This window comes from Sarcophilus harrisii, chromosome 2 (assembly GCF_902635505.1).
Source record: "Sarcophilus harrisii chromosome 2, mSarHar1.11, whole genome shotgun sequence".
Lineage (NCBI taxonomy): Eukaryota > Metazoa > Chordata > Mammalia > Dasyuromorphia > Dasyuridae > Sarcophilus > Sarcophilus harrisii.
The window spans coordinates 562,227,329-562,299,417 of NC_045427.1; positions in this window are offsets into that span (position 1 = coordinate 562,227,329).

The following is a 72,089-nucleotide window of genomic DNA, read 5'->3' on the forward strand; positions in this document are numbered from 1 at the left end:
TGTGCGTTGCCTGGACAGCTGGCCTCCATCAGCTAATGACTGTTGTTTGGGGGACAGAGCAGGCAGCTGCAGAAGCAGCTTTCAATGTGCCAGTCTAGTTTTTCCACTTCTCTATCTTTGGGTGCCCAGGATCAGTTTTGCGTTATTCCATTTGTAATATTGGCTGAGAAGACCATCAGGCATTGGTCCCTGGGTTGGGGGGAGAAGAGAAATGATATGAAAGTGGGGAGGGAAGAAAGAGACAAAGACCAATGGGACAAATTTATTTTTTCAGCTGTAATTAATAGAAAACATCTTCCAACTCAAACTATGATTCTGTTGCTGATACCAGCATTCAGTAGAATTCTATTCTGTTAAATAATTCACCACAGAGCTAAGAAATGTATATTTTAAAATGAATTTTCAAATTCTTGATGCTGTATGAAATGTTATTTAGTATATATTTTTATCTCTGTAAATCTTGGTGGTGGTTTAAATACCAGAGAATTTCATAGCAAATATAATATGATCAAAGTGAATCAATACCTTAACCTTAAAGCTATTTCCTCAATTATTACAACTGCCAGCTACTAATTGGAATGATTTATACTCTGCTTTCCCTTTTGACTGACCACACTATCCCTGTGAATGCATTGAAGGAACACAAATAAATCGAGCATAAACAATTAGCCTTTTGGGCTTTGGGTGAGCTAAAGAGAGATGTGAAATGGTATTACATGGTGTGGCAATTTTGACTTTTACTGCTGAGGCATGAGATATGCTCAATCAGGCACAGGGCTGGAAGGCAGGATTATCAAAAAAAAAACTGAAGCAACTGTAAAATGTCCAGTGTTTTCAAAGAGCACTAGATGGGCTTAGTCAAGGTCCTCTTCAAAAAACATGAAGATTTGACTGTCACAGCATCCCAGAAAAGCAAAGATCTTGGAAAACACTCAAACTCTTCATGTTATGAAATGAGAACTGATCACCAACTATTGATTTGGAGTTGGAAGGGATTTAAGATATTCCCTAGATAAACCTTGTCACTTTACAATTAAGGGAACTGAGGCACAGGGAAGTAAAGCAATTTTTCCAAGTTTCCCACAAATAAGGAAACTGAGGCCCACAAATGTCACCTCTAATGTCACAGGAAGATAAGGAAATAGTCAGGTTTTGGAATTGAGCCCTCTGACTCCAAAAGTAAGACAGGGGTAGAGATCAAAACCTGATCATAGGATCATAGATTTAGATCAAGAAGGAATCTTTGAAGTTACATGACTCCAAATTCGGAAGTCAATAATATATCCAAAGTTATAATCTGTTTTGATTCTCAGTTGTATGTTCTTTCTACTAGAACATGTTTCCCTGGATATATAAACCTTAGATATTATTCAAAAAGAATAGCAAGATCTCATTTCTTTTGTTCAGATCTGAATTCAAAGGATATTTGAATGTGACTGGACCAATGACACAATAAAAAGTACTCTCCCTCTTTTATTTTTATTTAAAATTTTTTCTTCATTATTAATTTTATGAAATGTCTTGTAGGTCAAGTCTCTCTAGAAAACCATTTTCTTGTAGTAATCATAATCCATATTTACATTACAAAATACTTTGTTACATTGGAAGTAAGTCAGTTGGCATGTATAGGTTTTTAGGGAAGATTAGGACCACTCTATTCCCACAAGACTGCAAGTAATTAGATATGTTATAAATGTGCAATCATGTTAAACATGTTTCTACTTTAGTCAATTCTAAAAGAAGAATCAGAACAAAAGATAAAGATCAAATGAAAGAAAAAAAATTAAAATAATTGGCTTCATTTTCCATCAGTAGTTTGGAATTGTCATAGATCTTTGTTTTATTGAGAAGAGCTAAGTCTAGCATAGGTAATCATCACAAAATGTTGCTATTTACAATGTTCTGCTTCTGCTCACTTCACTGAGAATGAGTTCATGTAAGTCTTTCCAAGTTTTTCTGAAATTTACCTGCTGATCATTTCTTATAGCATGAGAGCTATAAGCATTACATTACATTCATGTACCACAGCTTGTTCAATCATTTCCAAATTGATGGGCATTATCAAAGTTTCTAATTCTTTGTCATAACAACAAGAGCTGCTATAAATATTTTTGTACATGTGGGTCCTTTTCCCCTTTCTATAATCTCTTTGAGATACAGATTTAGCAATAGTATTGTTGGATCAAAAGGTATACACAGTTTTACAGCCCTTTGGGCATATTTCTAAATCACATTTCAACCTTATGTTGATATAGGGTTTTATGTTTAAGTCAATTTCACAATAGCAAGCTTGCATGAATTGTGGAAAATAAATGATGCTCCTACACTTTCCCAGTCACAAATGGAATGAAACAGGGCTATATACTTATTCCCACACATTATGTTTTCAGTGATGTTGTCAAGTATCTTCAGCAAAGACAAAAATGGCATGAATTTCAGCTACTGCACTAGTAGCAAATTATCTAATTTGAAAAAAAAAAAAAAAAACTACAAACCAAGACTAAATTGGAGGGAGATTTGGTATATGACTTTTTGTTCATATTTGAATGTGCATTCAATAAAATTTCTGAGACTGAATTTTAACAGATTATGGATCAATTCTCTGGTGGATTTTGTTAATTTTGGCCTGACAGCCTCAAGAAAACAAAGATTCTGTACCAGCCAACACTGCACCATCTATATATAGAACCATTGGTTATAGCAAGTGGAGAAATTTTGGATGCTATGGATGAATTCATCCACTTACCTTGGCAGTATGCTTTCCAGGGATGTACACAGAGATGATGAGGTTGATGATCACACTGCTAGAGCTATCTTCAGTGTTTAAAGAGGCTCCAAAAGAAAGTATGGGAGAGAAGAAATATTGGACTGCCTATCAAACTGAAGGGCTACAGAGCTGTTGCACTAATCTAATTGTAGCATGCTTTTGAAATCTAGACAGTATACTAGTACCATACTAGGATATTTAAGTCCTTTTATTTAAGTTGACTTACAAAGATTCTGAAAAAATGACCAGCAGGATGATTTCAGAGAGGACTGGAGAGACTTATATGAACTGATGCTAAGTGAAATGAGCAGAACAAAGAGATCATTATACACTTCAACAACAATACTATATGATGATCAATTCTGATGGACATGGCTCTCTTCAACAATGAGATGATCCAAATCAGTTCCAATTATTCAGTAATGAAGAGAACCATCTATAACCAGTGAAAGAACTATGGGAAATGAGTGTGGACCACAACATAGCATTTCCACTTTTTCTGTTATTATCTGCTTGCATTTTTGTTTTCCTCCTCAGGTTATTTTTACCTTCTTTTTAAAATCTGATTTTTCTTGTGCAGCAAAATAACTGTATAAATATGTATATATATATATAGTATTTAACATGTACTTTAATATATTTAACATGTATTGGACTACCTGACACCTAGGGGAAGGGGTGGGGGAAAGGAGGGGAAAAGCTGGAACAGAAGGTTTTGCAAGGGTCAATGTTGAAAAATTACCCATGCATATGTTTTCTAAATAAAAAGCTATAGTAATAAAAAAGGAAAGAAAGAAAGATTCTAAAGATAACCTGGCAAGATAAGGTATTAAACACTGAGTTTCTTTCTTAAGTTGAAATTCTAAGTATTCAAACTGTTGCAAAGTGTACAACTGATAGTTTGTCCACATTGTTTAAATGTCAAATATATGGTTCCCTAAAAGAATTATATGAAGAACTCACACAAGGAATGCTGTCAACAGAGAGGTCAGGAGAAGCAATTTCTGAAGAATAATGGTGTAATATTCTCTTTAAAAGGTAATGTTCTCTTGTTGGGGTTTTCTTTGAGTCTCTGGAGGCAGCCTTCATTTCAGTTCAATAATCACCATGCGAGTAGACAGGGGTTAAAGTCCAAATCCTTTATTGTCTCCTTCAAAGTTTGTCTCCTTCACTTGGGGCTCAGCTAGTTTTTCTGGAGGCCTTCTGGATCTTGGTTTCAGTGGAAAAGCAAAGGAGGAGAGCCTGCCACCACTTCTCTGTCTTCCCTAGTTCTGATTCTGGCTAAGTTTGTACGAGCTTACATGGTCTCTTATCAAAGGTATGAATCTTGTAGAACATTAGTAAATACTCAGTACATGTACTAAACTAGAGAACTGTTAAGCACCATGCTAAATAACCATTGTCTCTATCAATTCCACTGACTTAGCATCTTGTTTCAATTTCTGGCCCATAACACAATGGAATCAATTGTGAGACATGGGAGACTGGCACAGGACCATCTAGTATATCATACCTGCATCAAAGAAGATGGTATGCTCTAAAAGCAAAGCAGAATTGCAGTGAGTCTAATGAAATATGAAACCCACAATTTTAGAGACATCCCCATACCAAATGTTCATGTAGACTATGTTTCTGGCCTGTGGTAGACCTTCTGTGGCCTGATCAAGCAGTTAGACACACTATATCTTGACCCCAAAATAGTATTTATAGACTCAAAGTTATAGGAAACTTTAGAGGCTGACCAATTCAAATTTCTTTTTCATATAGTGATTTACAATGTACTTTTTTCACAATGATTTCATTAGACTGTAAGTTCCTTGAGGACAGGGAGTCTTTCTCTTTCTCTCTCTCATACAAGCATAGGTAATATGTATCACGCTTAGTATTCTGGAATCTTGGTTGGTCATTACACTAATAAGTGTTCAGTACAATAATATCTCACCTTATTTATATACTGTACATTGCACACTAATTCTCCAATTTATGAACCCTCAGATTCTCATTTGTCACCTCAAAAAAATCTGTAAATACCATATAAGTTTCTAATAAGTTTTGGTTTTTATTGGCTTTAATTGGGGGGGGGGTGACTTGGTGGAGATAGCAAGAATGAGGATTTGGGATTTAACATTTTATTTCATAAAATAAAAATCGTTTTTTAAATAGGTAGCTACCAAATCAAATGGATGAATCTGATATTCCCTGATGCCATTTTCTCCACCCTAAGCATGATGGCCTTTCCAATTTTTGTCTCTCCACCTTGGAATGCTTTCTCATACCCACCTTCCCTCAAATGAAGGAATACTTCATGATTCATGCTACCAATGAGTGTAGTTTGTGGTACTTGGAAGTAAAGTAAAGTAATCCCTCATTATCACTTTCCTCAGGATCATAAGACTGAAAAGCCATTTTCTTGGGGTAAAAGTCTTTCAGAAATTTTTATCATCTTTCCAAAGTTTCAAGGAAATGGTGGAATAGAATTCCAATTCAGTTTAGGTGAACTTACAGAGCCCTCAGGTGCTTTCAATGACCTTTCACTATAAAAGAGAAAAGGGTTTGTTAAGAAAGATAACTTACTTTTTGTAAAATACTTTTTTTTTTTTAAACAGAAAAGCAAGTCTAACAATGGAACACATATTACACTATGCTGAAAAGAATACCAGTTCTGACAAACTCTCATACATCTGGCTCATCCTCTGTACTCATACTGCTACCACTTTAACTCAGATTCTTACTATGCCTCATCAGGACTGCCTCATACACGTGTAAATCTGACCTTGTTACTTCCCAGCTCAATAGGCTCCCTACTGTTTCTAGAAGAAAATATAAATTCTGGTGTGTCTTTTAAAGCTCTTCTGAACTTAACTCTGTCAAGTTCAAGCCTCATTATCATTACTCTCCCAGCCATTTCACCCCTCTCTCTTTCTTAGCATACCAAATACTTTGCATTGTAATCCCCCATGTCTTGAATGCACTCTCTCATCATCATCACATCATAGAATCCCTCTTTTCCTTTAAGAATTATCACTAATACCATCTTCTACAGGAAATCTTTCCTGATTCTTCAACTGTTAATCTCTTCTCCTACTAGTTATCTTATATTTATTTTCAATGTTATGTATATGGTAATTCCACATATACTTTTATATGTATATTTTGTTTTCACTAATAAAATACAATGTCCTTAAGATCATACATTTTTATTTTTATTTAATTTTTTTGTATTTCTATTTTTGTATCATATTTTGTATTTGCTTAGCCCAGTGATTGGAATATAGCGGCTACTTTAGCAAATGCTTGTTAATTGATTGTATGCAGGGCTTCATGGAGTTGGTCAATGCATTTGCTGGGAATTATCAAAATAAAATATATCATTGGAAATATATTGCAGGACATTAGCATATTATTAAAATAGATACCCTCCTTCCCTTGTCTATCCTCTCCTGTGTAAAATAGAATAATCCTCACATAATAATGCAAATTCACATTTCAAAGTAGTGGTTTTTGAACTTTTAATAATTTGATCTTCATGGCAACTCTAGGAGATTTGATATACAAGTTTTGTTATTTATATTTGCATATGAATAAACTGAAGCCTAGGATAGAGTTATACATCTTGCCAAAGGCCACATATCTAAGAGTTGGCAGCAAAACCAGCACTTGAATCCAAGTCTTCTGCCTTAAAATTGAATGATTTGTTCAACTTGAACTCAGAATTCTGCCTTATTGCAGAATATTTGTTGTACTGTATCACAGCTGTTTCTAAAGGTTTATCCTGACCTATTGTGGCAACAGAATATCATAGGTTTAGAACTAGAAGGGATCTTAAAGATCATCTTGTAAAACCCCTCATTTGACAGATGGAAACACTGAAGCAAAGAGAGATTGTAGTGAAATTTAAAAGACATCATTCTTAGTAAGTAGCAAAACTAGGATTTGAACTCAGACAGCCACACTCATCATTTTAATATAGAATACTCCCTCTTTTCAAAGAGATCTTTCAGTATAATATGGCATTATAGTTTGATTATCCCACCTGAAGGAAAATGAATAAGCATTTAGGTCACAACCTAATGTTGATACCAGCATTAAAAGTAGCAAAAGGAAAGCCTATAGGCATCATTGTCCAACTCTTAATGCACTATGGTAAGTCAAAGCTTCTTCTTTTGTTCCTTATTCCTTTGATCACATTGAATAGAGCTGGGACAACTCTAGTAGAACTAAAAGACAAGACTTGTTCAGCCAGAAAAGTGGCCACTTGTACTATATGTAACCATAGTATTTGTGTTCTGTGTCTTTTCCTTCCTTCTGTCAATTAATTGTTCTCAACTTATTTCTGGCTAGTTACAGGCTTGAATGCCTCAATGGGGATGTTTGCAAATAAGCAAATAATATTTTTGTTTGGTTTTGTGGCTAACAGGAAGGCCGATTAGTGTATCCAAGGGCCATATTGCTAAAATGTGAGCAGGAATGAAAGTGGCATTCAGAAAAGATTTCTTTTCATGTTCTATGTCTTTAGGAAGCTTCTGTGCGGTGACCTTATACTTGGAATTCAGCTTTCAGCTGGTATACTCAGCATTAAAGGTGACAGAGAAAATAAAAGTCTTCCTTCCAAAGATTGTGTATGCCTTTGGCAAAGATTATAGATGTGATGTCTTTGAACATTCTTCTTCATGATGGCTTTGTCGCTCGAAATGGGTAGAGAAGAAAGGAAATCTGCAGTGAGCTGAAGCTGTTTGCAGGGTAATGATTGTCAAATGCTATACCTCCCTAATGCAGAAAAACAAGGGCTTCATATTTATATCTAAATCTCTCTCTGTCACATCTTTGTAGACATAAAATAGGACAGAAAGAAAATAAAAGCAATGGAAGTAGAAACATTGGATAAGGCAGAATACAAAAGATAATCAGATCCTCTATGCTTCCATTAAGAACCACTTTAACCAAGCCCAGTGGACATTTAGTAATAGTTCATTAATTTTCTCTGATCCTAGATTGAATTCCACTTCTTGTCATGTGTGTATCCCTATGTCACAGGCCCTTTCCAACCACTCTCTATTGACTGCAGATACCTTCACACATAAACACATCTGATTACCCAATTCACTAATTATATATCAGGAAACTATTCTGAGCAAGGCACTGTGATAGGTGCTGGAAATACAAAGACAAATTTATAAAAGTCTTAGAAAGAGGAGGGAGGAGTGAAGAAAGAGAAAAAGGGATAGATAATGGAAGAAAAATGAGGAGAAATAGGAAGAGGGAGAGGGAGGAGGTTGAAGAAGGAAAAGAGAAAAGGGGGAGATAGAAAAAAGAAAGAGAAAGAAGGCAAAGGAAAGAGAGTGAAGGGACTGTAATGCTGGAGAAACTGAAGCAGGATAGAGATTAGAGAATAATTTAATATTTTATTTGAAAGGGAGAGATTTACTGGGACCAAATGGATCCATGATTTGGTCCCAGGGCTGAATAAGGCTATCATCTCCAAGAATCCAGCAGTGAATGTCAGATACAAGAATCTTTTATAGGGTAACAAGAATGATGACATAATGAGGGAGGCACCTAGGATGAAGATGACATAATGGAGGCAGGCACCCAGGATGACACAATGGAGGGAGGTATGGGAGAGGCTCCTGATATTCTAATGATGCCTAAGTTATAAGATCTTTATCCTATCAAACATTAAGAGGGAATGGTTATAACCTGAACCAGAATAACTGAGAGGGACAATTAGGGAAACTGGGTCAGGACATTAAAAGGGAACTGTAGTACAACAGGGCAGAGAGGGGAAAGGATAGAGAGGGGGAGGGGAACAAGAAAAAATAAATAAAAATAAAACTACTTTAAAAAAGCCAAACAGTCCCTCTTCTAAAAGAGTTGGTTTCATGCCCCAACTTTACCATCTGAACATTCATTATCGTCCTTTTCTTCTCTTCCTCCTCTCTCCTTGAATATCCTATCCTCTTTGCCTATCAAAATCATAATATTAGTTTTTGGAGGGATCTTAGAAATTATCTGCTCCAACTACCTTATTTTACATATAAGGGAAATGTGGTCAGAGAAACAAAATAATTAGTAGAATGCTCTGCAGATAGTAAGCAGCAAGACCATGACCTGAACACAAATAGTTTGCTTTTACATATTCTATTTTCCTCCTATACTACTTTGTGCCTCCCAAGGTATCTTGTTCCCCTTTCAGTCCTTCAAGACCTATCTCATACATTTTTTCTTCTGTACAAAACTTTTCCTGACCACCCCACCCCAGAGTACTCTTTTCTTGTTCTGATCTCCTATAAGACTTAATTGTATGAATTGTTTTTTCTTACTTTTGTATTATTTTTGTATTCTTTATAGTATTTAGCATAGCATCCTGTTTGAAATAGATGCTCAATTCATAAATGCTAATTATTTGATTTCTGAGAAAAGGTTTTCTCCATATATTAATCCATTTGTCATCAGTACCTTGAAGAGTAGCTTTAAGGCAGTAAACACTTACTAAAATTTGTTGAATTGAATTGCTTATTGAATCTTTAACAGTCTCAGTTTAAATATTATCATGTGCAAAAGGCTTATTATAGTGACAACCAGAAGCCTTAGAAACAAAGGATACAATAAAACCTCTATTACATAAGTTTGAAGTTTAAATGCAGTTTTGAGTTTTTAAGTTATTAAGATTAGGGATACCCCACATAACTCTTTGAAATCAATAGATTTGTCTCCAAGTCATACATAGATGTCCATGTTGTGGTCCAAATGCATGTCATTCTAGTTCTAATGAAAGTTAACAATAGGGGTTCTATCCCCAAACATGAGCAGGATAACTCAATGATACTTATAGAAATAAATATAGGTCAAATGCACTCTAAAGTGCATTTGAAAAATAAAGCCAATGTGTTATGTCTTTAAAAGTCATAGTGTTGAGTTTTAGACCAAATGTTGAGGTCTAGATTTGGGGTACCTAAATGAAATTAGGGTTTAGTTAAGCTCTAGTGGCAGGTTTGGAGTACAGGGAGTCAAACAGAGCTCCCCTGCAACCCCCTTGGATTTGGCACAAGGATATGGTGGTAAATGAGGTCTAGTAGGGGCACAAGTCCCCAATAAAAGCATTTATTAGCTCAAGAGCTAGACTGATAAAAGAGGTTTATTATTGAGTTTAGAAGTAGGAGACAGGTGAAGATAGAGATAAGGAGGGCACTGGACAGAGGGTCCAGTGGACAGAGGGTCCTCACACGGCTGGCATGTTTGGAATTTCTGCAAAGAGGGGTTCCCAGCGTGGCCCTTTTATAGTAGGAGACTTAGCTCAAGGGGCTTTTGGGTGTAGCCCCAAAGTTGGCTCAGATCCGGGTGGGGCTGGGACAGGTCCGGACCTTCTATTGGAATTCAAAGGGACCAGGATTTGTGAGTCAAAGGGTAATTTACATTAACTGGGGGGGGGGGGGGAGTTGGGAATCAAAGATTGGAATCTTTCCCGCATCAATAGATGGCTGATTTTGAGATCAGCAAAAGATCCCTCCCCCTCTTAATTGATTCAGACTCAGGAATTAAGTAAATGGTCAGAAAGGGGATAATTTGCTAATCATCCTATTAGATTTGATGAGATATATGTATGTATGTGTGTAAGTATGTATCTGTGTTTGACTTTGAAGTAAAATGCTACAAATTTTAAAAATGCTACATAGAAAACTCCTCATTTCCCTGACACACAGATTTGATATTATGTAGACACAATGCATCTTTTACTTTCTTTTTAAAAGACTTACCTTATCTTCAGTTAATAACACTGCTAAGAGTTTTCCCCTCCTTTTGGATTCTGATGACAGATGATTTTTATTTAGCTCTCTTTCCAAAGTAAGAGACAATACCCCAAACAAAACAATCCCTACCCTCCAAGGGTTTACTTTCAATCCATGTTAAGAAGAATTATGTGTACAAGTAATACGAAATAAATGCATGTTATATACAAAGTCCTTTGAGAGGGGGATATAAGAAACAAAATATCTAACTAAGAACAGCATTGACTCGCTGTTGAATGCAGGAAAGATTTATTTTACATTCTTGCAGGAATGGGTGCTTAGATGAGTAGACACACCTTTGAAATTCCAAAAGTAGCATTTTATTTCCTATCCTGAAACAGTATCTCCCCAGATTCCCTATTAACTGGATATTACAGAAGTTACAGGATATAAAGTTCCATTCCTCATTACATAGCCAGTCCTGGTTCCCAAGGAGTTTATATTTTAGAAAGGGAAAGGTAACATAGAAGGCCTAAGGATAAAACACATAAAATACTTTTCTAATCTCAGACCACCACCCTAAATTACAAAAGTCAGTCTCTGATCCCAAGGAGTTTACTTTCTTTTGGGAGAAGATCATTTCCACCCTTGAATATTCCTTGATGTCCTTATGGAATTCAGTTTTCTAATTTAAGGTTCATTTCTTTAATTTAATTCTCATAACTCTGGAAATCAAAGGCATTATGATGTGTGGGGATCAGAAAAGACCTCATATAGTAATTAGGATTTATGATCCACTTTGAAGGAAGTTAGAATTTAACCTAATTTTTAGAGGTGAGAACAATTGAGGCTTGATGAAAGCATTGGAATGGAGACTGGAAACAGATTACCATATAAAATGAATCACAAATGGACCAATTTGGATGGGATTAGGATGCATAAATAAGGAGTGCAAAGTAAAAATCCTAGAAAAGTGGACTAAGTACAAATTGAGAAAGAATCCAAATGCAAAATAGAGGAATCTACATTTGATCCAAGAGACAATAGAGTGCCACTTGACCTTAGATAGTTAGGAATATAACCTTTTAAGAGAAGGGCAAGCTGTAAGCTTTGGTAAATTTAAGAAACAAAAGAAAAGAGAAGAAAGTTCCATATTTGCTCAGGTCCTTTCAAAGGATTCAAAATAAGCAGAAATAATCTAAATGGGAGGAAAACAAGAGCTTTTATTAAGGGAATCATTAATAGAAAGATTCACTATTCCCTGCTGTTTTGAAATAAAATTCTTGAGAGGAAGAAATACAAATACCTTCTTCTGCTGACCCCTTTATTTCAATTTAATAGTCCTGGCACTCAACAATTTAATAGCTCCCAGCTAGTGATTTTAGTTACTGTTTCCCACAAGTAGCTCTTCCCCTACTAAGTGTGGATAAAGTTCAGATTTAAGAAGCAATACATTTTATTACAAATACTTGAATCAATGGATGACCTGAGAGTTAGTGGCATACTGATTCCTGCTCTTCATTCCTAAAGCTTTAGGGTGCAAATGACAAAGAGCATCAGGTATGTAAATGCTTATAGTATTGTGAGAGACACTGGTTTAAAACAAGAGCATCACTTCTGGAGTCAGAGGGCTCCCATTCCTGGTTAGGTGACACTCCAAATGAAAGCCATGCTACTTCCTATCCCAGTTACTAGTGGTTAGTCCTAAGAAATTATTTTGTATATATTTTGTATTGAGTTTTTTTTTTTTTTCTTATGCACATGGTATTTCTCTCCAATAGAATTTAACCTCCTTGAAGGAAGAATTTTTTTGTCTATAAGATTTTCAAGGATGGTGTAAAAGGTTACTGTTAATCCAAAGTTCCCTTTTAGTGTTGTGACCCAGTTTCTCCAATTGTCCTATTTATTATTCTGCCTTAGTTTGTAACCTTTTCCTCTTAATGTTTGAGATAAAGGTTTTATAGACATTCCATCTTAATGTTTGACAAGAAAAAGGTTTATCCATTTTAGATGTCATTAGAATATCAGTAACCCCCCTCCATTACGTTATCTCCACCTAGGTACCTCCATCATGTCATTGTTCTTGTTATTCTATAAAAAGCTTGCTGTCCCAATACTCGGGTCTAGACTCTTTGAGGAGATAGTCTCGTCTAGCCCTGGGATCAACCATGGATCCATTGGTCCCAGTATTTCTCTCCATTTAATAAACTATTGAATTGGTCTCTAATCTCTGTCTTGCTCAGTTTCTTTGGCATTACATTTTGGAACTCACCAGCGAGATAATTAGAAAATGAGTAGAATTAGAGATAAGAAACTTTCGGGTCTCTGCCTTGGGCAGAGTGGCTACGGAGCTGAATTCTTGGCCTGCAGAGGTAGGGCCCTCCTGGATTTTTTTTTTCCAGAGCCTCCGGGAAAGAGAGCAGTTTCCAGCCACAACAGCCTAATGGTAGACACCCCCATTTTGGCCACAGGAGAGTAAGTTTGTCTGGGTACCTTTTGGGGTACCATCTGGTAGTGTCTTAAGACTTGTTTTGTTTGGTTTGCTAGCATCTAGATTCTGGATTCCCAGAATTATAGATTCTGGGAGTAGGGTCTTTTGGAGGCAGGGGACCCTACCTTGGTGTCTTTTAAAGACATATTGGCTTAGCCTTGTGTATGAATAATCAGACGTGATTGTCATTGTTGGGGTGTCCTTGAGACGCCATTGATTCTTGATGAGTGGCTAACTGGCACAGTTGTCACTATTGGGGTATCCTTGAGAAATCCAGAACTCTGGACAAGGTAAAAGACTTTTTTTCTTTCCTTATCTTGTGGTGGACACTGCAGTCATCAAGTGGATTGCAGTTGTCATTGGAGCTCTTGGGAGCTCTGGCACAATTCTTTAGGAATTACTGCGGATTGACAAAAGACTTCTTTTGTCTGCTTTGTCTCTAAGAGATATGAGTGAGGCTGCAAAGATTTGGAAAACTAAAAGTTTTTACCTATCCGCAATCTAGACACTCCACTGCCTCTAAAAATCTTTCCTGGAGCAGATGCTTTGCTTGAAGAAACTCTCTGTCCAAATGCTTTTTTAGAGACAAAGGCCCTTCCTTTGCATCTCAATACATTTCTACAAGAGGTCCTCCCCCACCCTCACTCGGGCCTTTCCTCCCACTTCTTCCATCCAGTGGGGAGTGTATACATTTGAAAACTGGACTTGCTTTCCCTGCTTTGGTCATCCTGTCATCCCATCACAGCCTTTTAACTGTAGAATCCTCAGAATTAGGCTTTTGCATGCTCAGGAGGCTATCTACAAAGACTGGAGATTTTAAAACTCCATTTAGTTTGGCTTTAATGTTAGTGTACTACTGAATGTTGTAATTGTGCAGTCTAAGTGTCATATTTAACAATCTAGTTGTGCTCTGTGTTCTGTGTGATTTTTGTTTGTGTTAAATTGTTTGTCTGTTTTGTTAATTTAAGAGCTCTGTTAAATTTAATAACAATGATTAAATTTGGTTATTTCAATACTGAACTCCAGCTGGAGAAAACATTTGATTAGGAATTTAAAGATGATTCTAAATTTGGGAAATGAATTGGTTATCTTTAAGTATAAGATCTTAAAGGAACAATAACTTGTTAAAGAAGTTCTGTTAACCTGCCTGAAAAGGGTCTGACTTTTCTGAAAGTTTCAACTCTGGCCAAGTTGGGGCTTAGGAGAAGTCCACTGGGAATAATGGCCAATGGGGCCAGAAGGAGAGAAAGAACCTATGCTGTTTTTTTATTTGAAATGAGATACAAATGGATTATATGTTTTAAATCCAGCTCTGCTGGACTTGTGGGTTTTATGGGATTCCCCCACCCACCCACCCACTGATTTCTGCTACTTTAGGGTGAGGTAAGGATCTTTTGTAAAAATTTAAACTCACCCCCCACTGCTGCTACTTCAGCTATTGGAATACTTAGTTAGCTTGGAGTGAAGTTTAGTTCGACTTCCCTCCCCCACCCTTGTCTCTTTGGAAGTGGCATGGGGGGAAGGGTAGTCACATGGAATCCTATCTTGTCCTCTCCCTCTAAACTGTTCCAGATATTTTTTTTAATCAAGTTGTAGCTACCTGGTTCTTGGATAAAAGCAGCAAACTGATAAGGTTATGGTAAATATCTGGTTAGGATTTGTTACTAGAAGTAAAATTTCTTGGGTTGTAGTTAATATGTCACTGCATTTTTTCCTCTGTAACTCTTTTTATAATCAGAGCAATGGTCAATAAGAAATTGTTAATTCAATTATGTCATACCTTTCTGTTTCCAATCTGATTATCTGTAATCATTATATCCTAAATACTTGAGCAAATAAGTATTTAGTCTGGTCATCTATTGGTTACTAGCTATTGTGTCTGGATATTCAAGTTTTTTTTAAGGTTTATAACTAATGAGAGGCCACATCTTGTAGCAGTCCTTGCGGACCAGTCTTTCTCTCTCAGATTGTTCTAACTTTTCTTTGTTAGATTTGTTTTTATTTCTAGATTTGGTCAAATTGCAGATATATTGACTTGCTTCTGGGACCTAGATTGAACCTTTGTTTGTCAGCATGCCACACTATAGACCCATCCCCCTCCCAGACTGAGCATCGTCCTTGTTCAGCAGGAAGAAGCAATTGAGAACCACCACCCACTTTTCCTGATGTAATTTGGAATGATATGGGAGAGTGGGAAAGTGGTTGACTTAAAATTTTAACTGTATTACTGTGTGTTTAAGATTTGGGATGGAAATTGTTAAATTTGTGTAACTATTGCTGTTATGTTTGAGGGACTTTTAGTCTGTCATGTATATGCATATGTATATGATTTATATATGGGATGGTCATTTGATAATTCCTTTCCAAAAGAAAAAAGGGAGAAGAAGAAATAGGAAATTGGGGAAACTGGTAAATTTTCTTAGGCACTTCTGCCCTACCTCCTATCTTACTAGTTTAGATTTAATTGGAAGTCCTTTACTCTTTGCTTACATTTACTAGACTATGATTTGCTGGTTGTGCTTTAACCTTGAATCCTTTATTCTGTTGGAATTGCCCTGGTAGACTCAGTTTTGGGGATTATTTTTTAGAAACAACAGGAATTGGATACCTATCTTGGAACTGGCAGTCTCTCTGATCTGTTTCTCCATTCCTGTTACCCCAGGTCCTTAATTAGTATTCCAGCATACTTAAAAGGACCTTTTAGTTGATATTGAGGCCTCTAAAAGTTTGGGGTTTGCCTTCCTTGGTCTAACTATTCATAATCTGCTCAGAAATCTGATGCTTTCTGCAGCCCTGTTTGTTCCTCTGGGCGGGACAGGTGGAGCTACTCCAAGCCTCACCCTTCTCCCCTGGAGCAGGTTGCCCCTCTGAATGGGTAGCACAACTGCCTTGAGTCCTGCTGCTCTTGTAAACAAGTCCTGCAAAATGACCACAGCTGTTCATATTCTCCCCAACTGCAGAGGATCTGACAATTGATTGTCAGAAATAATTGAAATAAGGAACTTTGTGTATTGCTGATTAACTCTGGAGTTATCAGGGAGAGACTTGACCTTGCCATAAATCCTTGCATTGGTCTAGCTTTATTTTGATTTTTATTTGGCCTATTTATTTCACATAGGATTGTTCAAAATTATGGTGCTAAGACCTTCTAGATGAAGGTAATTCAAAGATTTGAATAGTTACAAGAGAAAAAGTGGGGAATGTTATGTAGAAGTTCTTTTTTAATGTTGTGACCCAGTTTCTCCAATTGTCCTATTTAGTTATTCTCCCTTAGGTTGTAACCTTTCCCTCTTAATGTTTGAGATAAAGGTTTTATAGACATTCCTTCTTAATGTTTTACAAGATAAGGGTTATCCATTTTAGATCTCATTAGAATATCAGTAACCTCCGTCCATTATGTTATCCCCACCTCGGTACCTCCATCATGTCATTGTTCTTGTTACTGGGGCTAGACTCTTGAGATGATAGTCTCTTCTAGCCCTGGGATCAACCATAGATCCATTGGTCCCAGTATTTCTCTCCATTTAATAAATTATTGAATTGGTCTCTAATCTTTGTCTTGCCCAGTTTCTTTAACATTACAGTTACAACCCAAGAAGATGTGAAGAAAGACCCCAGACTGGGTATTATCCTGTCTGAAGTGCAAACCCTGCTGGACTAGCTTCACAAATAATATAAGTGGGGAGTCCTTCAACAAGAACTGCAGAAACTCACTTCCCAGACTGTTTCTGGAGTCAGGGTCTGAGTCTGGGAAAGCAAAGTGATCTACAGCTAATTTGGAACACCAGACCAGCTATGCTGTCTAGACTCAGCCTTGGGGGGAAAGGAACCAGCCCTGCAGAGAGTGTAGAAGCAGGGCAGGTTTGCTGCTGGATGTAGAAACTTCCAGGAGGATGGAGCTCTTGACTTGAGGTTCCTGGTCAGAGTGGAGAGCTGAAAGGAAACTTGAAGCACTATCCCCCCACAAGAGAATTAGAGGTGCTTACATTAATAATACTTTTATTAAAAAAAGAAAAATGAACCAGCAAATAAGAAAGAACCCCACCATTGAACTTGCAGATTTTCAGGACTTCCTATCAACCAAACCAGAACTTAACAAAAAAATTAACATACAAGAGGCAACATCAAAGATCAGTTTTAAGGAACTCAACATGGACAACCTGCTTAAACATGGACAAAATATTTAAGTTATTTTTACATGGAAAAATGTATATGTGTTTAAGATTCACATCAACAATAGGGTAGCTCAAAAGAAAGACTGGCAGAGTTAAGGTAAAAAATGTAATCTATGTTATGCAAATAAGATGCAAAGGAAGGATAGACACAGAGACATTAGAAGGGGGAGGAGGGTTCATAGTTCTGAAAACCTACTCACATTGGGAATGGGCCCAATAGGCAACATTACATATATACCACGAAGGGTATAGCACCCTCCAAAATCTATAAAGAAATAAGGGGGTGATGGGCAAATGGGGAAGCAAAGGGTGAGGAAGAGGATTAGGGAGGTATTCTGGAGTGGGGGGAGATTAAGTAATAGATAAATTATGAAGAAGAGATAACAGGGATAGATAGAAAACCTGTGTATGTATGTGGAATATGCATGTGCATGTATGTATATATTTACATATATATATATATATATATATATATATATATACATAAATATATCTTAACTATAGCTTGCTGGGGGTGATGAAGGGATGAAAGGGAATGGGGAAGAATAAAATAAATAAGGTATACAGCAGAGAACCAAAGAACAGTTTATAATGAAGTAAAGAAAAAATGGACATTTACAAATATAATTTATTCTATATATATATATATATGTATATATATATATATATATATATATATATATATATATATATATATATACTCTTCCTGATATATTGCAGGGCACATAACAATGCTTTCTTTGGTTTTGCTTTATCTTGTTTTATATTCCGTTCTTGTTTTTCTTTTTTTTTTTCTTACTGTTTAATAATAATAATAAAAACTAAATGTGGGACTTAAAGATAGGATCTATACCTCCAGTTCTTACCATCTCCTTAGCATTTCAGCCTTGCATAAGCCAAGATGCATCACCTATTTTTATGGGGATCAAGACTTATTCCTAATTTCTGTTCATATCAATATCAACTATTGCAGATGAGGATCTGGCAGCAAATTTTCTTCATTTATACTTCAGACTTGGGATAATCAACAATAAAGCAAGAAGGGAAGGACCTAATAAGAGAGTAAAGAGCATAAAACAGTATTGGCTACTTTGACTAATATTGAAGGTCTGATCTTTTTCTCTTCTCCTGTCACTTTCATTTGTAATTGAGCAGGATGTTCTGGTAGAGCTGGTGGTAAATCTTTCATCAATTCCCAGTCCAGAAATCTTCTTCCTACTCCCATTGGAATCCCAAGAAAGGAGAGTAAGTAGAATCAGCATCACAAAGTAAGGCATAAATTTACCTTCCTAAGAGTCTTTCATTTGATAGAGTAAAAAAATAGAAATCTATATCCTCCTTGCTTCCTTTTCCCAGAAGCATTTGAAGCTGTTTAAAGATATCACCAAATTGGTGAACACTGCAATTGAGTTTTTTTGGGTGTGCAGTCCAGAACAAAATTCTTCCTCAGGGTTAAAATTTTTGCAGTCCCATGGAAAATATGCCAAAGTAGATTTGAAATACAAGATAAGAATCAAGTAGTCATAAAAGCTTTAAATTAAAAAAAAAAAAAGGTCATTATCCCTAGCTAATTATTCCATGGCATGATTCAAAATAACCAATCATTAATAGCATACACAAGAAACATAGTAAAATACAAACTTTCATATGAAAGGATATTTGAGTAACTAGATATTTAAATTGCATGCAAGACAACATATATGTGATCCAAAGCATATATGGACATCAACAGCACATAAAAAAACAACCATAAAAAGCAAAAACAAAAACAAACAAACAAACAAAAGAAACTAGCTATTTCTAAGGATCCCACACAAATATATTTCATATATATAAGTAAAAAATGAGAAAAATGATCCATTACTAACAGACAGATGTTGTTATTCTACAATTATAGCATAAAAACATAAGAAAGAAGCCCATAAAACAAAGTGATAAAACAGAAATATAACTCAAACATATTGTAACGAAAAAGTATATCACTGATCACACATGATTATATACAAAGTATAACATGCAAGGAAAATCTCTAATATTGAAATCTGGGCATGCTTGTAATTTATTTCTTCTGATTCACCTGCTATCATATTTGATATGATATCATATCATATCAATATTATGTCAAATGGATGTTATTCCTTTGACATCTGCTCATCTCACTGCCCCTTTGCCTGAGTAGGTAGATAGTATAAGTTGATCATCATTAGCATCATAGCTTTAGGTCTGCTTCCCTACACATGACAATCTAAAGGGGCCAGGCTGGATGAGAGGATTTTAATGCTCTGTCAGATGTTTCTCAGTCTTAGAAGTTTTAGGTAACAAAGAAGTTTTTTATTTATCTCTACAATCCTATTTAAAATGAGATTCCCATAAGATCTAGGCAAAGTTGTTGGGTAATATTATTCATTTTCTCTTTCTGAATTAGCATCTGGCTCATAGACTTATGCAACTGGTCAATTGGCTTTTTTGCTCAGTGTACAGGGCAAGTGTCCATCATTACTCTTCATTTGCTTATTAGTCTAGGTAGCTTGTCTATGTACAATAAATGGCTTCAGTAAATAATCTTTACAAGACCAATTCCATTTCCTGGGACTCATCAGCAAATAAGATCTTGTCCAGTCTCCCAACAATTTTGAATGGGGATAGGGTCCCATTGGTCTGTTGACTTCTGTTCATGAAAACCAAGATTTCTCAACAAAATTCCCCTTTTATTAGTGACTTTATAAGAAATATAGGCAATGCCATACTGTCTTTTATTTTCCAGATCTCATCTCAATAAGTTAGGCTTTTTCAAATTTCTTCCTCAGCTGAGAAACTTACTGGTTATAACTATATGAATTATTTCTGTCTTTGGAATTTCTGATATAAAAGTCATCAGCTAGAAATGATTTCAGTCCAAGCATAAGCAAATTTATTATAAATGTTGTCTATTGCATTATTTTCATTGGAAGTAGCACATGTTGATTCTCCTAATTTTTTTTTTTTTGTTTTTGTTTTTATCTCAAAGTTCTTTCTATGTTCACATATATTTGAAATGTTTAATATATGGGTCTCTTTGTGGATAGTAACGTATATTTCTAGATAGTTTGACATCTTTCAAAATAATATTTCTTTGAGTAGTTTGCTGTTAAAGTCCTTTTATTGGTCAGAATGAATTAATACCTTCAGTAACACTTCTCCCATTATTCTTTAGCAATTACAGATGCTTTCTCTTTCAGGACAGAACTTATGCATACCTAGTAAATGATCGATCACCATCACTGAGGTAAGAGTTAAGTTCTTACTAAATACAAAGACAATGCAGACAACTTTTTACTAGCGTTTATATTCTCCAAAAATGCAGTTCAATTTGGTAGTCCTTTTGCCTTCATGCTTAGACACATTTTGTGCTCCTTACTGACATCTATGGCCCTTTCCTGCCAATGCAATGTATTTATGACTAGCTCCAATGTCCTCTCATATGCCCAAACATATCATAAGAAGCATCAGTTTCATAACCATTGAGCAATAGACCCTGGGACACACACTAACTGTTTCCTGATTCCTTGTATGGAATCAGGTATAGCTCAGCATGATATTCTTTTACACAGTTTCTATTCTTCGATTACCTCATCAATAAAGTACATTCAAGTGACTAAAACCTAAATGTTTTAGCACAACTATTTTTTCCCTTTCTTTCTTATCTTGTGTTATTTCCTTAAGCCCTTCATTAGTCATCTACTTTCGCTGCCAGTACTATACACACAACTGAGGCAGAAAAGGTTTAAAATGAGTCTGACAGGCACTGATGTAAGTTGTCCGGTAGAAGTTCTAAGCTTTTAGTAGTAATTCCTTTTACCTGTTTTCTGGTATTACTTGTAGCTTTCACATTGTCTTTCAATATCACCACTATTTTAAGTGATTTTTCAGAACAGATCATCTATATTCACATAGGTCTTGCCAAATTGGTCTAACCAGTGTTTGCCAAATTCATAGTAGATTTATGTTGTTTTTTAGTTCAGTCATTTCAGTTGTGCCTGATTTTTCATTGTCCCATTTGGAGTTTTCTTGGCAAAAATATTAGCATGGTTTGACTTTTCCTTCTCTAGCTCATTTTAAAGATAAGGAAATTGAAGCAAATAGATTTAAATGACTCACCCAAGGTCACACTATATAGGGCTAGCAACAAGCAGATCTCCTAAAAACCTATGCAGGAGTTAACATGCTCTCTGTGCAGCTGTAGATTGGTCTATAGCAGACTCTGCAACAAGGGTTGAGAGCAGGATGTGTTGACCTCTTAGATCAAACAAGTGCTGCTAGCACATAGATATAATCAATCTGGAAGTTACCTATGTGAATAGGTAAGCATCAGGAAAACATATTGATATAAATTCAATATAACTTTGGTGATGAATGCATGGAATAGGAACAAGACATCACAAACTAGACAATTTATGACTTAGAAATATCTGGTGTTATTGAACGTTATCACTAATAGTATATAAAACTGGGCTCCCATCAATAAACAGAATTCAAAATTCAATAAATGAAGTCTCCACCTGTCCTGCATTATGACTTCTTCTCAAAGAGACCCTTGATCTGTTCTAAAGTGGCACCCAAACAGAGACATGAAAATAGGCCTACATTAAAGCAAGGAAACATTGAGGAGATGAAAGTGCCCCTAATTATTCAATAATCTGAAGCAACAAGAAGTAAGAGCATCATCAGAAAAGAATACAATCAATAGTAGGTATTAGAAGTAGAAGAGTAGTTGTAGTTTCATTTTAAGTCTTGGGCTAATTTTAGTTTCACTTTGCTTAGTTTAGCAAAATGGCACAGTCTCAATGAGGAGAAAAACAAAGGCAGATATATCTAAAAGTGCTAAAAATAAGTAGCAAAAGGTAGAGGATTGCTTATTATTACTGAACAATTAAAGGAATTCATGATATGTGTAGGAAAATGTTTCCCATTTTAGGGAACTCTGGATTTGGAAAAAATGGGAAAAAAGGAAAACAAATGGGTGTCATCTAGAATTTTTCACTCTTATCTTAGGGGTTCCTTCACCCAAACTTGAAAGCACACAGTATGCCAAAACTTCTGGTGGCTTTCATATTTGGCTCTGGATGTGGGACTTTCCTTTAGAAGAATCCAAAGATATCTCAGGATAGTAAAATGGAATACTCCCCTCTCTTTTCTACTTTCTGAAATTAGTAATGAAGCATCAAAATATTAAGAGGAGAAAGTTGGGAGGACACTCCAGGGTTAATTGAGTATATCAGGCTGAATTGTTGGAAATGGATTCATTCAGAGTAGTAATTTTTGTAGAGTGACTCAGTGTATTGATTTTTGATCATGGTAAGGCAATTTGGGAGCTACTTTTGTATTCCTCAAGATTAGGATAGTACAAGGAGAGAGAATATTTTTTTCTTTTTCTCCCTCTACCTCTGGCTGACTACAGCAGCTTTGCATGAGAGGGGAGAGAAAAGGAAAAGAAAAAAATATATATATATATTTAATATAGTGAAATAGTGAGAAAGTTTAAGCATGTACTCATGAAAAGAGTATAGATTGAAAAGGATTAAAAAGTTTGTGAACTTTGGTGAAAATGGAAGAGCAGTGTGCTGTCATTTTAAAAACTCCTATAAGCTAAGGCTTGTGGAATCATGATAGTAAGAGTCTCAAGGTAAAAACCCTTATGAAGCAAGAATTTGCTCTTAACTCTTTCCTGGCTTATTAAGAAGAAGAGGCTTGAATAGAATATCTAGGTAGATTTTATGGACTTTCACAAATTAAAGTACTGGTTAAATTCTAGAAATCTTTAAAATTGGTATGTATGTTAAAAATTGGAACCTTAATTGAATATGATAGATTGGTTCTACCTGAATTGATTTAGTAATGGGTTCCTTCTGAGATTGTAGAACCCAGAGTTGATTTGTTATAAGCTGAAAAACCAACAGGAGGAGGAAAATGTGTATATCTGTTGTTATTATCAGCCTTGCTAACTCAGTAAATGTAATTTAGAAGATTGCATATTTCTACCTTTGCTTATGAGTTAAGAGGACTATTGGTAATTACAGTGCATGTGAAACAATAGTGATAGGCATGGTAGTATTATCAAAATAAAATGCTAAAATATTGAAATAGGAAAGCTCCTGTAAGGAATAATGACTATTTTCAACCTTATGTTTTAGAAAAAAAAAATTACTTTAAATCTATGGGGCAAAGATATTTTTGAACTTATGAAATTATACATATTTAGCTCTTTCAGTCATATATGGCATCCTTTTAAAGGTCATTATGAGCAATCTTTGTCACACTCCACGGTGGCTAGAACAGTTAAAGGAGAAGCTAATTGTTCTGCATCAACTAGTCTATGAGCAGCTCAAATGAGGACATATTGAATTTTCTACTAGCCCCTGGAATTCTCCACTATTTGTAATAAAGAATAATCAGGGAAATGGAGAATGTTACATGTCCTTCATGCAATAAATAATACCATGGTCACTATAGGTACCCTTCAGTCTGGCTTTCCTTCTCCTACCATGGTGCCTGCTGAATAGTCCCTGATAGTTATTGATTTAAAATATTCTTCTTCACTATTCCTTTTCCAAAGGAGGATAAATCTAAATTTACCTTTACTCTTTCTAGTATAAATATGGAGACACCTGCACAAAAATTGCAATGGAAAGTGTTACCTCAAGGTATGAAAAATAGTTCTACAATGTGCCAAAATTTTACTAGCTATGCTATTTCATCAGTGACACTGAAACATCTAGATTCCAAAATAATTCACTATATGGATGATATTTAATATAGTAGTAAAGACATAAACAATTTCAATTTCTTTACACATGATTTAAAGCAAGCCCTATATTCATGAACTTTGGTAATTATTCCTGAAAAAAAAAATCAGAGACAAGCTTCTTTTTTATATCTTGGCTGTTTGATGGATTCTCAAATATTGCAACCCCAGAAACTTGAGTCTTTGATTATTGAATATATGAAAGTAAAATTATTTGTGTAATGTTGAACTTAAAACTACTCAGATATCAAGATAAGCTATAACCTTTTAGAGATGAATCTCTTCTGTTATCAATGCAAAATTATAGTCATTAATTTAAAATGTATGATCTTTGATGTTAGGGGAAATGAGGCATTGCTCTCTCTTTGAGATGTGCCATGGAGCCTGTTTGCCATGTTAGCTGGTAGGATGGGCCCAGGAGATAAAAAAGGACTTGGCCTCTGAGGCGGAAGGTTGTGTCTTTCAGGAGTTAAAGGAAATACTAATAGGTTTCTTGAGATGGCGAGGGGTGTGTCCTCTTGTTAGATCTCCTCCTGGGATGCAATGCTAACTCCAGAAGTCTTCCTTCTGGGGCTCCACCTACACAGTTCTGAGTGGGGCAATTCAGGAAGAGAGAAAGCATAAATAGACAGCTTTAAGCATAACACTCTCTCCTGCTTCCTGCTCCCCACACTGAGAGGATGATTGAATAAATACAGAATGTTTGTACCTTCCCATCAACTGACCTATAAGTGTTTATCCAGGATAATCCCGAAGACTGGTATGTAAGACCCTGGCAGAGTGTGCCTAGACATTCTGGCACACTTGAAAACTAAATCCACCTGAACCTTGCGATTTAAGATGACATGATGAGGGTCTTTGTCTTCTAGTCTGTCTGCCTTCCCAGATCTCTTAGCTCTTATATACTCTATTATATGTACATTATCAAAGGTATCAATTTTGTAGAGTTATACTAAGTACTAAGTACATGTAAACTAGAGAATATCTCAATTCCACTGAGTTAACACCTTGTTTTAAGATTAAATCAATCATACTGAGCCTTAAATATATTTCTCCAGAGTTCCTGTCCTTTACAATGCAGTGTTCTTTTAACCATCTCCACAACTTGAATTCATATCTTTATCAATTCCACTGACTTAGCACCTTGTAAGAATCCTTGTTTCAAGTTCAGAGTTCTGGTCCATAACAGGTCACTATCTCAGGCTTCTTGTATAAGGGGCTGCAAGCCCAGGTTATTTACCTGATGTTGTTCCGAAATCATTGGAGGACCCTCATTTTTGGTGCTGAGGTGAGGGGATGGGATAAAGAGTGTATGTCCTTGTTGGATATTTTAAGGGACTGACAACTTACCTGGTGCTGAATTTAGATACTAGTACTAAGTTTTGGCATGTGGTTAGGCTAGTCAGGTGTTTCTTCATTTTTCTGAGGCTATATTGAAGTAATAGCCAATGGTTTGGCCACTGAAGGCTGTCTGTTTGCCCAAGGGATTGCTGAAGTATATGGGGGTTCATAGAGCTGGTGTTTGCTTGTTTCCTTGGTTGCACTGAAGCATATAGGAAGTGAGATGGTGTGGTGTTGATGTTTACCTGCAACACTGTACTGGCTCTCAGGATCTCCTGCTTTTTTGTTAAGGTAGGACTTACTGCTGGCTTTCTGGGATACTTCCTCTCCTAGACTGTGCTCCTTTATTATCTGAGACAGACCTTTCTTGCTGATCTTCCAAGTTTCTTGAGCTAAAAGATTATTTTGCCCCATCTTTTTGATGATTTTGCTATTCTAAGATTTCTTTGGGGACACTATTTAGTGGCTGTTTGGAGAATATGGGAGAGTTATGTTGATTTACTGATTACCTTACTATCTTGACTCCTAGAAAAGGAATTCCCTATCTCTTGAAAGCTTTTGAAATTGCACAAAAAACATTCTAATGAAGTCTAATCTCTTATCTATGTCTAAAAAAGAATAATTCTAGATGGGAGTATTCAAGGAATTGTCCTCTTAGAATCAGCTGCATAAGCATAGATTGCTCTCCATGTGCTTTTCCTACAAGTCCCCTTTTTTGGTATTAGAAAAAGAGAAATTTTCCTAACCTCTTTTGCTAGACTGCAGCTTATCAGCTGAAGGAAGATGAAAGACAGAAGGGGAAAGTGAATCATCTCCACTACTTGAATTTTTATATCATGGAGAAAGGGAAATTATTTTGATTATAATATACAGTCTCAGATTACTATTCATCATCATCTAGAAAGTAGCCCCAGATATTGGAGATTTCTGAGAGGAGCTTTTTAGTTTTCACAACACGATACTGCAGGGCAAATTTGCCTCAATGGAACATAACTCTTAGGTAAAGGTCTTTGCTATGTAACCTCACCAGAATTTTGGATAAAATTTTTCACAATAATTAGTGGCTACAATGATAAATCCTCCCCCCATAAAGATATATGTAAACTGGAACTCTCAAAGGTAACATAACTTCAAAAAGTTCAAAAATTAAATTTTATTCATAATGGGACTAATCTCCTATACAAGTTAAGGGTACTCTTGAAACAAACAAACAAAAACAATTATAAATCTAATTTAAGAGAGGAAAAAATGCAAAAAAAAATAATATAAGGGGATGTATTTTCTTGAAATTCAATGACCTGTTACCTTTAAGAAGTAAATACCTTGGCCTATGTGATACAGATTATGAATAATATAAGGTCTTATTCAGCACATATAAAAACAAGTAGCCTGAAATAAATAAATATATATAGTTTAGTTCTCTATATTAGGTTTTTATTATATACTCAATTTCTTCATTTCAGAAATAACTTTATATGTGCACATGCACATACACACACACACACACACACACACATACACACATACACAACTCTCTCTCTCTCTTTCTCTCTCTCTCTCTCTCTCTCTATCAAAAGCGCCTTAGTCTTAGCTTACTGGTCTTCCACTTGAAGATTCAATTCCATCTATTGATTAGTTATACTATTTATGTCCATGTTTGTCTTCAAGATAGAACTGAGATATTCCTTTTAAAATGACCTTATTCTGTGTTTTCTTGCCAGTCACTATCTGGATTAAAACTATTCAATATTTGGGCAATTTGAGAGATAAAGTGATAGCTCTGAGCAACAACATTCGTTTTCCTTCTCCAGAATTAATGTCCATCTACCACTCTCAATTATATCTCTCTCTCTGCTTTTTTTTGTGTTTCAGATCTAGTGTCCCTGAAGACTTCATTAGCTTTAAACTTCATTCTGGTCATATATTTCCTCCCTTGCCCCAGAATATCAGGCTTCCATTTGTGTATATGTTTCTGTGTGTCCCATGAGCCAGTGTATAGAATTTGATTTTGTATTTATTTTTTGAAGTTTCCCTTTTGCAAGGAAATGCCTAGCAGAGAAAAGTAGTTTCATATGTAATTTCACATGGAATTATCTAAAGGACAAACAAATCTCTTTCCTTTCTTCATTCCTCCTCCATCTTCCCATCCCTCCCCTACACACATACCCATTCATCTCCCAATCTAAGATTCTGCATGTTCCTCTCCCCCCCAATTGGCTTCATTTCTTATTCCTTCATGGTTTCATTTAAAAATTCAATTCAGTTTTCAATATAATTGAACAGATATTCATTAAGCAGCTATTATATGCCAAGAGTTGGTCATTCAAAGATAACAACTAAACAATCATTGACATTGAAGATTTTATATTATACCAGAGTGACAAAGGACAAAGTAGACATACCCAGAAAATGAACGGGACTATCAAGGGATATTTGAGAACTTCATGAAGACTCTCAAGTCATAAAGACTTTTTCTAGAGAAAAGAATACCCAGTCACATGAAGTTGTGAGTTACCCTTTTGCTAGATGTGATCTTTAAGTGTGAGCCTACTTACCTAAGAAATTTTTGGGTGCAATGGGAGAGAATGTTTGGAGGATATGTGTGTTATATTGAAATTACTACTATTTTTATCCATTTTCAGTAAATATCCCTTTTGCATAAGCTAACTGGTATTAATAGTTGATTGATTTGCAGAAACACTGTCAATGGTAGTTTATGTGTAGTGACACTAGAAACCCCAAACTTGTTACCCCTAGAATTCTTCAAGGAGAAATAGCTATACACTGGGGACCAAATCCTCTTGTGCTAGTTTGGGAAGCAGTCTCAAAAGGAGTATTATAGAACTTAAAGCCTTTCTTAAAACAGTTCAATTCTTGGACGAATTAAGGCAAATAGCTGACCATGAAAAAGATGTAGAGGTTTTAGAGATAGCATATATTTTAAGAACAATGATATTCAAAGATAAGATCATCCAAATGATTGTGAGAAGACTTGAGTCTATATCATATAAGGTTAGATAGATGAGCATATTTGGCCCAGAAAAGAAATAACTCAAGTGAAATAAGATGGACATCAAGTATTTAAAGAGCTTAAAGAGCAGAGTAGGAATTTGATGTATTGTATGTGACTCTTAACACGCATCTAAATGGTATAGTAGATAGAATATTGGTGCTAGAGTCAGAAAGACATCTTCTTGAGTTGAAATCTAGTCTCAAATCCAGATTATATGACCTGAGCAAGACACTTAAACTTATTTGCTTCTGTTTCCTCATTTGTAAAATGAGATGGAGCAAAAAAAAAAAAAAAAAAAAAAAAAAAAAAAGAAAAAGGAAAACCACTCTAGCATCTTTTACAAGTAAACCCCAAATGGGGTCAAAAAATACTGAAAAATTATTAAACAACATATGATCCTACAAGGTAAGAATGGCAGTAGTTGGTAGCAAGGAGAAAATATAGGTTGGATGTCATGGCAAACAAAATAAAACTTCATAGCAATTATAGCTTTCTGAAAATAGAATTATCTGCCTCAAGACATGATGGTATTCCCTGCTTTGGAAGTCATCATGCAGAAAGATAACTATCACTTTTTGAGTATGTTTGTAGGGGGTTCTTTTTGTGCATGGTTCAGACAAGATAGTTATTGGTTTCTTTGCCAACTTTTAAATTATTTAATTTTGTAAATTCTGGATTCTAGTTTTTACTCTGGCACTCATTAGTTAGTTGAGCAACCTTGAACAAAGCACTTTTCCTCTACAGATTTCAATTTTCTCCTCTGTAAAATGAAATTGTTTGGCTAAATGGTCTCCAAAGTCCAAAATATTCCATTTTGCAGATGAAAATTTTTCAGGGATAAGTGGGAGACTTTAGATTAGAATCTTTTATATCTCTGCTCTCTTCTTTTTTTAATTATCCAAAGATAATAAAATATTTGCAAAACAATTGTAAAAATAGTCTAAGACAGACAGAAATGAAGTCAGAGATAGGTTAGAATATAAGCAAGGGAAAATGCAAACAAGGGAGAATACGTAGTTATTGGCAAAATTCAAGTATAAAACTAAAGACAGTTTCTATATGGAGGGGAGTCAAATACTTTTTTTGTTTTCTCCAAGACATACATTCTATAGTAATGACTTTTAAATTGAGCACTATATTCAATATTGAGAAAAGTGAGTGAAGAATGAGAAATAAAATGTTTCTATTCTTTTCCTATAGCCATTGCGTCAGAAATGACACTAATAAAGGTGGTATTAGAAAGAACCAGAAAAAAATTACAATTACATTGAGAGTCAGAAGAAATGAAGATTCAAAAGATTATTATAGATAATATATTTACATCTTAAAATGAGAAATTGTGTAGTTAAAGCAGGGGCACTTGGTTTTAAGGCACAGATGGTGGAACGATCTAAGAGTTTTTTTGCATAGAGATGAGAATTCTTGGGTCAAGCAAAAGAGTTTAAGAATTCATAGCAATGAAGCAGTATGTACCTCCAGTGAATGTAATTTCTAAGAGCTATTTAAGAAGGTCTAGAGAAAGTCTAGAGCCTGTCTTTCAACTAAACTCTTTATACCCAAAGTTTATTCAATGCAACTGTACACTGTTATAGTAGTTCATTCTGCTCAACAGGACTCTAGTTTTCTATTTTCTTAAATAAGGGAAATAATGTAACTCTCTTCTCTAGACTAGAAATGGTGAAATATGGTTTGTGAAGAGGATAACTGTGCTTAAGAAATGAAAACTCAATTACCTCAATTGCATATGAAATAGCTAGTCCACCTCTAGAGTTTATGTTATGATTACACCATCACTACCTCCCTAGAAAGGGAACTGGAAAAAATAGTTTATAATTTTTTTCTTTGTTTTATTATAAGGATTATTATTTTAAGGTTTATTACTGTGGACCCTATCTTTATTTTTGCTATTCAGGAACTGTAATTATCACAGAAATAAAAAGATTTTCTTTGTGTCCCTTTTATCAATATCCCAGGACTTAAAGATTTTCCAAAGCTGATATCAAAGGCCGAGATCTAGAAAGGCTCATAAAGTAAAATTTTGCTTTTGAGAGCAGAGAACCTCAAGAAAAGCATGTAGTTAGCCTAATCTCCAGTGTTTAAAAGATCTCCCTCATGTTAGCATCATTCAAAATAGGTCATAGTCTTAGATCCTCATAATGTAGTATTCATAAAATCTTTAATATTAATGAGATTTTTAGAAGTAACATTGTGCATATGCTTATTCCTGAACTGGCCCTCTAGTTCTTTTTGGGGGGTTTTAATTTTTTTAAATTTAATATTTCCCCTAGTTATATTAAATTTTTTTTTTCATTTGCTTTAAAGATTTTTGAGTTCTAGGTTCTCTCCCTCATCCTCACGTACAATTAAAAAACATCATATGTGAAGTTATGTAAAAAATTTTCATAAAAATCAAGTTGTGAAAGAAACCATAGATCTCCTACCCTAGAGAAAGAGAGCATGCTTTGAGCTGTATTCAGACTCGATCAATTCCTATTCTGGGTAGGGATAGGATTTTTCATTATAAGTCCTTCAGAGTAGCTGTGGATTGTAAAGTCCAGACTTGCTCTCTGGAGGACCTCAGGATCAGCCTGAGTCCTTGGTCTTAGTAGAGGAGTGAGGGAGGAAGGAAGGTCATGTGACTGGTCAAAGATGGAGTCTGGAATCTGGCATCTTCTCTTGTATCTGTGGCTGAGAGCTATGGCTGAGAGAGAATCTTCTGTGTCTGAGACTAACTTTAAATACTCCAGTACAATTATGTCATTCTATCACACTGAGCATATACAACCACACTGAGCATGTGCAACTATAGCCATTACTGCGCAAGTGTTAACTATAGTAGTATTACATCACCACAGCACATTAACTATATTTAGTTAACTAGAGTGATTACCTCATTAGCCAGAGAATCATTATCTCATCAATCACACTGAGTCTTAAGTATACCTTTCCAGAGTTCTGGCCCTCTACAATGGATGATTGTGCTTCTGAGAATAACAAAATCATTTACAACCTGTAATCCCAGAACATTGCTATTACTTTGTATACAATATATTTTACTTTGTTCATGGAGGATTTTCCAGGTTGTTGTTTTGTTTTTGTTTTTTTCCTGAGAGCCTCCAGCTCACATTTCCCAAGAGAACAATATTATATCAGAGAAACTTACTTAGAATTTTTTTTTTTACAATTACTATTGCTAATTGTAGTTCCCTTTATTTATTCTCTCTCACCTTTTACCCTTTTCATCCTCAAAAGTATTTTGCTACTGATCACTCCTTCCCTGAATGTGCTCACTTTTTTATCACCCTTCCTTCCCATATGCCACTCACTCTCTATTTTGCAGCAGAGTAAGATAGATCTCTATAGCCCTATTGAGTATGTATGTTATTTCCTATTTGAGGCTATTTTGATGATAACAAGGTTCACTCAATCACTCTTCTGCCTCTTCCTCTCCACTATAAAAGCTTTTTCTTACCTCTTTTTTATAGCAGATATTTTGCACCATTCCACTTGTCCTTTTCCCTTTCTCCCAGTACATTCTTCTCTCACCCCTTAATTTCATCATTAAAAAAAAAAAAAAGATATTATCCTTTCATATTCAACTCATGCCCATGCTTTCTATCTATATATACTCCTTTTAACTGCTACAATAATGATAATTTCTAATGAATTACAAGTATCATCTTCCCAGGTAGGTAGATAAACAGATAAACCTTATTATGTCCCGTGTGATATCACTTTCCTGATTACCTCCTTATGCTTTTCCAAAGTCCTGTATTTAAAAATCAATTTTTCCAATTAGTTCTGGTCTTTTCAAGATACATGCTTGAAAGTTCTTTGCTTCATTGAATAGACACTTTTTCCTCTGAAGGATTATATTCAGTTTTGCTCGGTAGGTGATTTTTGATTGCAGTCTCTGATTCCAGCCCATTGGTCCTTTAATGTAGAAGTAGCTAGATCTTGTGTTATCCTGACTGGGGCTCCACTCTACTTGCTTTCTTTCTTTCTGGTACCTGCAATAATTTCTCCTTGATTGGGAGTTCCAGAATTTGCCTGTAATATTCCTGGGAGTTTTTCTTTTGGGATCTCTTTCAGGAGGTGATTGGTGGATTCTTTCAATTTCTATTTCACCTTCTGATTCTAGAATATTAGGATGGTTTTCCTTGACAATTTCTTTAAAAACGATATCCAGGATCTTTTTTTTTTTTTTTTTTTTTTTTTTTTTTTTTTTTTTTTTTTTTTTTTTTTTTTTTTTTTTTTTTTTTTTTTTTTTTTTTTTTTTTTTTTTTTTTTTTTTTACCATAACTTGAAGTTTGACCAATAATTTTAAAATTATCTCTCCTGGATCTATTTCCAGGTCACTTGTTTTTCCAATGAGATATTTCACATTTTTCTATTTTTTAAAAATTTTTTTGGCATTGCTTTATTGTATCTTAATTTCTCATAAAATCATTAGCTTCCATTTACTCATTTCTATTTTTAAGAAATTATTTTCCTTAATGAGCTTTTGTACTTCCTTTCCCAAATGGCTAATTTCTTCTCCTTATTAGCCTTTTGAATTTCCTTTTGCACCTCTCTCAATTCTTTCTCTAATTTTTCCTCTTTCTCTCTTACTTGATTTTCAAAGTCCCTTTTGAGCTGTTCCATAGCTGAGCCCAGTTCATATTTTCCTTGGAGGGGTTGGATGGAGGAGCTTTAACTTTGTTATCATCTTCTGAGTGTGTTTTGATCCTCCTTGTCACCATAATAACTTTCAATGGTTAGAACCGTTTTTTGTTGTCTGCTCATTTTTCTAACCTATTACTTGGCCTATAATTCTTTGTTGAAGTAGGGCTCTGTTTTCAGGGTAAAGGGTGCATTGTCCCAAGCTTCAGGAGTTTTGTGCAGCTGTTTTCAGAAATACTTCTAGGAATCTGAACACAAGCATTCTTTTCTGCCCTGGAGTTGTTCAGTGTGTTACTGCCCCACTGTAAATGTAAGATATAAAGTGCTGTCTGGGCCCAGGGCTCTGTTGACTGGGGCTGCACTGGGACAGCACACTAGACTTTCATCTTGTTTCCACAGACCCTCTTCACTCACCTTCCAAGTCCTCCCTGTTATCTCTGGGCTGAGAAATCCAGAAATCTTCAGCACTCTTGCTGGTTCAGAGGTCCCAGTTCACTGATACTGAAGTGAGGCAATAGCAGGGGCCAGTGGCAGGCCTGCACTGGGATTGCTCATTGGGCTCCCACCCTGGTTCCACAGACATTTCCCGCTGACCTTCTACCTCCTGTTTGGTGTCTGAACTGAGAGGTCTGGAAACCACTAATACTGCAGCTAATTTGGAGGTAGGGCTGGGCCAGGAGTGGGGCTGAGTCCAGGACTGCACACTGGACTCCCAATTTTTCTGCTGAAATTCTAAGTTGCTTTTGACTGGATAATGTTCTACTCTGTCTTTGGGAGTGTTCTGATGCTCTAAAATTTATTTAGTTATTATTTAAAAGAATTTGGAGCACATTGGGGAGAGGTTGGGCAAATTCCTACCTTTACTCCACCATCTTGGCTCCACCTCTGACCTTCCAATATTAATCCATTTTAGACAAATCTACATATTTCCTACTGTCAAGTATCCATCAGAAACAAGATTTTACCTTTACCAAAATTTTACCTTTACCTATTTCCAACCTCAACAACTTTTTCTCTTTCAACTGTTCCAAAAATTTCTCCCTTATTAGTAAGAAAGGGAAATATCCAGAATGCAGAGAAATATGTCTCCTATCAGAAGAGTCCCATGGGGAAGTCAAGAAGGTGGAAGCAAGGAAAATGTATTATCTCTTTATCTCAGAAATCTGAAATAAAATCAAAAGAATTATTTAAGGTGTGCTGGATGGCAAGGATTCAGCTGCTGTTAAAGTTCCAGTTCCTGTGCTGGGAGAGCTGGGACACCAAAGAAATAAAGTATTTTAATGTAAAGAAGTGATAGTGATCATAACTATAACTATAATTATATATACACATATATGTATAAGTATATAAAGACATATATTATATATATATGTATAGGTATATAAAGACATATATTTTACATATATATGTATAGGTATATAAAGACATATATATATATAGGTATATATATATGTATAATATATACATATATATATATAAAACTCTCCGTGTGTGTGTGTGTGTGTGTGTGTGTGTGTCCATGCTAGTTATCAGGACTGCTGAAGTCCTAGGGGACACTGGGCTATCTAAGAATCTCTCAGTAGAATTAGAAGTCAAGCACGGTGGTTTGACATAGATATTATCAATCAATTAATCAAAATGTCTGTTAAGTGCCTACTACATACCAGACAAAGTTCTCAGTTTCTCAGAGCTTATAATTTACTTGATTCACAGATTAGTAAATTTAGGACCTATACAGTAATGGACAGTTATTCCAGTTATTCTCTCTCTCTCTCTCTCTCTCTCTCTGTCTCTCTCTCCATATATATATATATATATATATATATATATATATATATATATATATGTATAGTGAGAGGGTTATTAACATAATCATGAACATACATAAAATGACATAGAATCAGAGTGTTGAAGGAATCATTTCCATATTCAATAAATGATTATCTTCCCCAAGACAGTATAAAATTCATAACCCTATTCATCCATACCATGACTTCTAATCCTTTGATTCCCCTCAATTAATGACTGGGGTCATCTTCACTAAACTACATTCTATCCTCTTCTTTGCATCTTGATTCCTTGGTGAACCAGTTCATCTCTATACTCTTACTTATTTTCAATTTCTGTAAAATGGCTTATTCTCTACTTCCTATAAACATGCCCATGTCTCTCTTATTGTGAAAAAATCCTCTTTAACCTTTCATTCCAATTATCAATATAAATGTCTTCTTCTCTTTGCAGTTAAATTCCTCAAAAAACTTTCTACAATAGTTACCTCTACTTTCTCTCACTCTCTTCTTAAACTCTTACAATATGTTTTTTGATCTTATCATTCCACTGAATCTGCTCTTTCCTAAATTACTAATGATCTACTAATGATTACCAGATTCTAGTATCATTACTAGATTCTCATTCCTCTTGACCTTTCTTCAGTCATTGGTACTGTTGATCACTTTCTGTTCTTTGATATGCTTTTCTTTCTAGGTTTTCCAGTCTCTTCTGAAACTCATCCTATCTGACCAATTTCTCTTTCTCTCTCTCTTTTGAGGCATCCTTCTCCAGATTATGCCCTCTAAGTATAATTGTCCCTCATGGCACTGTCTGGTTCCTTTTTTCTCCTCCTATACTAATGATCTCATCAGTTCCCATTAATTCAATTTCTATCTGTATGCTGATGAATCTAAAATTTACTTTACTTGCATAAATATCTCTGCTGACCTCCAACCTCACATCTCTACCTGCCTTTTTGATCTCTTGAACTGGTTATAAAGTAGATATCTTAAACTCAACATGTCTAAGACATAACTCATTTCTTTCTTCCTAGTCTCCCCCAGATGTCTAGCCCTGCTTTCAACTATCTTTCACCCTTCATATCAATGACAGTGGACTCATGCCTGTTCTCAGAACAAAAGATGTCTTGACTTGGCATTTTCTCTGGATGTCTTTTATACCTCGAATGTTCTCCTTCCTCTATTCTAACTACTGACCTCCATGTTTCTGTTAAGTAGCAATTAAAATCTCCACTTCTACAAGAAGTCTTCCCTACCCCTCTTAATTCAGTTCTCTCCCTTTTAATTATTTCCTAATTTTCCTGTATAAGCTTGCTTTGTATATATTTGTTTGTCTCAGTAGACAGTAAGTTCCTTAAGGGGAGAGACTTTCCTTTTTATCTTTTTGTATTCATAGCACCTACCACAATTCCTGGCACAGAGTAGAGGTTTAATTAATGATCCATTATTTGATAATTGGTGCAAGTCTTTTTAAAATCTAGAGAACTAAATACAGATTTATATGCATCCAAGCAGAAGTAAGGCTAGAAGAAGAAGAATCCTGTTGAAGTAGAAATCTTATAAAAATATGGTGGCAAACATTCCTTTTATTTGCCCAGGGTTTTGCATTCAATCTGAAGCCTCTCATACAACCCAACAGTTGGTGTTGAAGTCAACATTCCTGCTTTGTATACTACTTGAAACTTTCCCACTTTAACCATTAATACTATTTCTTTTGTCTCCTTTAACATTCCTGGGCTTGGTCTGTTGGAATCTTTACAAATTGTTAAGCCATTAGAGTTGATAGAGACAATAATTATCTAATTTAGCATGGTTCAATATGATTGATTTGATCTTAGAAGGAGATATTTTGGGCCAGAACTTGAAACAAGGTACTAAGTACAACTGATAGAAACGATGTTTGTTTTCACACCTTTAGAGAGCTCATAGAAGCAAGAAATATTTAAGTACTCATTGGAGTTCACATGTTTGGGAGATTTTAGGGTTTAGAAAGAGATATTTGAATTCACACCTCCCTTGAAGCTCTTAGGGCCAGAGAGCATGCTGGGAGATATCCCACAATCCCCCTCTCAGAGAAGCAGCATAAATACAGCTCCAGTGAGCCACTCAAGAGTTTTTACTTGGGAACATTCCCAGGGGTCAGAGAGGAGGACTCTGGGAGGAATGCTACAAGCTCTCTCTCTCTGAGGCAAGAGAGATTCATTGCATCTTCCACCTTGGTGCTGGCTGGAGGCTGAAGAAAGCAGAGGCAGAAGCCAAGGACAAAGCTGTAAGAACTCTTAGAACCAAGCAGAGAGATAGGCCTCAACTAACCGGCCTATTTTGGAAGGAGAAAAAAAGTTTGCATTTTTACCAGCTGGCTGCATTTTGGGTGATTAATACTTGTAACTGAAACTAAGGCTGCCTCTAGAAAACCTCCCTGAGAAACCCACTCCCCCAGAGAGAATCATTATTATCATTTTAAAGAACAAAAATACCAACATTGGTCCAAACAACTAGTGAGAGCTAGAAATATCTACTGGAATTTGTGGCTAAATCAAGCAAATATCCATAGAGCTTCAATGTAGACAAAGCTCTGTGTCCAGTGTTGATTACAGAGAAGGATAGGGCATTATCTTTGTCTCCAAGAAGATTATAACCTAGTTGTGAAGACAAGATACACATATGTAAAAAGTTAAATAACAAAGAAAAACAGTGGATAACAATGTGTGACCTTACCAGTCCCACCTTGTATTTACTTATCATCTCTGCACATGTGACTTAATGTCATACCCTAGTCTCTCCTAGATTCCATGTCATATAACTAACTGTCCATGGGACATTTCAAACTGGAATTCTATTGCTATCTTAAACTTACTATATTTTAAACATAATTTATTTTCTCTCATAACTCTTTTTCTCTTTCTTTCACCCTTCTTCCTTTTTCTGTTCAGATACCACTATCTTTCCAGTCTCCTAGGTTACCTGCCTAGGTAGACTAGACTAGACTAGGTAGACTAGGTAGAAATAGAATTTTTCTATTCTCTTTACTCTTACGCAGTATATGCAATCAGTTGCAGACTATGTGGTATCCATAGCATTGCTCCTATCAATTTGTTTCACCACCATAACTATGACCTTAGTTCAGGACCATATGTCCTTTGACTTAAAATGTTGCAGAAACTTCTTAATTAATTTCCTTCCTTCAATTATCTCTTGTTTTCCATTACCCCAAACAACTATTCATTTACTTATTTGTTTGTTTATTCAATAAAAATGAAAAAATCCCCTCCACTTAAAATTTTTTTTCAAGAAAAGTGAAAAAAACCCCCACCAACTATTTATGATCTTAGCATAGCTTCATTTCTCTTCTCAATCAATTCCAGCAGCTCTTTCTTATCTCTAGGATCAATTAAAACTTATTCCTTTCTAAGCATGTTTATTTCTTTACAATATACTTCTGGGCCTATCTTTCTAGCCTTTTTGATCTTTAACCTGGCCTTCTTACTGCCCTTCGTGCATGGCATTTCTGAATCAGTATTTTGCACTGTCTCTGATTCTTATGACAAAACTCCTTCTTCATGTTTGACTTTTAGAATCCCTCTTCAAATTTCAGACAAACCCATTGCTGTTGTTTGGTCATTTCCTCTTCTTTGTGACCCCATTTAAGTTTCTTTATTTCTTTGTTTTAGGTTTTGTTTTTTGACAAAGATACTGAAGAGGCTTGCCCCATTTCCTTCTCCAGTTCTTTTTCCAGATGATGAACTGAGCCATACAAGATTATGTGACTTGTCTAAGGGTCACACAGTTAGAAGCATATTTCATTAAGATAAACCTTCCTGATACTAAGTCCAGTGCTATATCCATTGTGCTACTTAGCTGCATGAAGGCTTTTTTTTTTAAATTAAAAAAATTAGGTTTTACGCAGAAAGGTTTATTTTATTTTATTTCAAATTTCAATAGTATTTTATTTCCAATTACATATAAAGATTATTTTCACCATTCATTCTTGTAAGATTTTGAGTTACAAACTTTTTTCTTTTCTCCCTCTTAACCTCCCTTCTTCCCAAGACAGCAAACAATCCAATATAGTCTATACATGTACAATCATTCTAAACATATTTCCATATTAGTCATATTGTGAAAGAAAAATCAAAACAAAAGGGAAAAAGTACAAGAAAGAAAAAGGAAGCAACAAATATAGTATGCTTCAATCTGCATGCAATCTCCACGGTTCTCCCTCTGGATGTGGATGGCATTTTCTAACTCAAGTCTATTGAAATGGTCTTGAATCACTATATTGCTGAGAAGAGCTAAGTCTATCATAGTTTATCATCACACAACCTTCCAATTACTATGTATTATATTCTTGTGGTTCTGCTCATTTCACATAGTATTCATTCATGTAAGTCTTCCCAGATTTTTCTGAAATCAGTCTGATCATAATTCTTATAGAATGATAATATTCCATTACATTCACACACCATAACTTTTTCAGCCATTCCCCAATTGATGGACAACCACTCAATTTCCATTTCCTTGCCACCACAAAGCAGTCACCAGCTGCTACAAACATTTTGCACATGTGGGTCTTGTCTCTTTTTTTATGATCTTTTTGGGATATAGGTCCTGTGGAGACACTGCTTTTATAGCCTTTTGGTTGTAGTTCCATATTGCTCCCTAGAATAGCTGAATCAATTCATAACTCTACCAGCGATGTGATATTCCATTTCCCCCACATTCCCTCCAACATTTTCATTACCATTTTCTGTCATCTTAGCTAATCTGATAAATGTGAGGTGATATCTCAGAGTTGTTTTCATTTGTATTTCTTTAATCAGTAGTGATATAGAGCATTTTTATGTGACTATACATGGCTTCATTTTCATTATCTGTTCATATCCTTTGACCATTTATCAATTGGGGAGTGACTTGTGTTCTTATAAATTTGACTCAGTTCTCTATATATTTTATAAATGAAGCCTTTATTACAAATACTGGCCATAAAAATTGTTTCCCAGTTTTCTGTTTTCCTTCTAAATTTGGCTGCATTGACTTCGAATGTGCAAAAACTTTTTAATGTAATCAAAACTATCCATTTTGTATTTCATAATGTTCTCTTTTTCCTGTTTGGTCACAAATTCCTCCTTTCTCCATAGTTCTAACAGGTAAAATATCCCTTGTTTTCCTAATTTGCTTGTAGCATCTCTATCTAAATCATGAACCCATTTTAACTTTATCTTGATATAGGGTATGAGATATTGGTCTATCCTCTAGTTTCTGCCATATTATTTTCCAGTTTCCCCTGAAATTTTTGTCAAATAATAAGTTTTTTTTTTAATCTCAGAAGCTAGAGTCTTTGGATTTATCAAACAGCATATTACTATGGTCATGGACTATTGTGTCTTCTGAACCTAATCTATTCTACTCATCCGCTATTTTTCTTAGTACCAAATAGTTTTGATGATTCTGCTTCGTAATATAATTATAGGTCTGGATATACCTTCCTTTGCATTTTTTCTATTAATTCCAGAAAGATTTACTTTCCAAGGCATAATCACAAATGCACAAGCTTACTTCCTCAAAATGTGGGAAGCATAATCTTTTTTTCCTTCTCCTTTCTCTCCCCATCCATAGAGCACAATCTCTGTTCCAAGTCTAAAACTGTCCTTAGGCTCCAATCCCAGGCATTCTTCTTAGCATTTCTCTACCAGGGTTGGCTTCTTCATTTTGACTCCAAAATGGTTACCACAGCTGGTACTTCCAGATGCCATGAGAAGCAGGAGAAAGACAGTTTTTCTCTTCATACCCATTCCATTCATGGTGTGGTGAATTGTGTTCTTCATCCTCTGGATAGCAGATAAAAGTAACAAAAAAGAAGGAACAGCTCAGTTTCATCAATTTTAAAGAAAAATTGTGATTTGAGCAGCAAAATGATATGTGTAGTTGATATAGATACCAGATGATGGTAGGCACCAAAAGTTGGTGTTCACTCATGTTGTTTAGATTGGGAATGTGACCCCAAAAGGTTGGGATCCCAGCCTGGTATTGTGAGGTATCTCAAAAGAATTTGCAGGTTTGAACCCATTTCCTAGTCAAGGGACAAAGTTTTATTGTAATTGTAACACTGTTACAAGGGAGCTAAATTCCAAAAGAAATTAACAGAGTGCTAAGATAGAGGAGACCTCTTTATCCATCTTTTTATCATTGACATGCTAATTTTATGGACCACAGGAGTGGTCTCTGGCATTTGGTCATCAGTGACCAACAGTTTATTTATCTGCCAGTCAGCAATGAACTGAGGAGTGTTCTATTCACTATTGTCTCAGGAGTTTGATCTGTCAGACTATCCTGAGGCCAGAAACTATCTGACTGAGAAATGACCTATTCCAAATCAGACAGATTGAACATGGAAGTTTCTTGAGAGAGACTCCAAAGTCAGAAGATTTAGGATTACTAACTTATTGTTAGAACAGAAGCCCCTCTAACGTCAAGGGACCTCAAAAATCATTGCTGTCTACATAATTTTCCCCTTTCAAACAGTTTACACCCCAAATTCATTTGAGACAAAGGAATGGAGATCTCATCTTCTGGAGCTGCTTCATGCTGATAAGGGGTGTAGAGCTATCTGCAGTGGGGTCCGGACATGGAGGGGAGGCATGTAACTTGTAGATGGTAGCAGCAACATCTAGGGGATATTGAGTGTCAGAGTCAATCAGCCATGACATTGAGATTAAATGAATAGTTGGAAATTCATAGCTTGGAACCTAGAAGAAACAAATCTCACAAGTAGATAACATGTGGGGGCCAAATATGAACAAAAAGAACATTGAAAGTGGAGTTAGTATAGAGGTTAGTAGAGACAATAGCCAGGAACCTCATCCAGAGGAAGGATGAGGGGGTGAGATGAGGCTCTAATGAATGCCTCTCATGAAAAAAAACTTTTCCTAGGATAAATACTAAAGAATGTGTTCCTCCCCAAATCCCCACTTTTGTCTCTTTGAAGGGGTGGGGACAATGTCTGAAGCAGTGGCAGTACACATAGTAAAAGGAGCATTCAGATGACCAGGGGTGCAAACATTGTAACAAGTCCACCAGAAACATCAAAGTAGAATGAAAAATCCATTTACAAAGAAAAGCATATCCTGTAGACACAGATGGTACCTGATATCAAGTTTTGTAGTAGCTTTCTAGTTAGTTGTTTGTTCCCAAGGATCATTATAATTACATGGCATTATAGCAATCAGAATGGTAGTTCTCAGTATGTTATGCAGAGGCTTCAAGAAAGATGGTGTAGAAACATTATGAGTATGCCAGAGGAATGGATATCCTACAATTATTATGTGAGTAAGAGATTTTTTCTGGAAATAAAATGGGATAGTCAGGTTAAAATTATTCCTCTGGGGAAGTAGCTAGTACAAACGGGGTGGCATCCAGGGTGGAGATGGTGACATTTGAGAATGGGGCCTTTGGAAATAATACATCAGGTCGCATATGTGTGAGCTGCTTTGAGGGGCTGAAGATACACCCAACAATCCTGTAAGTCCCCAATGCCCATGGAGTTCCCTCATCAACTAAAGACTAGAGAGTTATCTCCCTAGCAGGGGCCAGAGAGTGACACCGAGAGAACTGAGAGCAAAGCTTTCATGCTTGGATTGTTGTTAAAGGTACATCTCACACTGTCATGCTGGGTTGTGCCAGGAGTACCTGAATTCTTCTCAGAAGTTTCTGGATAGAACCTGCTGAAAGCTGGAGTGACTGGTGCCAGGATATCCCTTTGATAGAAGTTTCAGTTGCCAGGGCTAAGAGAATGCTGATCATGGAATCTGATCTACACTCCATCTACAGCTCCCAAGCTGGGTTGAGGGGCAAGATTATTTGGGCTTCCCACAGCTACTTTCCCTATTTCTATAGATGAGGCAGAATTTGAATTTTAATCTGATCTGAGATGAGAGGAGTTAGCAAATAGAGGGATTTGGGCTATATTGATCTTGTTGGCAATCCCCACAGTTGAGATATACTCCGAAGAGTGGAGTGCTGAGGGTTCCTGAAGACTTTCTGGGGTACTTTCCTAAAGGAGCAGAAGCAGGGCTTCAGACAATATAGGAGTCAAGGAAGGGTTAACAAAAAGTTGCTATTTACCTAGTTAGTTTTTCCTTTTGCTTTCTTCCAGAATGGGGTAATTCCTGGAATTATCCCGTGTTTCAGGATTTTTTTTTTTTATTTTGCAATCTTAAAATGACTAATTGCCAAACTTCTTAACAAATGCTTTCAAATTTTTGAGAATCTAAGATGTTATTTTAATTTTAATTAGCTAACTCTTTTATGTAGCCCCCATCTTGGCCAGAGCTGAAGTCCATAGAAAAAAAGTTAGGCCCAGACTCTAATTACAGCATAAAGTTTTTTTTTTTTTAATTTTTATTTATTTTTGGCTGATTGCATTTTAAATCTTAAAAGGAAACAAAGTCTAGCTCACAGAATAAACATGACATAGACATTCTGCACAGAGATACAGACACAGAAAAAATTAGATGAAAGGGGGCTGTCTCATCTTTGGCAAAAGCCATACATTTTGCCAAAAGCTATCCTATAGCACTTCCATTTTCTCTGGCATCCCAGACAAGGTGAAAGAATGGCAAGGTTAACTTTGTTGAAAATTGCTAGAATTTCCCAGTCTGGGATTCCCAGTCAAGGAAAATTTGCTGAGCATGGAGCTCATGATGACCCAGACAAGCTTTCTTCCAGTAGCTTGAAATGTCCTGATATAGGATTGTGGGAGAAAAAGATGGGGGGGGTTACCTTGACAAGGAGGGAATCAAGCCAGTCAAGGCCAGACTCTTCCTGTACTGGGCCACCAAATATTAAGATTGGGAATGGGATCCCAAAAGTTTGGGGTCACAGACTGGTGTTGTAAGATAGCTCAAAAGAATTTGCAAGCTTGAATCCATTTCAAGGGACAAAGTTTTACTGTAATTGTAATACCATTATAAGGGAGCTAAGTTTCAAAAGAAATTAACAAACAACCTTTTACAGAAGCTTTTCCTAACTTCTCCAATTGACAGTATTTCTTCCATTTTCCCTTTAAATTTCCTTTGCAACTATATATCTGCATGCTGCTCCCCAATAAAATGTAAGCTTCTTGAGGGCTAGTATTTTGGTAAACTCAGTACATAGCACTTTATAAATTTTGTTGGTTAATGAAAAATTATAAAGAAAATGCAAGAGAAGTTCAGTTAAAACAATTAAACAATTAAAGGCTTCTCCCAGAGAGTCATGAAAAGAATATAGTGATACTCTTTCAGCAAAGGAAGAAGCATCTGGCTACTCAAATTAGCATGAGATACTGGGGCTCTATTGGAATATTGGAATAATTAGCACTGAATTTTTATAATCTAATTTTAAATTAAACTTTTTCTACAGATGTTTTTTATGTATCAGTTGTTCTTCATTTCGACTTTATGAAGCACAGACTTTTGCTTATTTTGTAACACCCATGATCTGTGATCTGTATTTATTTCAACAACCTTGTGAGGTGGGTAGGACAAATATTATTATTCTCATAAAGGAGATTTAAAAAATAGGTCTTCAAATTGACCTAAGGTTACATAGTTAATATATGGCAGGTCTAGAATTTGAATTCAGGTCTTAAGATTTCACATTCACTATAATTTGCTTTCTCTCCTTCACCTCATCCTATATCAATGAATTTATTACTTGTTAAAAGTCCCTTTTCGTGATTCAGAGGAACCTGGAAAGACTTGTACAAATTGGTTAAGAGTATGGGAATTATCATAGAATAATCACAACATGTCAAAGGAAAACTAATTTGCTACTCTAAGCAATTCTAATTAGTGCAATGACCAATTATAACTCCAGAAAACTTATGATGAAACTCATTTTGCATGTCATGGTTAAGAGGTGATGGACCAGGGGTACAGAATGATATAACCAGTACAACACACTTTGATTTTGTTTAGATATATTCATTTATTAATGGACTAGGCTTTATTAAGGGGTGAGGAGGAAGGGAGAGAAGAGGAAAAATAGGTGAAAGAGATTTAAGAAAGAAAAGAGCATCAATGAAATACATATTTAAAAAGACAAAGAAGAAAAAATAAGAAGTTTAAAGGGCACAGTGACAAGTATGGTGACAATAATAATAAAAGAGAAGAAACAGGAGATGGAAGAAGATCAGAAAAAGAAGAAGAAGAAGAAGAAGAAGCAGAAGAAGAAGAAGAAGAAGAAGAAGAAGCTCTATTTATATAGTGCTTTAAAATTTACAGAATACTTTCCAAATAAGTTATCTTATTTGGTCATCACACTAACCTTTTGTATAGGTTTTAACATTGTCTTCTTATAGAAGGAAAATGCAAGCTCTTTAACCTGGTGTTCAAAATCCTTCACAATCTATCTATTATTTACTTATCTGGTTTAATGTCATTCATTTATTGTTCTAGCAAACTGGAATTTTAGATGTTGTTTGAAATTGACATTCTCTCTCCCTTTTCTGTGCCTTTGTACTGGCCATCTCTGATGGCTGGATTGTATGCCCTTCTTGTTTCTGCTTCTTAGCATACCTAGTAACTTTCAAGGCTCATTTTGTGTATGATATCCTACAAAATCTGTCCTGATTTCCTCTTCCCAGTCCTTCTCAAGACATTATTGCTTTAGCCTTCCTCAAATTTCCTACGTTTCCTAATCTATGTACTTGCTATATCCCTTCTTCCCTGAGCTATCTTAAGTTTTTGTATCTCCATTGTGTAGCACAGTATCCCACACATTTACTAAATGCAATTTACTAAATGTTCACTGAATTTACTGGATGTGCACTAAAAATGTATTTTACCAACTGCCCAACTTTGAGGTCCTTCAAAGACATATTTGTGTGAGAATATATATGCCTATTCATCTGTGAAATGGAAGCAGCATTCTTGTAACTCAGTTTTATACAACAGTTTACCATTCTTTTACACACAAGCACTCTGAGTTTCATGCAGTAAACAAAAGGCATGAAGCCAGTGCATAATGCATCAAGAGACAAGAGAATTGGCATGCATTTCAGAGAAACTCTGATCTCATACATATCTGTTTAATCCTATAAAAAGATTCTCTCTGCCATGAATGATATACTCATGGGCATCTTAAGGAGATCCATTCCTATATAGTGGCCAAGTCCTGATAAGGACTATTTGAACAAACCACTTTAGTTGGAAATGGAGAAGAAAAGAAATAAAGAGAAATTTAGATATGCTCAGGAAACACTTTCTAACAATTCAAACTCTACAAAAGTCTAAGAGAGTAGTGGATTTCCCTTGGTTTGATGATTACTGCTTTGTGATTTAATTTGAGGTCAGACATTCCATTCACCCTTTATTCCTATTTCCCCCATTACTTCTTTTGGATTCTTAACTTTTTGTTTATGCAAATTAGTTTTGTTATAATTTTGTCTAGCTACACAAAGCATTCCTTTGGTATTTGAGTATTATATTGTTAAACATGAATTTAGAGGTTATGATCATTTTTATTACATTGCTTTTATGCTTAAAATAAATATTCATTTATTTCTCACCCCACAAATGGGATTCCCTACTCAATATATTCCAGTGGTTCCCCTACTATCTCTAGAATAAAATATATACTCCTCTCTTTGATTTTTAAAGCCTTTTACAAGTCACATAGCCTCATTATTCCTGTCCTCTACAATTCAATGAAATTGGCCATTTCACTTTTCCTTATATAAGATATACCATCTCCTATCTCAACGCCTTTTTGTTGGCTGTCTCATGCTTGGAATGTACTTTTTTCTTATCTATTCCATATAGAATACTTTCCTTCCTTTTAGACACACATCAAGAATGACTTTCTTTGTTTATAAACAGTATTTTGTATTTTTTTTAATGCATGTAAAGATAGTTTTCAACATTCATTTTTGTAAAACTTTGTGTTCCAAATTTTTCTTCCTTGCTTCTTTTCTCCCCCTCCGCAAGACTGTAAGCTATATGACATAAATTAAATATATACAATTAGTTTAAATGTATTTCCTTATTTGCCATATTGTGCATGAAAAATCAGATAAAAAGGGGAAAAACACAAAAAAGAAAAAAGCAAACAAGCAAACAAGCAATAACAAAAAAAGGTGAAAACACTATGATTTGATCCACATTTAGTTTCTATAGCTCTCTTTCTCTCTCTCTAATTGCAGAAAGCATGTTTCTTCACAAGTCTATTGGAATTGCCTTGAATCACTTCAGCTGAAGACAGTTGATAATCACATAATCTTGTTGCTGCTGTGTGTAATGTTCTCTTCGTTCTGCTTACTTCATTCAGTGTCAGGTCATGTAAGTTCAAGCATGACTTTCCCTCCCAAAAAAATCTTTCCTGGTCCAACCCTGCCAAATCCCTTAATTGCTAGTGTCCTTGGTGTCTGTAAATACTAGATATTTTTCTATAAATCATTATGGATATGTTATCTTCAAAGAAATATAAATTTCTTGAGAGCAGGAAGTATTTATCTTTTGTACTTTGCATCTATTTTTATTGACTTGGGTGTTCATAGATTGTTTCATTGTAGTAGAATATAAGATCCTCTAAGGCAGTTTTTCTTTTCTTTTTTACTTTATATCCCTAGAGCCTAGCAGAGTTCTGGGCACTTATCATCTGGCTGTTTGTTGATTGATATCTGACTCATCAAGTAATTGTCAAGTGACCATTAAGTGCTACAAAATAAATTCAGGTCTGGGGAATGCAAAGACAAGAATTCAAAATCCTGCCTCTAATAAGCTTACAGTCTGCTGGAGGAGAATAGCATGTACCTAGAGATATCAATACAAAATGCATATGTTAGGGGATTCATTAGAAAGTGGAGGGTGCAGAGATCAGGCATGATAAATTCACTGTGTGACACTATGCAGAAGGAAGATTTTAGATGCTATATTTAGAATAGGCAGGGACCTTTTCAGTTCTTATCTAATTAATTCTAGCTCACAGCAGATCGTAAAAACTTGCACATTTTCTGGAATCTTACCAGATAACCAGTCTGTCATCCTGACTGTCGATAGGGCAGATGGCCAATATAAGCAGAATTCAAAGTGGAGAAAATGTAGTGGTCAGGGCAGGAGGCTGGCACAAGCATTAGTTAGGAAGGTATGAGACTGCAGGCAAACACTTCATCCCAGTACCTTGACATCAAACTGACTTTTGGGAAATCACACTCATTGCACATGACTTTGTGTTCCTCTTTAATTCTGATTCACAGAATTCCCTTTTATGTTGAAGCAATTTGCATAGGTCAGTTTTCTTTCTTTCTTTCTTTTTTGCATTGACATTAGCAACCTTCCAAATCTTGGAGCTAAGTGTCCATTGTTATAACTCATCTATACAGCCATCTGGTGGTTGCCATATCCAATCCTCAGTAGCTTCTGTCGATATAATTTTAACTTTAGGTGCTGTGAATCAGATGTTCAGGTAGAGGTTAAAGAGTTTTTTTGACAGCTCCTTAGGAGAAAAGTTAATGGCATCACGCAATGAGTCTAAAATCATGAACCCCTAATTGAGATGCAATCCCTGCTATTAACTACCTGTTTCATGAAGTAAAAATCATTCATTTAATAACATAGGATCTCAATTTTCTAATCCTAAAGTGGAAATAATAATGCAAGTAGTATTTTCTATAGGGGGTTGGGGGTGAAGAATAACTTTGAGATCCGTACAGATAAATGAGAGATTTATTAGAATAATGATTCTACAAGTTCATCTAGCAATTATTGAGACAAGGAGGGCTTTTATTTTCAGAGTCCAATTCTACTCAGTTCTTCTTATCCTCTCTGCAGAGCTTTATCAAAAAACAAGACAAAACAAAACCAAAAAAAACCCTTCTATACCTGAACAATCCCACCAACATTCACACGTCAGAATTCAGAATATTATGAAAGTATGTATCTCCATTTCATATATCTTGCTTTTAAAATGTAATACACATATAGTTCAAATGTACTATGAATTTTATAAGATCAAATATATTTCATGCATTGTATAATTTTATGTAACATAATATATACAATTATATTTGTTATTGTATAATATATTCTGTTAACTTTAATTTTCCCTGTTTTTATCTGTTTCATTATAAATGTCTAGCTTTATTCTTCTTTGTATTATAAAATATAAATGCCCATTCCTCCTTTTGACACCATCATTGATAATCTCCATTTCCCATTATAAACAAAGAAAAAGAAGGGGGGAAACATATTGTAAAAATTTTAGTTAAGCAAAATTAATCCATTGAGTAATTATGTCTAGACATGTATGTCTATATACCTTGTGTCCTTTACTTCTTTTTTTTTTTAAACAGGTAACATACTTCAGTTAATCATTGGTCCTTGGGAGACAGAGTTGTCATTGTAGTGATCAAAGTACTTAAATTTTTTAAGTTGTTTCCCTCTACAAAATCACTGTTCTTTTAAAACTTTTTGGTTTTTCACTTCTGTTCTGACTTTTCCCCTCCCTAGAAAAAAAAAGAAAAAAAACTTTTTTGGTTTTACATATTTCACAGAATTTGATTTATTTCGTTACTTCTTACAGCATTATATTTCATTCATATAACACAATTTATTCAGCTATTTCTCAGTTGCCCAAAGGGAAATCTAAATACCTTCATATTCTAGTTACTTTGTTACTTTGTTTCCTTCCCTTCTTTTTGAGTACCATACACTCCCTATCTCAAGATCTTTTGAACTATTCCATCTTGGATTTTATTATCCTTCTCAGACTTCCCTCCCTGTCCCACCCCCCCCACCCCAATGAATACTTGTCTCCATGTTGAGTTTCATGGATTTATTTTAAATTTAGTAATTTTTTTGATTTAGTAGAATAAGTTTTATCTCTTGTTTTTCCTCTTACCTATTCCTCCGTATTGATAAACTTTTCTTCTCATGTAATCCAATCACAATAAATAGTAAGTCCCACCTCATTTTTTTCTACATTAGTACATTCATTTTACCTTGCTTCCATCTATTCAAGCACTCATATTAGAAACAATTTATACTTAGGACTGGACTTCTGTTTTTCTTATTTAAATCCATTAATAGTATTTGAAGGCATTAAGGTTTTGAAGGGACACTTGTTTGGCCTTCTATTATAATATTAACATAACTTCATCGCAAATTTTTCTCTAATTACACAATTAAATTTACCTTTCCAGTTTTCTCTGAACTTTTATCTTACCCCCAAATTCCTACTCAGTTCTGATTATCAGAAATGCTTGAAAGTCCTCTATTCCATTAAAAATTAATTATTTCCCTAAGAGTACTATACTTAGTTCTATAGGATAAGTTGCAATTAGTTGCAGGGCTTTTTTTTTTTTTTTTGCTCTTTGGAATATTTTATTCCTACTTGTTGTCTTGGTCATAATAGAAACATTTCAGATCTTATATCAATTGTAGTTCCTAGACTTTTGAACTTCTGCAAGTTTGTATAATCTTTTTTTCTTTGATGTGGGAGCTGGAAATTTGGTTATGAAATCTAGGGATTTTTCTTTTGAGGTCCCTTTCAGGAAGTGATTAACATATTATGTCTTAATTTTTGCCCTCTGATTCTAATAGATGTGGGCAATTTTTTTTTTTTTTTACAATTTCTTGACACATATTTTAATGTTCAACCATGAACTCTAATCACCTTATCTTCACTTTAAACTTTCATGAATATTTCAATTCAAATCAGTTCAGTGTATGTATTGACTTCATAAAATTTTCTTAGTCATGATTTTCAAGGAATGCATTGATTTCTAAATTCTCTCTCCTTGATATTTTTTCATGTCAGTTCTTTTCATCAGATAGCATTCTATGTTTGTTCCACTCTTATTGTTCTATTATTTCTTGTTATCTCATGGAGATACATTTTTAATAGTCTATTCTAAGTTTCAAGGAGTCCATGTCTTGAGTAAAGTTTACCATTTTCTCTTCTAAGTTACTCTCCTTCCAATTATTCCCTTGAGTGCTTTCCATTCTGTTCCTATAGTGTTTCTAGATAAAGTATTTTAATTCTTCTTTTGGAGGATTTCTAGATTTCTAATAGTATTTGATGCTGGTCAGTATTTTCTTTAACTTACAGATCTCTCCTAGTTTCAGACTTGAATCTTTTTATAGTATCTCATTTTGTTTTCTGCTTTGTCTTTATATAGAGTGACCACCTCTTCTTTTCCTGGGTACCCTGGGTTCCTGTTCTCTTTTAAGGGTTAGTCTGTCTCCCCATCCCTGGATCTTTTATTTTCAGATATATTCAAGGTTTTCTCTGACATCTTAGAACAGAAAGTTAAGTACTTAAGAGTTGAGAGTTCTTGGAGCTGAGCTATTTAAATCTGTTGCAATTTCTCAAGGTTTCCAAGGACCCTCACCCTGAGACCTTCTGAACACTCTGAGATCTTCTCATGGGGCAGTTTCTGTTTTTGCTGACTCAGGATAGAAAGCTTTATAAGGTATTATGAGTCCCATATTTGATAATGCTTGAAAGGTATGATATGTTGATACTTGCTTTGCAGAAGTGTTGGGCCAGGTGAGGTATGAAGGGAGGAAGAAACTTTTCCTATTGCCTAAGTCTGGTTTAATTTTGTGGAATTATAAGGTAGAAAAATTCATTTGCTACAATTGCCCACTGGATTGTATTTAGTCTAGAAAACTTTAGGATTTTGTTAGAGCAAATGTAGTTGATCTAAATGCCTTGCTTCCTTGAGATGCCTTGAGATAACCAAGTTATTCAGAGTCCAGGGTTGTTTCTTAAAAACAAACTTAACCCTATATGTGGGTTTAATACTCCATTTTCATTTCCTTCAAGAGCTTTCTGCATTAGAAGTGAGATTCATATTTTCTGGATTAACTGGGAGAGCTTCTCAGTTGAGTAGATTCATGTTCCCTAGTTCAAAATTACACTTATGCTCTTCTGATATCTCTAACACTTTATCCCTCCAAAGCCAAATCCCTGGCACAATGACTAAAAGAGTATATAAAAGGCACAATAGCCAAGGCACAGAATTTTTCTGACTGCACTTATTTCTTTCAAAATGGAACAATTCCTTGCCTGGCTAAATTGTACTGAAATTGTTGTCATAGGATCTGTGCTTTTATCTCAGACCTTACACACATGCTTTTGAGGTTTAACATCTATAAGTTTCAGTTTTGCCATCTTTAAAGTTGAATTAGAAAAATTGAAGTAACTTTATATCTCTTAATCCAAGATCCAATGATTCTATGACTTAACTATGGTTATTAATGAACAATGAACATGTATACCAAAAGCATCATGTTGTGAAGAAGATAATCTTCAATGATCATCCATGGTCATTTTAGGATAATAAGGACTCCCCATAAAGTCTTACTGAATATTTCAAGTTGAAAAATTAGTAACATGCTGAGTTTATCTTTCTTGCTTGGCAACTTGGTATACATTATATAAAATATAATCAACCAATTAATTAATTAACAAGTGTCTATCAAGTGTCTTTTAAGTTCCAGGCACTGTCCCTAGAGACTTCTTTTTGTCAGTGCTGCAAGGAGAGCAAAAAGCAAAAATAATAAAGTCGCTGTCTTTCTGGAGCTTACATTCTATCAAGGAGCATCTATCTATCTATCTATCTATATTTATAAAGGCTAAGTATGATCAGTATCTTTTCTCAAGAAGCTTGTGATAATTCTGGGGATGCACGACATTTACTTGAAACATTAATATATCAAAACAAGATGGTATATGATTAACTCAATGTCAGTGATGAACATTTGTGGGAATTCAGAGGAGGAGATTAATGCATGGACTAAGCAATATTTGGGTTGCCATTTTATAATGACAAAAATTTAATCCATGAATTCTCTAAGAGCCCTAGAAGCAGAATTCAGAAACTCATGCCACTTTGAATGGGCACATCCTGAATATTGAAAATATACTTATGTGGAGTAAAGAAATAATATCCATCCTTTCCAATAATGTCAAGGTCTTGCCAAGGAGAAAAAGAGAAATGGGAAATGCAGCAAGGCATAACTGTGATTTTCTGTAATTATTCACTTTTAAAATTTGGGATTATCTCAAAGAAGAACAGAGCAATTCTCTTTTTTAGAGGCCAGACTGAGGTTTCAACTTTAAAGTGCAGGTGGGCTTTCAAGTTATATAATGGCAGTTTTTCCTGTTACCAACAGCAAAAATTCTTTCATCTATGTACCATGTTCAAAGGCAAAATAGCTTCAAATGCAGATATTTTCAAAGGGATTAAAGGGACTGATCATCTATAGAGGTAGTCCCATCTTTGAGCAGTGCCAACTCCAGTCATCTTTATAAACATGTTCTGGAAATGTCAGCTCTTACAGAAAAAGAGCCTGAATATTGACAGGTCCTGGGCAGCCCATTGTACATTTTCAGCACTCAATAAAAAGGTGCTGTTGAGACCAAGAAAGTCACAACTCTCTTTGCTTTGGGGTTGCTCTTTTTCCCATCTGGGGTGGGTGATGAGGAGGTTTACATGGATAATGTAGCACTAGGGTTGATGACAATTTCTCTTTGATCAGTTCTACGATTGCTGTTGGCTGTTCAAATTTATTTTTAGATTTCAGCCAATAAAAAGATAAGTTATTTCCCCCTTAATATAGTGCATCTATCAAATGACATTTAACACTGGATTGTGTCCCAGATCCCAGTGTATGTTTTGCATCAAGCCAACTGAACCCTGGGTTGTTGGATCAAATGACCTCTTTATTTAGATCTTTTATCATGGTGATGCTTCTTTATAATTGACATCCAGGAAAAAGAGGTAACATTCCACTTCTCATTGGGGTAATTGTCTTCTAAATGATATGATTAGTATAGATAACAGAAAGAAAAACAAAAATCTTAGCCCTTTCACCATTCCTTATGAACCTTAAGCTCATAGACAATAAAAAAATGGAATGGCATTTTTACCATTTTTATACAAATGAGGAAATTAGAAAGTGCTATCATAGAAGATAGATAGTTCAGCAACAGCATTGACTTACTTTTATCTCCAAATTATTAATATACTGGCTTAAGTGGAAAGGAGACAAGGAAGGGATTCTATTTGTAATAGGGATTATGGTGGGAAAAATATCCATGTGTCTGTGGATATACACTTTTTAGAACACCTGATATATATGTAAAATAAATTAGAACTTCAGGTTTCCTTTAAATTAACATTAACAACCAAGCATTGGAGGCAAAATAAAGACCTGTGGGGAGCAGTCCCTTTACAGAAACAATTTATATTCTATTTTAGGTAGAAGTTTTCCTAGTAGATATGGAATATGATGTGATTTACAAAACAGACAAAATTCTTGTTTCTTATTTATAGAATAATTTAAGGCTTTCAAATGCTTTATATGTTACCTCTTTTGATCTTCACAACATAACTCTGAAGTAAGCTCTATTATCTTCATGTCATAGATAAAGAAACTGAGGTTGATAGAGGTTGAACAGGAAAAACTGTTATTCTCAGGTTCACAGAGTTAGTAAATACCTGAAGCAGGATTTAAACTCAGCTCTTCCTTATTATAATAAAGTTCTCTATCTGTTGTTCCACCTAGAGCATTAAATTGCTAGAAAAAACATCTTTGCTTTAAAGTGAGGAATACCTTAATAACAAATAGAAAATTTACATATAAATTTGTTTTGAAAAAAAACAAAACAAAACAAAGAACCGAGGTTTATACTCTTAAAACCATATTTCTATCTTTTTTTCTGTTTATAATTTTGATCCTTTTGATGTCTAGATTTAAAAATCCATAGTTAGTACTTAACAGGACTTTTGGAATTCATCATGGACACAGAGATTGCCATTGGATGGTAAGTCAATTATGGAGATAATTTTCCCAGTGACATTTCAAAGCTAGAAGGCAATTATTGACTGGATTATATCCCTTCCTAACAGAAAGTGGTCACAGTTTTTCTTGGTGCCAATTAAGAAAAATAAATATGTTAAAAAAAAAAAACAAAGAAAAAAAAATAATGCTCCTTCTATAGTTCCTTTTTCTGCTTCATTGCTTTACTTAATTGACCTGTTTGAGTCTTTGCCAGAGTAGGTTGCACCTCCTTCTTGTGGCAAACTTAGAAATCAAATTGAAGTTCAAGTTTGTGTAGTGCTTAACTTAACGGGAAAGAACAGGATGGGATGCATCAGAGGTGGGAAAGGGTGTTTGAAAAGAGGAAACAAATTAGGTGCTTCATGAACTAGACCCTTTTAAAATATGTTAATCAAGGCTGAGGTTATTATGAATTCTGAATAACATTTGTTGGCTGTTTAAATTTTCCCATGGCTTACTGTCAAATATATGAAAATGGATTTGGGAAGACTGTAAGTATTCTAATCATGGCTAAAATATATTCTCTTACAAGACTCTAAATCTGCAGTAATTACGTGCCATTTAGTTAATCTCCTGACATTATTTACCAAGTGTATTTTGTATTTAAATACTTGAAGAGTTTCTGGGGTAATGTTCAACAGTAACTATGAACAAAAATGATAGAGAGGTTATGAATAAGAGCAATATCTGAATTGTAAATGACAGCTTTTTAGCTTTGCCCTACTTGTCTTTCCTTATATAGGAAGTAATTTATATAATTATCTTTGGCCCAACATATAGAGAGGTATGTGGTTCTATAGAAATGTGTCGTGTGTGTACAAATGTATTTAGAAAACTCCAAATGTTATAACCCCAGAATGCAAAGGCAAGTCTTTACTCTTATGATCTAAAACCATATAATCAAGAGAGGAACACTACATACAAACATGCATGCATAAACACATATATACATACATATAAACACCAATAAACACATAAAAAGGTCATCCAGTTACATAGAGATGTGTGCATATAATATGTACCAATAGACTACCACATAGAACTGTAAGTGCACATTCCTATGACATAAAGACATACAAATGAGAGGTCTTAAATATGCATTCATATATATATTCATATATTATATGTTCCTACATGCATAAATGCCTACTTATATACACATATAATTCCCACAGACAGAGCTAATGAAAATAATTCAAGGATATATTTATTATGTAGCCTTGGAATAATTACTCAAAATAGTCAATATAAAATCATCTTTAAGGAGTTAATTTATATAACAAATCTTTTGTAATGATTGGTTATTAAATCCCCAAGGTTACACTGATCTCTCCAAGATGATTTCTTTGCCTGTATTTGGAGGCTGCTGATATGTGCTGATACTGGTATATTTCCCTGGTGGTTTGCAGAAATAAGTGGCAAAGAGGGCAGGGGTGGTGATAAGTTTCCAAGGTAGGATAATTAAGACTGCCATTTGAGTTGACTGCTTTGAAACTTACCAGAAGACCTAACTTGAAAGATAGAATGCCATGATTGCTGATAAAGAAAACCCAATTTTCTCTCTGAGGTATGGGATGTCAATCAGGGATGCCTATGCATCTATATGGCACATAGTAGGATCCTTAAAATTAAAAAATCATGTACATCCCACTCATTAAGTATACTAGGAAGAGGAGAATCTCTCTCAGAAGTAGATCAATCAAAATAACTAACAAAAAAATCTTTTTTCTGATAGTTACTCTTTGGTAATAAAACCTAACATGTATGTAGTGTTTTAAAGTGTAAAAGGTAGTTTTCAAATATCTTACTGGAGACATGAAAAAGGATAAGTACTGGACTTATTGCCATCACCAATTTATAGATAAAGAAACTGAGGCTTAAAGAGATACATTCAAGTTACAAAGCATTCTACATGCTTTTTTTTTTTTTTTTTTAATTACAACCTCTTATCAATCTCACAATATCGGCACAAAGTCAGAGAGGTCTTCTGATTGGCTGAGGCTCACATAGCTAGTCAGTATAAAATACAGGTTTTATATCTAGGTCACATTGACATCCAATCCAGTACACTATTCACTATGCCATGCAGTCTCTCATGATATATAATAAAAATACATACACCTCATTGCAGTAGCTTGAGCGTCATGTGGTTTGCATTTCCCCAGAGAAATTATCAATCCCACCAGGAAAGGTTATACATTTCTTCTATTCCCCCCTCCCCAATTTTTCTAGTTAAACCAAAAGATTAGTGGGCATTAGCAATCTATGGTTTCCGATGGGAGTCCTTTGCTTATATAAGACTGGTTTTATTTATCCACATATACTTACTACATCAATTGATTTCTCTCTTAAACCGCAGACAAAAGAAAATAAGAAGCTATTATCTTTCTGCCTAATTAAGACAGTTTATTATGAAGCAGTTAGAGTGTCCTCATCAGAAAACAAACTCTGGAAGTTGGTAGTTGTTACCATGAAGGAAGTTAGGAGAATGGTCCTACTGCAAATCACCTTTACTCCTTCTATTTGGGGGCACAAGTGGGCTATTCCATATTCCATTCTTATTAATTGGCAAATACATAGAGAGAAGCAAAATACTTTTTGATTTGCTTGTGTTAATAGCTGATAGTAGATACAGGAAGGCAGTCAGCTTCAGTGAGGATAGAATCTTGTCTGTTTCATGAATTACTTACTGTTATTAACCACATTCTGAAAATGAAAAATAATCGTGAGCCTCCTGACTCTATTAACTTTGGCATAGATATCCTGCAGGCAGTGTAATTGGTTTTCTCTCTTCCCTAAATCCTAAAACTTATGATTGGGAGGAGGGTTCAAGAAAACAAATAGACTTAATTTTTTTCTTTTGCTATACCAAGTTGTTACTATTAAAAAAGGACCTACCTTTAAATTATTTCTTTACTAATTATTATCAATTTATTTAATATGATTTCCATGACTTTGAACAATAAATCTTTCAAGGAAAAAAAAGGATTTATTAATCACCACTTCAGAAGTCCACATGAAAGAAGGAATATATATTCTGTGTCACTATAGCCCCAAAAATGTATCAATCAAATCTATGGAGTTAGATTTATTTTTAAAAATTTATTTATTTAATATGTTCCCCAATAACTTTTTTTTATTATTATTTCTTTTTATTTACAAAATATATGCATGAATATTTTTTACAACATTGACCCTTGCAAAACCTTCTATTCCAAAATTTCCCTTCTTCCCCTCACCCCCTCCCCTAAATGGCAGGTAGTCTAATGTATATTAAATATGTTAAATTATATGTTAAATCCAATATATGTGTACATATTAATACAGTTATCTTGCTGCACCTGAAAAATTGGATCTAGAAGAAAAAAAAACCTGAGATGGAAAGCAAAAATGCAAGCAAACAATAATAGAAAGAGTGAAAATATGCTGTAGTCCACACTTTGTTCCCATACTCCTCTTTCATGGTGTAGATGGCTTTCTTCATTACTGGACAATTGGAACTGGTTTGAATCAACTCATTGTTGAAGAAAGTCACGTCCATCAGAATTGATTATTGTGTAGTCTTGTTACTGTCGTGTATAATGATCTCCTGAAATCATCCTGTTGGTCATTTCTTACAAACTATAATATTCCATAACATTCATATAACATAATTTATCCAACCATTCTCCAATTGATGGGCATCCATTCAATTTCCAGTTTCTAGCCTCTGAGTCTAACAATTTGATTTTCTTCTTTACTTTTTCTAATCAAATTAACTGAAGATTTATCCATTTTGTTGTTTTTTTCATAAAACCAACTCTTAATTTTATTAATTCAATAGATTATTTTTTACTTTCAATTTTATTAATCTCTCCTTTTATTTTTAAAATTTCAAATTTGATATTTGCTTGGGGGTTTTTACTTTGCATTTTTAAAGCTTTTTTCTAGTTACAAGCCCAATTAATTGATCTTCTTTTCTCTATTTTATGCAAGAAAGCATGTAGAGATATAAAATTTCCCCTTATTACCACTTTGGCTGCATCCCATAAATTCTGGTATGTTGTCTCATTATTATCATTCTTTTGGATGAAATTATTGATTGAGTCTATGATTTGCTATTTCACCCATTCATTCTTTAGGATGAAATTATTTAGTATTCAATTACTTTTTGGTGTATTTTATCCTGGCCCTTTATTGAATATAAGTTTTATTGCATCATTATCTGAAAAAATGCACTTACTATTTCTGCCTTTTAGCATTTGAATTTGAGGTCTTTATGTCTGAATATATGGTCTATTTTTGTATAGATTCCATGAACTGCCAAGAAGAAAGTGTACTCTTTTCTGTCTCCATTCAGTTTTCTCCAAAGATCTATCATTCCTAACTTTTCTACTATTCTATTTACCTCCTTCACTTCTTATTTATTTTGTAGTTTGATTTATCTAGTTTTGAGAGAGCAAGGTTGACATCCCCCTCTATTATAATTTAGCTGTCTATTTCTTTTTGCAGCTCGCTTAACTTCTCCTTTAGGAATTTAGATGCTGTACCAATTGGTGAATATGTATTTAGTATTGATATTGCTTCATGATCTATGGTACCCTTTAGCAAGATATAGTTTCCTTGAAATTGAAACTATTTCTAGTCATATGAAAAGATGCTCCAAGTCATTATTAATCAGAGAAATGCAAATTAAGACAACTCTAAGATACCACTACACACCTGTCAGATTGGCTAAGATGACAGGAAAAAATAATGATGATTGTTGGAGGGGATGTGGGAAAACTGGGACATTGATGCATTGTTGGTGGAGTTGTGAACGAATCCAACAATTCTGGAGAGTAGTTTGGAACTATGCTCAAAAAGTTATCAAACTGTGCATACCCTTTGATCCAGAAGTGTCACTACTGAGCTTATATCCCAAAGAGATCATAAAGAAGGGAAAGGGACCTGTATGTGCACGAATGTTTGTGGCAGCCCTTTTTGTAGTGGCTAGAAACTGGAAGCTGAATGGATGTCCATCAGTTGGAGAATGGCTAAATAAATTGTGGTATATGAATATTATGGAATATTATTTTTCTGTAAGAAATGACCAACAGGATGATTTCAGAAAGGCCTGGAGAGACTTACACGAACTGATGCTGAGTGAAATGAGCAGGACCAGGAGATCATTATATACTTCAACAACAATATTATATGATGACCAGTTCTGATGGACCTGGCCATCCTCAGCAACGAGATCAACCAAATCATTTCCAATGGAGCAGTAATGAACTGAACCAGCTATGCCCAGAGAAAGAACTCTGGGTGATGACTAAAAACCATTACATTGAATTCCCAATCCTTCACAAGCTAATTGTACAATATTTCAGAGTCTGATTCTTTTTGTACAACAAAATAATGGTTTGGTCATGTATACTTATTGTGTATCTAATTTATATTTTAATATATTTAACATCTACTGGTCATCCTGCCATCTGGGGGAGGAGGTGGCAGGTAAGAGGTGAAAAATTGGAAAAAGAGGTTTGGCAATTGTTAATGCTGTAAAGTTACCCATACATATAACCTGTAAATAAAAGACTATTAAATAATAATAAAAAAAAGGATATAGTTTCCTTCCTTATCTCTTTTAATTAGATCAATTTTTGTTTTTCTTTGATCCGAGATGAGGATAACTACCCCTGTGTTTTTCATTTCACCTGAAGCATAATAGATTCTGCTCCAGCCTTTTACCTGTACTCTGTATGTATCACTCTGCTTTAAATGTGTTTCTTGTAAACATTTTATAGGATTCTGACTTTTAATCCAGTCAGCTGTCTGCTTACATTTTATGGGAGAGTTTATCCCATTCACATTTACAGTTAAAACTATTAATTCTGTATTTCCTGCCATCTTATTAACCCCAAATTATACTTTTGTCTTTAGAGAATCCGCTTTAGAATTCCCCCTTTAGAGTCTTTCCTCAATATTTTATACTTTTCTCCTACTATTTCTGCTTTCCCTTCTATTTAGCCTACTCCTTCCCTTTTCCCCTTTCCCCTTTCACTTTTCAATAAAGTGAGAGAAGTTTATCTGTAAACCAAATATGTCTAATATTTTCTTTTTGAGCTAAATCTGATGAGAGCAAGATTCACACTATGTTCTTCTCCCTCCTCCCTCCTCCCCCCCCCCATCTTCTTTCCCACAAATGAAATACATTTCCTCTGCCTCTTCATGAGATGTAATTTCCCTTTTTCTGGTGCAATCCCCTTTCCACCTCTAGTTCCTTTTTTATATTATAACAGCAAAATCAAATTATACATGTACTCTCTATTTATACCCATAACAGAAATATAGTTCTCGAGAGTTCTTTGTACTTTTTTATGCTTCTATTGGGTCCTATATTTGAAGATCAAACTTTTAGTTTAGCTCCAGTTTTTTCATTAGAAATAAATGGAATTCATTTGTTTCATTGAATGCCCATCCTCTTCCCTGGAAGAAAATGCTCAGTTTAGCAAGGTAGTTTATTCTTGGCTGCATTTTAAGTTCCTTTGTCTTTCAGAATATCAAATTCCAGGACTTTTGATCCCTTAAGGTGGAAGCTGCTAGATCCTGGGTGATTCTTATTGAGCTCCTTGGTATTTGAATTTTTTTTCTGCTGCTTGTAATATTTTTTCCTTAGTGTGATTGTTCTGAAATTAACTGTGATATTCCTTGGAGTTTTAATTTTAGGATCTCTTTCAGATGTTGGGTGAATTGTTTCAATGGCTATTTTACCTTCTGATTCTATGACATCTGGGCAGTTTTCTTTGATGATTTACTGAAAAATAGTTTCTAGGCTCATGATTCATCATAATAATCTTTAGATTGTCTCTCCTAGATGTATTTTCTAAGTCAATTGTTTTGCCAAATAGGTATTTTACACTTTTTTTCAATTTTTTATTTATTTATTTTTTGGTCTTGCTTGACTGATTCTTGATGTCTCATTGAGTCATTCATTTCCATTTGTTCAATTCTCATTTTTAGTGAATTATTGTCTTAATTTACTTTTTACTTCGAGTTTTTAAATGAGTTGTGTTGTTCTATGGGATTTTTTTTCAATTTCACAAATTCTGGTTTTTAAGAGTTATTTTCTTTTTGCACTTTACAAATTCTGTTTTTCTGGGAGCCATTTTCTTTTTCCATTTTCTCAAATAACTCCCTTTCTTTTCCCCATTTTTCTTCTAGCTCTCTTTTAAGATCTTTTAAAATTTCTTCTAAGAGATCCTTGTGTGATGAGGACCAGAATATATCACCTTTTGGGGCTTCATCTGGAGCTGATCTGTATTTTATCTTGTCAGGGTTTGAAATATCTGTTCTTTTCTTTCATTACAGGAACTATCTATAGTTTGTGTTCTCTTTGCCTTTTTACTCAATTTTTCAAAAATAAGTTGGGATCTATTTTAAAGGCAAGGGAGGTTTTCCAAGCTTCCTCTACATGCCTCAGTGAATCAGCAACAGCTACACTGGGGTTGTGTTGACTCACTCCCAATACTGGGTGGGTATGGCCAGGTCATGTGAGACTCAGGCAGTTTGGGGTTCACTATTTACCTTTTGTGTTTGTAGATTTTTTTTGGTAACTTTTCTGCTAATCTACTAGCTTGCCACCAGGGTAGAGTAACCAAAACTGTGGTAGAGTACTCCTCATAGATTTTTGACCACATGAATTCTGTATCACCCCATGGAGACGCCACCCTGCTTGAGGTCTGCACAACTTGTGCTGGCATCATGCGCCTGTCCACCTCCCTCCATGCCCAACTGAAACAGACCTTTTCTGGCAATCTCTGAAATTATCTTTTGCTGATAATTTGCTGATAATTCCCACTATTTGTGAATTCTGCCTGTCTAGAATTAATTCAGAGGCTGAATTTGCTAATTAGTTGAGGGTCATTGAGGAAGGTCAGAAAGAAACATGTATCCTCTCCACCATCTTGGCTCTATTCCCCCAATAACTTTTCATTTATTTATTTATTTTTATTAAAACTTTTTATTTACAAGACATATGCATGAGTAATTTTTCAGCATTGACCTTTGCAAAACCTTCTGCTTCACTTTTTCCCCTCCTTCTTTCTACCCCCTCCTCAAAATGGTAGGTAGATGAATATATGTCAAATATGTTAAAGTATATGTTGAATGCAATATATATATATACACACATCTTTATACAGTTATCTTGCTGCACAAGAAAAATCAGATCCCAATAATGTTTAAAATTTTTTTTTGCATTTAACAAAAAATTGTTTTGAGTTCCAGATTCTCCCCCTTATCTCCAGAGAGAAAGAGAGAGAAAGAGACATAAATACACACACATGCATGCACGCGCGCACACACACACACACACACACACAGAATTTGTATTCAAATACTCAGTTTCTTCTTTGGGTGTGGATAGGATTTTTCATCATAATTCCTTCAGAGTAGTAATGGATCATTTTACTGCTCAGAATACAAACTGATCATCCCAGAATTTATGATATTACTTTGTACAGAGAACATTTCACTTTGCTTGAGTTCATGAAGGACTTTTAAGTTGTTTGTTTGTTTGGTTTGTTGGTTTGGTAAGAGGACATCTTGCCCATCATTTCTTATAGAACAATAATACTTATGGAGTTAGATTTGAAACTCAAAGGAAACTAGGAGACTGTCAAGTTCAAAATCTGATTTTAAGATGAGAAAATTTAGAATCAGTGAAATTATGTGACTGAAGTAGCAGAGTCAGGGTTGTAATCTAGGAATTCTAACACTACAACTAGGACTCTTTTCATTGTATCATGCTATGGCACTCTTGCCTGAAGATGGTTTATCCTTTTCCCTTCTTTGTCACTTGATTGATCTAGACAGTATAATCATGCCTTCAAGTCCTCATCTTACTTGCCTGACTACAGTTTCTCAGTCTCCTTTGCACATTCATCATCTATGTATTACATAATATAATGGGAAGACTGACCAATGGAGGGCCTAGTCCTTCAATTACACATGTTGTTCACTTTGTGTTCACCAAGTCTCTGTTTCAAGTCTACTTGTCTTCTCTCTATCTTCTTTCACTAGATTACATAAGCTTCTGTGGGTTCACTTACATTTCTGTGTTTAAATCTATATATTGAACCATATTCTTTCTCCTGAACTCTATCCCTAAACCATATATTTTGTAATACATATCCCCTAAACATCTCAAACTGAAAAAGTACAAAGTTGACTTTATTGCCTTTTGCCCCATGTATATTCTATTTCCACGATTTGTTGCATAAATACACTTTTTTTTCTACTCACATAGATATCATTCTAATTCATATCTTCACAAGAATTATTTGAATAATCTTCTCTTTAGTCTTATTATCTCAATCTTTTCTCCATCCAAAACAAATTCCATAGAGGCATCAAGATTTTTATTTTTATTTTTTATTTTTTATTCTTTTGCCCTCAAAGATGATTCTGACAATTTCTTTTCCTACTCAGTAAATTACATTGGGTCTCTATTACCCTGTAGGGTTAAATTCCTCTTACTTGACATCTACCTACCTTTTCCAATCTTATTTCATATTATTCTCCTCCATATATTCTATGATCCAAAATAGTACTCCACATAAAATCTTTTATCTTTTTTCTCTGTGATATCATAATGACTGTCTTCCATGGCAAGAATACCCTACCTCCCCACCTTCAGCTCCTGTAATTACTGTTTTACATCAGTATTCAGCTCATAGTCTACCTTCAAGCTTGGAAATGATACTTTTCAAAGGGTTTTATATATATGGTATGCCATTCAATATTTATTAAAATCCAGTGAAGTATGTGCTATTATTATTTCTGTTTTACAGGAGAGGAAACTGATATAGTTAAAAGCTAAGTGATTTGCTCAGGGTGGTATAGCTATCTGAGGCAGAATTTGAAATTAGTTTTTTTTTTCAATTTTTTTTTAATTTTACTATTCCCACTACTTCATCTAGCAGTCTCTCAAAAACTTTTGCCCAATATCTTTGGGTTTTATACCCAGCCCCCAGTCATTAGTGCCTTCTCTCTATATACACACAATTTATATACACACAATCTATATACACACAATTTCTTTATTTTAGAGATGAAGAAACTGAAGTCCAGAGAAGTGAAATAACTGTATGAAGAAAGACATGAGCCCAGTTCTTACTAATTCAGTATACTTACCTAAAACTACATAAGGGTACCTCTCTTTATTTCAGTAATTTTAAAATGTCTTTTCTCTGATGATACATCACTTAAAAATGGGATTCTAAGCAGACTGTTAAGTATATCTGAGATTGTGTTTGACTTGATTCTTTGATGTGTTCATAGATCATGGTATCTTATAATTGTGAGGGACCTCAGTGGTTATATAGTTCAATCCATATTTGGACTAGGTATAATGATTTTCTCTATTTTTTTTTCTTTACGATCATATGATCATAGAGAGAGATAGAAAGAACCCTAGAAGTCATTTATGCTAATGATCTTAACTTACTGCTTAGTAAAATGAAACCCTGAGATGTTGTGTGTGTGTGTGTGTGTGTGTGTGTGTATGAATATGTGTTGTCTCTCCCATTAAATATAATAACTTTACCAAAAATGACAAATGCTACAAGGGATGTGGGAAAATCGGTACATTAGTGATTGCTGAATTGTTCCAACCATTTTAAAGAAGAATTTGGAACTATGTTCAAAGGAAGATAAAGCTGAACATATCTTTTGACTTAACAATAACAGTACTATGTTTGTATTCCAAAGAGATTTTTAAAAAGGAAAAAGAAAACATCATTTCTACACAAATACTTAGAGCATATCTTTCTTTGTGAAGGAAAAGGATTGGAAATGGAGATCCCTATCAATTGGGGATTGAGCAGCATGGTTTCAGAAAAGCTGGGAAATCTTATATGAAATGATGCAAAGTGAAATGACCAAAACCAAGAGAACACTGTACACAATAAGAACTACATTGTAATGATTATCAACTGTGAAAGACAATTACTATAGGAGACCTAAAACTAATATAAAGTGGTATTCATCAAAACCATTTTGTATTGGTGAATAAATAGAGCAGTATGTCAGTGGAATAGTTAGGCTTACAACACACAATAGTCAATGATTACAGTAATCTAGTGTTTGATTAACCCAAAGACCCCAGCTCCTGGGATAAGAACTCACTATTTGACAAGAATGGCTTGGAAAACTGGACAATTGTATGACACATACTAGGCAGTGACCAACCCTTAACTTAACCTTATACCAAGATAAGGTTGAAATAGGTTCATTATTTAGACATAAAAGGTGATGCTGTAAGCAAATTAGGAGAAGAAAGGATAGTCTGTCTCTCAGATCTGTGGAAAAGCGAGGAATTTGTGGTCAAGTAAAAAGTAGAGAACATTATGAAATGCAAAATTGATAATTTTGATTATATATAACATTAAAAATATTTTGCACAAACAAAACCAATACAGGCAAAATTAGAAGGAAGTAGAAAGATGCAGAAAAAATATAGCCAGTATTTCAGATAAAGGCCTCATTTCTAAATATAGATAAAGAACTGAGTCAAATTTATAAGAATATAAGTCATTCCCCAGTTGATAAATGGTCAAAGGATATGAAAAATCTTCTTTTTAAATTCTTCTATGCATATTTCCCAATTATCATCTTGCATAAGAAAAATCAGTTAAAAAAGGGGAAAATGACAAAAGAAAAAGCAAGCAAACAAGAACAAGGTGAAAATACTACTTTGTGATCCATATTCTGTCCCCATAGTACTTATTCTGGATGCAGATAGCTCTCTCTATCACAAGTCTATTGGAACTGGCCTTAATAAGCTCATTGTTGTAAAGAGCCAAGTCCATCACAGTTGATCATTGGATAATCTTATTGTTGTTGTGTATAATGTTCTCTTGGCTCTACTCACTTCACTTAACATCAGTTCATGTAAATGTCTCCAGGATTGCTAAAAGGTATTTTTGTTCATGTGGGTCCCCTTCCCTTGTTTATGATCCCTTTGGAATAAAGGTCCAGTAGAGACACTGATGGATCAAAGGGTATGAACAATTTGATAGTCCTTTGGTCATAGTTCTAAATTGTTCTCCAGAATGGTTGGATTAGTTCACAACTCCAGCAATAATGACAATCATTTCCAATTATATGAAAAAATGCTGTAAATCACTTTTTTTTTTTTTGGCTGAGGAAATTGGAGTTAAGTGACTTGCACAGGGTCACACAGCTAAGAACTGTTAAGTGTCTGAGGCCAGATTTGAACTCAGGTCTTCCTGACTTCAGGGCTGGTGCTCTATTCACTGTGTCACCCTACCTACCCCTGTAAATCACTTTTGATCAGAGAAATGAAAAGTTGGGTAACTCTAAGTTACCAAAATACACTTCTCAGATTGGCTAAGATGACAGGAAAAGACAATCTGTTAAATGTAGGAAGGGATGTGTGAAAACTGGTGTACTGATTCATTGTGGGTGGAGTTTGAACTGATCCAAGGGGTGGAAAAACATATATGCAAAAATGTTTATAGCAGCCCTTTTTGTAGTGGCAAGGAACTGGAAACTGAGTGGATGTCCGTCAGTTGGGTAATGACTGAATAAGCTATGGAATATGAATGTACCAGAATACTATTGTTTTATAAGAAATGATGATCAGGCTTTGTGATGGAAAGTGCCAACTGCATCCTTTAAGAGAAATATGAAGACTGAATGTGGATGAAAGCATAATATTTTTACCATTTTTTGCTATTTGTTTGCTTGTTTTTGTTTTCTTTTTTTTTCCTTTTAATCTAAATTTTTGCAGCACAACAAATAGGAAAATATGTTTAGAAGAACTGTATATGTTTAACCGTTAGGGAATTGCTTGCTGTCTTGGAGAGGGAGAAGAGGGAAAGAGAAAGAGAAAAATTTGGAACACAAGGTCACTAAAATTAAACTTAAGGAAATATATTGTGATGATATAAAAAAGAAACTAGAGAAGGAAAATAGAAGTGGAAATGGAGTTAAATGGGGCAAATTTCATCTCATGGAAAGGGAAAAAAACACCTATTCTAACTGAGGGAAAGAAGGGAGGGGAATATGCATTGTGTGAATCTTACTCTCATCAGATTTGGCTCAAAGAGAGAATATCATCCATGTTTAGCTTCACAGGGAAAGTTGTCTCACCCTTTAGGGAATTAGGAGGGAAAAGGGGAAGACTAATAGAAAGGAATACAGAAGTAGAAGAAGAAAGGTATAAGAAAGGGGCAAGTGTTGTATAAGAGGAGGGCAGGTTGAGGGAGGTGGTAGTGAGAAGCAAAATATTGAGGAGGAGGGAAAGGGGAGATAGGGGAAAAAACAAGATGGCAAGAAATACAGTTAGTAATTTCAACTGTGAATGTGAATGGGATGAATTCTCCCAAAATTAAATTAGATAGCAGACTCCATTAAAAGCCTGAATCCTACAATATGTTGTTTACAAGAAAGACATTTAAAGCAATGATACATTCAGAGTGAAGGTTAAAGGCTAGAGCAGAATCTACTATTCTTCAGGTGAAGTAAACAAAGCAGGAGTAGTGATCCTGATCTCAGATTAAGCAAAAGCAAAAGTAAATCTAATTAAAAAAATAAGGAAGGAAATTATATCTTGCTAAAGGATACCATAGATAATGAAGTAATATCAATGCTAAACATATATGCACTAAATGGTATAGCAGCCAAATTCCTAGAGAAGTTAAGAGCTGCAAGAAGAAATAGACAGCAAAAGTATAATAGTAGGATATCTCAAACTTGCTTTATCAGAATTAGATAAATCAAAGCACAAAATAAATAAAAAAGAAGTTAAAGAGGTAAATAGAAATCTAAAAAAGTTAGGTATGATAGACTTTTGGAGAAAAATTGTAGAGAGAAAGAAATATACTTTTTTCTCAGTGGTACATGGAACCTATGCAAAAATAGATCTTGTATTAGACCAGTGGTCCTCAAAGTGTAGTCCAAAGAATAGTCAGGGTCTCTGAAACCCTTTCAGAGGATCTAGAAATTCAAAATTATTTTTTATTTTTAATATAGTAAATAGCTATAAATATAACCCATGTGAACAAAAACTCTTTGAATAGATCTTCAATAGTTTTTTTTAAAAAACATGAAGTTACTGAGAACAAAAGTTTGAGAAGCACTGTATTAGACTATAAAAACTCAAAATCAAATGCAGAAAGCCAGAAAAAATAATTCATTTTTTCAGATCATGATGCAATAAAAATACATGAAATAAAAGACCAGGCAAAAATAAAACAAAAATTAATTGGAAACTAAATAATCTAAGTCTAAAGAATGATTAGACAAATCGTAGACACAATCAATAATTTCATCCAAGAGAATGACAATAATGAGACAACCAAAATTTATGGGTTGCATCCAAAACAGTTCTTTAGGGAAGGTTTATATCTCTGGATACTTACTTTCATAAAATAGGGAAATAGAAGATCGATGATTGGGCATGCAACTACAAAGCCTAGAAAAAAAGAACAAATTAAATACCCTCAATTAAATACCAAATTTGAAGTTCTAAAAATGAAAGGGGAGATTAATAAAATTAAAAGTAAGAAAAATATTGAATTAATAAATAAAATTGAGTTGGTTTTATGAAAAAACCAATAAAGTAGATAAATTTTTAATTAATTTGATTAGAAAAAGGAAAGAAGAAAATCAAATTGTTAGTCTCAAAAATGCAAAGGGAGAACTTTCTACCAATGAAGAGGAAATTAGAGCAATGAGTAGGAGTTACTTTGCTCAACTGTATATCAATGAATCTGATATCTAAGTGAAATGGAGGAATACTTAAAAAAATATAGATTGCACAGATTAACAGACAAGAAAATAAATTACTTAGATAGTTGTAATATTTTCTCTAAAATGTAATGTTCTCTGTTGAGGTTTTCTAGGGGTCTCTGGAGGCAGCCTTCATTTCAGTTCAGTTATCACCATGAGAGTAGCCAGGCGTTAAAATCAAAATCCTTTATTTTCTACTTCAAAGTCTGGTTCCTTTCTTGGGGTCTGACTAGCTTTCTTATAGTACAGATACTTTATTATCTCCTTCCTGGGCCTGGGCAGCTTTCTGGAGAGCCTTTCAGTCTGGTCTTGGTTCCGAGAGCTTGAGCTCCTGCCACCAGTCCTTTGTCTTCTCTGGTTCTGCCAGCTTCTTGAGGTCCTCCTGAATGTGTCTTGGTTTCTGTGGGGGAGGCAGGAGGGGTATCACCATGATCTCTGTCTTCCAGTTCTGATTCTGGCTGAGTTTGTTCCAACTTATATCCTCTCTAATCAAAGGTGTGAATCTTGTAGAACTATAGTAAGTACTAAATACATGTACTGAACTAGAGAACTGTTAAGCACCATGCTAAAAAACCATTGTCTCTATCAATTCCACTGACTTAGCATTTTGTTTCAAGTTCTGGCCCATAACAGATAGTTCCATTTTAGAAAAAAAAATTGAACAAGCTATTAATCAGTTCCCTAAGAAGAAAATCTCTAGGGCCAGGTGGATTTACATATGAATTCTACCAAACATTAAAAGAATAATTAATTCCAAGTCTATGAAAACTACTTGGAAAATAGCTAAAGATGGAGGCCTATCAAATTCTTTTTATGCTACAGATGTTGTGCTAATACCTAAACCAGGCTGGGTCAAAACAGAGAAAGAAAATTATAGGCCAATTTGAGTAATGCAGCCTTGAAAGTGAATTCTATCAAAAATTTAAAGAACAATTAATTCCAAAACTGCAAGCTATTTGTAAAAAAATGGGAAATGGAAGAGCCCTACCAAATTCCTATTATGACAAAATTACATAAACTAGATAGTCAAAACAAATAAAGAAAATTTTAGACTCATATTTTTCATGAATATTGATGCAGATCTTAAATAAAATATCAGCAAAGAGATTGCAATAAATTATCCCCAGGATAATACACCATAACCAAGTAGCATTTATACCAGGAATGCAGGGTTGGTTCAACATTTAGAAAATTATTAGCAGCTTTGACTATATCAAAAACCAAGCTAAAATAAATGAAATGATTATCTGCATGATGTGGGAAAACAGGAACACTTGTGAATCGATCTAATCATTCTGGAGAGCAATTTAGCTATGCCCAAATGGCTGTCAAACTGTGTATACCCTTCAATCCATCAGTATCTCTTCTGGGCCTGCATCCCAAAGAGTTCATATAAACAGGAAAATGACCAACATGTGCAAAAATATTTGTGGCAGCCCTTTTTGTAATGGCAAGGACCTGGAGAGTGGGTGGATATACATTAGTTAATGAATAATTGAATAAGTTTGTTATATGAATATTTTGGAATATTATATTCTATATAATAAATGATTACCAGGATGATTTCAGAAAGGTCTGGAGAAACTTATATGAATTGATGAACTGATGAAGTGAAGTGAGTAGAACCAAGAGAAGATATCATAAAACAACATGATTATATAATGATCAATTCAGATGGATCTGGCTCTTTTCAACAACAAGCTATTTCTGGCCAGTTCCAGTGGAATTATGATGGAAAGAACAATCTGCACCCAGAGAGAGAACTGTGGGGACTGAATATGGATCACAATATAGTATTAACTTTTTTTGTTATTATTTACTTACATTTTATTTTTTTCATTTTTTTCCTTTTTGATCCGATTTTTCTTATGCACATAATTGTGGAATTTTGTATAAAAGAATTTTACATATTTAACATATATTGGAGTACTTGCCATCAGGAGAAGAGTTTGGTGGGAAGGTAAGGACAAAAAAAATTGAAACACAAGGTTTTGCAAGAGTGAATGTTACAAGATAAATCTTTCAACCAATTCTCAACTTTTGGGCACCTACTCAATTTACAATTTCTTGTTACTACAAACATTTGTGTACATGTGTGTCCATGTTCCTCTTTTATGATCTCTTTGGGATATAGACCCAATAGACACATTGCTGGATCAAAAGTTATTCACTATTTTATAGCCATTAGAACATAGTTCCAAATTGCTCTTCAGAATGATTGGATCATTTCACAACAATGCATTGGTATCACAGTTTTCCCATATCCCCTCCATTATTTATCATTATCTTTTCCTGTAATCTTAGAAATCTGAGAGGTATGAAGTTGTACCTCAGATTGGTCTTAATAGGCATTTCTCCAATGAGTAATGATTCTTCATTTCTTCATATAACAATGAATGATTTTATTTTCTTTATCACAGAATTCTGTCATATTTTTGACTTTTCAATTATAAAATGATTATATTTTTTATAAATTTCAATCACTTTTCTATGTATTTTTGAAATGAGACCTTTACTAGAAACACTGGCTTTAAAATTCCCCATCCCTCCTTGTTTCTATTTTTTTTTCTAATTTTGACTGCAGTGGTTTTATTTATGCAAAGGGTATTCATGCAAAATCCTTTTAATTTAATATAATCAAAATTATCCATTTTACATTTCATAATGTTCTTTAGTTTTTCTTTGGACATAAGTTCTTTTTTCTTCAGATCTGAGAGATGTTCTCCTAATTT